The sequence below is a fragment of the Hypanus sabinus genome, unplaced genomic scaffold (genome assembly GCF_030144855.1).
Source record: "Hypanus sabinus isolate sHypSab1 unplaced genomic scaffold, sHypSab1.hap1 scaffold_188, whole genome shotgun sequence".
In the NCBI taxonomy this organism is placed as follows: Eukaryota; Metazoa; Chordata; class Chondrichthyes; order Myliobatiformes; family Dasyatidae; genus Hypanus; species Hypanus sabinus.
Genome location: NW_026779970.1, coordinates 575,187 through 647,275, shown reverse-complemented (window position 1 = coordinate 647,275; position 72,089 = coordinate 575,187). Strand labels below are relative to the sequence as shown.

Genomic DNA, 72,089 nt, shown 5'->3' with positions numbered 1-72,089 from the left:
GGCCCCAATTCTGCGAAAGGCCATGCTGAAACTAGAGATTATAAAGAAGGCTCACAAATATGACTTAAGGAATAAATGGCTTGTCATATGAAGAGTGCTTGATGACTCTGGAACTGCATTCACTGGAACTCAGAAGAATGAGGGGTGACATCATTGAAACCTAATGAATGATGAAAGGCCTTGACAGGGTAGATGTGGAAAGGATGTTTCCTAAAGTGGGGATGTCAAAGACCAGAGGCCTCAGCCTCAGAATAGAGAGGTGTCCTTTTAGAACAGAGAAGAGGAGGAATTTCTTTAGGCAGAGAGCGGTGAATCTGTGGAATTTGTTGCCTCAGACAGCTGTGGAGGCCAAGCCTTTATGCATAATATAGACAGACATTGATACATTCTTGATTGGTCAGGACACAGAGATATGGCATGGGGAGGGGAAGGCAGGAGATTGGGACCGAGAGGAAAAATGGATCAGCCATGATGAAATGGTGGAGCAGACTTGATGGGCCAAATGGCCTAATTCTGCTCCGATAGCTTATGGTCGTATGGAAGTTTTGCAATGCCCTGCTCTGACGTTAGATTTCCAGGAAAGCCCTAGTGGGGTGCAACTGGAAACTTAGTCTGCCAAGTTGATAATCTCAGTCCAGTGGAGACTCTACCTCACCAATGGACTAGGCAGAACCAGCATTAAAATTTTACTTCAACTTTCATTTGTTTGTAATCGTGCATTTCTATGCTACATCCTCGATAATCACAGTTATTGTTCTAATAACTGCAGGTTATTAGAACCTGTTACAATCTTTAGAAATTTGGCCGATATGTTGATTTGCGACCTAACTGAAAGAGAACTGTTGGACAAGGCACAGGAAAGGTAAATGTTCACCGTTCCATTACCGGTGTGGGCAGTAGAGCAAGCACTCCATCAGCAGGCTAGCCAAGCAATCCTTAGACCTTTCCTATTCCAGTGTTTTAGTTGTCAAGCCCTGTGTTAATCAGGCTTAATTAATCTGAGCTTTCAGCTCGAGTCCCCAAGGAAGCCATTTTCTCACCGTGTCTTTAAAATTGATCCCAATACCTTTGAACGGCAATAAAATCCAATGTTGTACATGTATCAGCAGCCACGGAGATGGTTAAAAGTTGTTTTAAAGATCACAGAAACCTGACTTGAGCCCAGAAGTCTAAGCTGATAGTTACAATGCTGCTGTTGCAGTAAATAAGATGGTACCTTTTTTTCGTTTGGGGTATTGACTCAGGTCCTATCTGCTCTCTCAGCCTGACCGAGAAAGAACCCATGGCTATATTTCAAAGGAAAGCCAAGATATCATCTTTGATGTGCTGTGCAATATTGATCCTCATCAGTTTCACTGAAATATATTTTATATCAGTATCTTAATATAGAAACATAAAAAAACCTACAGCATAATACAGGCCCTTCAGCCCACAATGCTGTTCTGAACATGTACTTACTTTAGAAATTACCTAGGGTTACCCATAGCACTCTATTTTTCTAAGCTCCGTGTACCTATCCAGGAGTCTCTTAAAAGACAGTATTGTATTCGCCTCCACCACCATTGCCAGCAGCCCATTCCACGCACTCACCACTCTTTGTGTAAAAAACTTACCCCTGACATCTCTGCTGTTCCTACATCCAAGCACCTTAAAACTGTGCCCTCTCATGTTAGCCATTTCAGCCCTGGGAAGGAGCCTCTGACCATCCACAGAATCAATGCCTCTCATCATCTTATACACTTCGATCAGGTCTCCTCTCATCCTCCGTCGCTGCAAGAAGAAAAGGCCAAGTTCACTCAACCTATTCTCATAAGGCATGCTCCCCAATCCAGGCAACATCCTTGTAAATCTCCTCTGCACCCTTTCTATGGTTTCCACATCCTTCCTGTAGTGAGGCGATCAGAACTGAGCACAGTACTCCAAGTGGGGTCTGACCAGGGTCATATATAGCTGCAACATTACCTCTTGGCTCTTGAACTGAATCCCATGATTGATGAAGGCCAATTCACTGTATACCTTCTTAACCACAGAGTCATCCTGTGCAGCATCTTTGAGTGCCCTATAGACTTTGACCCCAAGATCCCTCTGATACTCCACACTGCCAAGAGTCTTACCATTAATACTATGTTCTGCCGTCATATTTGACCTACCAAAATGAACCACCTCACAATTACCTGGGTTGAATTCCATCTGCCACTTCTTAGCACAATTCTGCATCCTATTGATATCCTGCTGTAACCTCTGACAGCCCTCCACACTATCCACAACACCCCCAACCTTTGTGTCATCAGCAAACTTACTAACCCATCCCTCCACTTCCTCATCCAAGTCATTCAAAAAAATCATGAAGAGCAGGGGTCCCAGAACAGATCCCTGAGGCACACTACTGGTCACCAACCTCCATGCAGAGTATGATCCGTCTATTACCACTCTGCCTTCTGGATTCACAATTCTGGATCTACAAAGCAAGGTCTCCTTGGATCCCATGCCTCCTTACTTTCTCAAGAAGCCTTGCATCGGGTACCTTATCAAATGCCTTGCTGAAATTCTGTCAGTACCTTCAGTTGAACTCTGTCTTTGTGTTTCCCCTAGCTGTCAGTCTGTGGTTTTGTGTTGCCACGTGCTCCTGACCCCGCTCCTGCTCTACTCCGGCCCCTGTATCACTGAGTACTCCATCTCTCAGCCACTTCTCATTATTACCTGTATTGCTGCCACCCGTGTCTCATTGTGCTCCACCTATCATCTGCCTCTTTGTTTATTGCTCTGTGTATTTCAGTCCTGTGTTTTCACCTGTTTGTTGCCAGATTGTGCTGGTGAATTTTCATGAGCCTTTCCAGCATTTGTATCTGTACTCTGTCTGAATATTGGCTCTGCCTATTTCCCGATTCTGGTTTTTGGATTTCTCTGGATGTTTTGATCTCGCCCTGAACTTTGTTGCTGACTTTGTTTGCACCTTGGGACTTGTCACTCAATGGAAGTCACTGTGTGCACAGTACTGGGTCTGTAATTGGATCCCTGCTCTACCTTCATCAATGTGTTTAGACAGATCCTAAAAAAATTCAATCAGGCTCGTAAGGCACGACTTGCCTTTGACAAAGCTATGCTGACTATTCCTAATCATGTTATGCCTCTCCAAATGTTCATAGATCCTGCCTCCCAGCATCCTTTCCATTAACTTACCAACCACTTAAGTAAGACTCACTAGTCTATAATTTCCTGGGCTATCTCTATTCCCTTTCTTCAATAGGGGAACAACATCTGCAACCCTCCAATCCTCCAGAACCTCTCCCAGCCCTATTGATGATTGCCAGAGACTCAGCACTCTCCTTCCTCACTTCCCACAGTAGCCTGGAGTACATCTTGTCTGGTCCCGGTGACTTATCCAACTTGATGCTTTCTAAAAGCTCCAATGCATACTCTTTCTTAATGCCGAAATGCTCAAGCTTTTCAATCCAATGTAAGTCATCCCTACGATTGCCAAGATTCTTTTCCATAGTGAATACTGAAGCAAAGTATTCATTAAGTACCTCTGCTATCTCCTCCGGTTCCACACACACTTTTCCACTGTCACACTTGATTGGTTCTATTCTCGTACATCTTATCCTCTTGCTCTTCACATACTTGTAGAATTCCTTGGTGTTTTCCTTAATCCTGTCTGCCAAGGCCTTCTCATGGCCCCTTCTGGCTCTCCTAATTTCATTCTTAAACTCCTTCCTGCTAACCTTATAATTTTGTAGATCTCTGTCATTACCTACTTTTTTGAACCTTTCGTAAGCTTTTCTTTTCTTTTTGACTAGATTTTCAACAGTCTTTGTATACCATGGTTCCTGTACCCTACCATTCTTTCCCTGTCTCATTGGAACATACCTATGCAGAATGCCACACAAATATCCCCTTAACATTTGCCACATCTCTGCCGTACATTTCCCTGAGAACATCTGTTCCCAATTTATCTTCCAAGTTCCTGCTTGATTGCTTCGTATTTCCCCTTAATCCAATTAAATGCTTTCTTCACTTGTCTGTTCCTATCCCTCTCCAAATCTATAGTAAAGGAAATAGAATTGTGATCACTATTTCCAAAATGCTCTCCTATTGAGAGACCTGACCAGGTTCATTTCCCAATACCAGATCAAATACACCCTCTCCTCTTGTGGGTATATTGACATACTGTATTATTTTCAACCTCTCACTGCCATGGGCAGAAGTTTCCACTTGCTTCAAAAAGGCAACAATTATATCAGTGCCTAGAAAGAATAATGTGGGCTGCCTTAATGACTATTGCCTGGTAGCATTCATATTGACAGTGATGAAGTGTTTTGAGAGGTTGGTCATGACTAGACTGAACTCCTGCCTCAGCAAGGACCTGGACCCATTGCAATTTGCCTATTGCTGCAATAGGTCAATGGCAGATGCAATTTCAATGGATCTCCACACAGCTTTAGAACATTTGGACAACACAAGTACCTACATCAGGATGCTGATCATCGACTATAGCTCAGCATTTAGTACCATCAATCCCACAATCCTGATTGAGAAGTTGCAGAACCTAGGCCTTTGTATCTCCCTCTGCAGATGGATATCAACTTCCTAACTGGAAGACCACAATCTGAGAATTGGTGATAACAACTCTTCCTCACTGACAATCAACACTGGCGCACCTCAGGGGTGTGTGCTTAGCCCACTGCTCTTCTGTCTATATACACACGACTGTGAGGTTAGGCATAGCTCAAATATCATCTATAAATTTGCTGACAATGCAACCATTGTCTAATTCCTAAACAAACATTGAATCTTTGGACACTACCTCACTTTTTTTAATATACAGTATTTCTGTTTTTTGCACATTTTTAAAATCTATTCAATATATGTAATTGATTTACTTGTTTATTTATTATTATTATTTTTCCTCTGCTAGGTAATGTGTTGCATTGAATTATGCTGCTAAGTTAACAAATTTCATATCACATGATGGTGATAATAAACCTGATTCTGATTCTGATTCTAGAAGCCTTCCTGAATAGACCTAACAAACTCCATCCCATCGAAACCCCTTGCTCTAGGGGTGTGCCAATCAATATTGGGAAATTAAAATCCACCATCACAACAACCCTATTATCACTGCACCATTCCAGAATCTGTTTTCCTATCTGCTCCTCAATGTCGCTGTTACTATTGAGTGGTCTGTAAAAAAAACACACAGACCAGAGTTATTAATCCCTTCCTGTTTATACCCTTCACCCACAGAGACTCAGTAGACAATCCCTCCATGACTTCCTCCTTTTATGCAGTCATGACACTATCTCTAATCAGCAGAACCACACCCCCACCTCTTTTGCCTCCCTCCCTGTCCTTTCCGAAACATCTAAAGCCTGGCACTCTAAGTTGCCATTCATGCCCTGAGTCATCCAAGACTCTGTAATGGCCATCACATCATAGCTCTAAGTACTGATCCATGCTCTGAGTTCATCCTCTTTGTTCATGATACTCCTTGCATTAAAATAGGCACATCTTAAACCATCAGTCTGAGTGTATCCCTTCTCTATCACCTGCCTGTCCTCCCTCTCACACTGCCTACAGATTTGAGAGCCAACCACCCCTTCCTCTGTCTCTTCAGTTCTGCTCCCAGCCCCCAGCCATTCTAGTTTAAACTCTCCCCAACAGTGTTTGCACACCACCCCGCCAGGTTATTGGTCCCCCTGGGATTCAAGTTCAACCCGTCCTTTTGTACAGGTCACGTCTGCCCGAAAAGAGGTCCCAATAATCCAGAAATCTGAATCCCTGCCCCCTGCTCCAAATTCTCAGCCACGCATTTATCCTCCACCTCACTCTATTCCTATGCTCACTATCGCATGGCACGGACAGCAATCCCAAGATTGCTTCCTCTGACATTGCCGAAAAGTATAACCATAAATAAGCAATGGTCAATGCAATATTTGAACACTTAACACAGGACATGTTCCAAATACGTATCAATTTAAAACACAGAAAGCCAAATGGACAACATACAAACACCCATTTATGAGGAGATGAGAGTATTTATTTTCCCTTCTCAGGAAGGACAGTGGTTTTTTGGAACTTTGTTCCTCAAATGTAGCAAACACACTGAGTCTTATTAAAGCAGAACTATGTACATGATCAGCAAATGAATGAAAAGTTTCTACGGAGAGGTCGGAATGTGGAGTTACAAATCCAATTCTTAGACTTATACAAACTCAGTACAAAATACTGAGAAAAAAAGAATTGTACACAACTTACCACAAATGAAACCATAAGAAATAGGAGCAGAATGATCCACTCGGCTCATCAAGCCTGCTCCACCATTCCATCATGGCTGATTTAATATTCTTCTCAACCCATAACCTTTGATGCCCCAATTAATCGGTCAACTTCCACTTTAAATATACTCAATGACTTCATCTCCACAGCTCCATGGCAAAGAATTCCGTGGATGCACCACCCTCTGACTAAATAAATTCCTCCTCATCTTTGTCCCACATGGTCATCCGTCTATTGAGACTGTGCCCTCTCGTGACCTGCACACTATAGGAAACATCCTTTCCATATCCAATCTACAGTATTCAACAGGTTTCAGTGAGATCCCCCCATCATTCTTCTGAACTCTAGCAAGAAGCGGACAAAGCCATCAAATGCTCCTCGTACATTAAACCCTTCTTACCCAGAATAATTCTTATAAACCTCTTCTGGACCCTTTCCAATGCCAGTACATCTTTTCTTAGATAAGGTGCCCACAACTGCTCACAATACTCCAAGTATGGTCTGACCAATGCCTTATAAAGCCTCAGCTTTTCATCCTTGCTCTTACCTATATTGAAGTGAAATGAATGCTAACATTACATTTTCCTTCCTTACAACTAACTCAACCTGCAAGTTAACCTTTAGGGAATCTGGCACAAGGACTCCCAACTCCCTTTGCACCTGTGATTTTTTACTTTTCTCCATTTAGAAAATAGTCTATATCTTTATTCCTTCTCCAAATGTGCATGATCACACACTTCCCTGCACTGTATTCCATCTACCACTTCTTTGCCCGTTCTCCCAATCTGTCCAAGTCCTTCTGCGGACTCCTTGCTTCCTCAACATTACCTACCCCTCCGCCTATCTTTCTATACTGTCTGCAAACTAGCCCAAAAAGCCATCAATTCTACCATCCAAATTGTTGACAGATTACATGAAAAGAAACGGTCCCAACACCAGCCCCTGCGGAACACCACTAGACACCAACAGCCAACCTGAATAAGCCTCCTTTATTACAACTTTTTGCTTCTTGCCAGTCAGCCTATACATGCTAGTGTGTCTTTCCTGTAACACCATGATCTCTTACCTTGTTAAGCAGCCTCATGTGTGGCACCTTGTTAAGGGTCTTCTGAAAATCCAAGTACACAACGTCAAGCGATTTTCCTTTTGTTTATTCTGCTTGTTATTTACTCAAAGAATTCCAATAGATTCATCAGGTAAAATTTCCCCTGAAGTAAACCATGCTGACTTTGGTCTACTTTATCATGCTCCTCCAGGTACCCCAAACCTCATCCTTGATAATGGACTCCAACATCTTCCCAACCGCTGAAGTCAGGCTAACTAGTCTATAACTTCCTTTCTTCTGTCTCCATCTCTTCTTAAAGAGTGGAATGACATTTGCAATTTTACAGTCCTCTGGAACCATTCCAGAATCAAGAGATTCTTGAAAAATCTTTACTAATACCTCCGTGATATCTTCAGCTGCTTCTTTCAAAACCCTGAGGTGTGGTTCCTCTGGTACAGGTGACTTATCTACCTTGAGATCCTTCAGCTTCTCAAGCACCTTTTCCTTAGTAATAGCATTGACCCCAACACTCTTGAATTTCTGGCATACTGCAAGTGTCTTCCACAGTGAAGACTGAAACAATATACTGAATAAGTTCATCTACCATTTCTTTGTCCCCCGACACAACCTCTCCAGCCTCATTCTCCAGTGGACTGATACTCACTTTCAACTATCTTTTACTCTTCATATTTCTGGAAAAACTTCTGGTATACTCTTTTGTATTATTAGCCAGCTTTTCTTTCTTTATGTTCTTCTTTAGTTGCCTTCTGTTGGCTTCTAAAAGCTTCCTAATCCTTTAACTTCCCACTAATTTTTGCTATATTATATGCCCTCTCTTTTGCTTTTATGCTGTCTTTGAATTCCCTCGTCAGCTACGGTTGACTCATCCTCCCTTTAGAATACTTGTTCGTCTGTGGGATGTACCTGTCCTGCACTTTCCAAATTTCCCCCAGAAAATCCAACTGTCATCCCTGCATTTTCTTTTTTACCAACAGAGCAGACCCACACCCTTTGCATACCTGCCTGTCCTTGCAAAACAAGGTGCATCCTGAGATGTTAAACTTCCAACTATGATCTTCTTTCAATCACGGTTCAGTGATGCCCACGTCATACCTACTAATCTCTACCTGCGCTACAAGATCATCTACCTTATTCTGTATAGTGCATGCATTCCATTCAACTATATCGCCTTCGGTCTTCATTCATCATCCTTTTCGACTTTACCCCCGTGCTACACTTCATTCCTTCCCACCAACTGCAATTTTGCCCTATCATCCCAGTGATCCAGAAATCTGAGACCCTGCCCCTTGCTTCACTTCCTTAGCCACTCATTCATCTGCAGTATCATCCTATTCCTGCCCTAGCTAGCATGTGGCCTACTACGATTACTACCTTGAATGTCCTGCTCGACGGCCCTAAATCCCTATACTCACTGCACAGGACCTCTTCCCCCCACTTTCTATGTATGTCATTGTTGCCAATGTGCACCACAACCTCTGGCTGCTCACCCTCACTCTTGAGAATCTCCTGCAGCCGCTCAGTGACACCTTGGACCCTAGCACCTGAGAGGCAACACACCCACCCTGGCTTCTCTTTCGCGGCCACAGAACCTCCTGTCTGTCCCCCGGACTAGCAAGTCTCCGATCACTACCACTCAGCCTGACTTTACCTTTCCCTGTTAAGCCGGCAACAGTGCCAGTGGCCTGGCTGCTGTTACTGTGCCCTGATAGGTCATCCCTGCCCCCGGCAGTATGCAAAATGGTATACTTGTTGCGGAGTGGAATGGCCGTAGGGGAATTCTGCTTGCTCCCCTTACCTCTGTTGAGGGTCACCCATCTACTTTCTGAAGCCTGCACTCTGAGTGTGGCCACCTCAGTAAAAGTCTCACCTCTGAGATTTTCAGCCTCCCGGATGATCCTTGACCTTGACAGTCAGGAGCTGCAGTTGGGAGCACTTGCTTCTGTGCTTAATAAAATGGCCATTCAATATATGTTCATGGTCTTCTGCTGTGTCGCCCATCCGCTTCAAGGCCCGAAACGTCGACAGTGCTTCTTCCTATAGATGCTGCCTGTCCTGCTGCGTTCCGCCAGAATTTTGTGTGTGTTGCTTGAATTTCCAGCATCTACAGATTTTCTCATGTTCACTTCAAGGTTTGATGTGTTGTGCATTCAGGGATGTTCTTCCACACACCACGGTTGTACCACATAATTATTTGAGTTATGCTGTCACCTTCCCATCAACTTGAACCAATCTGGCCATTCTCCTCTAATTGTGCTAATTAATAAGGTGTTTTTACCTATGGAACTGCCACTTAATGGATGTTTTTTTTTGTTCTTTTCACACCATCCAAAGACTGTTGTACATGAAAATCCCAGGAGATCAGTAGTTTCTGAGATACTCAGACCAGCCTGTCTGCAACCATTTTGATGGTTGGTCTGAAACCTCCTGACCACGGCCACCTGCTTTTATGTTTTGAGTTGCTGCCATACGATCGGCTTATTAGATCTTTGTATTATCGAGCAGCTGTACTGATGTACCTAACAAAGTGGCTACTGAGTGTATGTTACTGCTAATAATCACTGCAGCACCAAACCCCCACAGGAGTAGTAGTCCAGCTATAACTAACCAAAGTTAAAAGGGGTGGTAGATCAAAGGAAATGACAGTGCAGCTAAAAAGAGGAAGGTATGAGAACTGGAAAATAAATCAGAATCCAGCAAAGGCACTGACAAAGAAAGGAAAAATGGAATATGATTATAATCTAGCAAGAAAAAGATAAAAGGCTTTTATAAATAGGTATAAAAACAGTAAATTTAATGGGTTGCTTGCAGTCAGTTTAAATTAAACTATGGAATAAAAAATGACAGAAATAAAACAATTAATTTGTATTTGTCTTCATGGCAAGCACAAACTTCGTGGAAATAATGGGGAACTACGTTTACAGTAAATGAGGAACAGAAAGGAAGTAGCATCAGCAAAAGAGCTGGCATTGGAGAAAACAGAGCGTCTGAAAGGCGGTACACCTCCTGGATCTGGTGAAAGGCACTGCAAAGTGCTGAAACAGGCAGCCAAAGTGATGGTGAACAAAGTGGTTGTTGCCTTCCGAAGTTGCACAGATTCTAGGATGGTCACTGCAGATTAGAGGGCAGCAGAAGAAACAAAAGAAAGGAAAAAAACACTGGGAATTACACACCAGCTTAAAAAAAACACTAAGCACTAAAAGTGCATCCAGCCCAATGACATGGACATTGACTTCTCTAACTTCCGGCACCACTTCCCTCTGGTTCTTCCCTGCCCCATTATTACCCCATTCTGGTGACTCTCTTACTTCTTCTTTCCCTCATGCCCTGCCAATCACTTCCCTCTGGCTGCCCACCTTCTTCCCTTTATTCCAAGGTCTACTGTCCATTCCCATCCAATTCCTTGCTCTTCCAGCCCTTTAGCTCTTCCACCTACCACCTCCCAGCTGCTTTCATTGTCCCTCTTTCCCCACCTACCTCTTCACCTGGTCTCACCTATCACCTGCCGCAGCACACCACCCCCACACCTTATTCTGGCTTCTTCCCATTACCCTCCCATTCTCAATAAAGGCCCTTAGTTTCAAAAGTCAGCTGATTTCCCTCTGCACATTTTCTCTGTAACCGGTTGAGTTTCCTCTAAGGTTTCAATGATGGGCAGGTCGGAGGGTTAATTGACTACTGAAAACAGCCCTTTGGATTTTGGGGAGTGGTGGGACCTGCAGAGAGCTGATGTGAATGTAGGGACAAAAGGAATGGAATTAATGTAAATAGCTGATCGGTGTGGACAAGTTGGGCTTAAAGGTCAGTTTCCATACCATACCTTTTGCTGACTCTCGAAGGCAGTACTTTGTTTCAGGTAGTTTGAGATGGACAAGTGTTCAGAGGGATTTTTGGTGCCATTGCACATGAATCATTGAAAGAAAGATGTAGGCAGGGTAAATAATTATGAAGGCTAAGGATATATTGTTTTTTCTTGAAAGAAAATTAAATACAAATATATAGATATCCTACTGCAGCTACAAAGGACTGGAATATTCAGCATAGTCTAACCATTCTACCAAACGAAGATATCTTTATGATGGAGGAAGTAGAATAAAGGTTGACCTTATTGTTTCCCGGGAAGGGAGGCAAGCTACCAATCAAACTGCTTACACAGGATCTCCTGTTTATCTCCCTAATGATTATTAAATTGATACATGTTAAGTCTCCTAACTCCAAAACATAAAAATGGATTGAAGGGAAAACAAAAGAGCCAGGATTGTGAGTCTAACTTAGTTTTGACTTTAAGCTAGGCACGCATGTGGTGGCATGATGACACAAGTCATTTCTGTACTTTTACAGATAACCAACAATGCATTATGTAAACAACAAAAAATGCTTAAACAGTACATTTACAATTCTGTTCAAATATCACTGAAAGGTTAAATGCACAGCTCTCCTTAACTCCACCTCCCTCTGTTCTGTATCAGAGCCAACTGTTGTGGCAGTGCTGTTGTGCTTCTCTGATCTACTTGTTACTGAGAGGCATGGTCACAGGGCAATCTTGCACTCCCTATCTATGTTCTTTACCTTCCTTCATGATTACCCAACTATCTGCAGCCTATACCTCCTTGCTAAAACTCTGGTCTATGATACTCCTTAATTGGTGCATTTAGCCAATAGTTTGGCCTTCAAACAATATGTCCTTCCGCGTGTTTGTATTAAATGTTGATCTGTGTCAGTCACCTGAATTAGAGCACCTTTGCCACTATTGCTACACCAGAGGCACTAATGTATGTTGTTTTGTAGTAAGTAATTGTCCTAGTTGTAGTAGTAATGAGGAATAATTACTATATTATTACCTTGCCCTATTTATCATGATCCACAATCCTTCCTGTCATCTCTTTCCCATGTGATTTCTCACTTACTTGGATGCAGCCTTGCTGCATGAACTCTGGCATGAAGGAAAGGTTCCCCCCGCCACTTCTGTTTAACTGCTTTAGCACCACAGAGGACTTGGTGCTATTAAATTTCCGGGTGCATGAGAAAGGCATTTGTTGGTCATAAAGTAACTGCTTAATTGGCCTTCAGAAGCAAAGACCAAATTCTACACCATTAACTTTTTTACATTTTGGGCACCTGGTATTCTGTTGGGCAGAAATGGCTGTTTGCCCAGGGATACATTAGTAGATAAAAGCTCTCTATAATAGTTGTGCTGATTTAAAGATTAGATTTATCATGTCCTCCAGGCAATTGTGTATGAGCAGTACACGTGGCCTCTCCTGTCATCTGCCTTTAAAGTGCAAACACCGTTTGAAAAAATATGACTTTGATGTACAACAAACCTATAAAACATGGTTAAATCCAAAATTACACTGATTTTTGTGATTAAAAGAGATTATAAACTGGTCTTACAATTATTGGTGTTTCAACCAAATGGGTTTTTGAATAAGTCTTAAAAAAATTGTTTCCAAGGCTAATAAAACTTGATATCCTAAACACAAAGTGTCAATGTGATTATAAAATTTAAAAAATCTTCTCACAATAAAAAACATACATCTTCAAGGATGCATTATGGAGGGAGAAAGATTGAACTGAGAGTTTACTAGCGACAGGAAAGGAAGGCAGTGTGATTCATGTAAGTAATAACTCCGAACGATCTTCTGATTACTAAACTTTCTGCAAACTAAAATGTTTTCTTGCGGGAAATATTTGTTGATGCGGATATCATGCTGCATGCCTAACTTCTGGAGAGGTTATTTTAAAAGATTCAGTTTTTCATGTCAAATCAGAAATAATTATTGCATGTATTCAAAGTAAATAAGTTAAAACATACGTATTGCGCAATGTACAATGGGAACAAAATGCAGGAGATAACCAGCAGATCTGGCAGCACCTGCAAAGAGAGAAACGAAGTGAACTTTTCAGGTCAGTAACCTTTCACCAGAACTTGGAAAACTCAGAGATTAAACAGGTTTAAGTTACGGCAGGGGAGGAGGTCTGGAGAGAACAAAGTAGAGTAGAGACTGAGGGAGATTGGATGGTGTGGTGAACTACATATACCTGTCTGGACACCCCCCACCACCCCCCCCCCCCCCGCTGACTGCTCCTGTGGCTCCTCCCACACACTCCGGTATAAAGGCGATTGGAGGCACTGCTCCTCCCTCAGTCTCCAGGATGTAGCATGGTGGTCAATTGCTGCTTGTTCTTTTTTCCAGTCAATAAAAGCCGATATCTCGCCTCATGTCTCAGAGAGTTATTGATGGTGCATCAGATGGCATGGGGGGTTGAGTGTGATGGAGATCTGATGGTGCCAGAGAGAGAGTGGCAATGACTTATTCATCAAATTGGGGAACAGGGGAGTTGCAGGGGATGAATGAAAACAGGAGAAAGAGAGAAATGCTGCAATTGCTGGAAATAAAAGAGGATTTCCACAATGCACAATAGGTCAGGTGGCATCTATAGTTATCTGAACTGTTAAATTCCATGCTTTTCAACTAGAGAAGCAGGTTGCTTTTGTGCATTGCCACTGAAAATCCCACCATTTCTTCAGACTTCTGACAAAATCAAAAATATACTATTTATCAATGCCTTTAAGAGTTAGCAAGAAAAAAATTATTGTCCTATTTACAAACATATTGACAATGCCATTACAATATTGAACAAATCAGTTTTGTTGCTTATACCATAATCAGAGCAATTAAATTCAAAGTGCAACCATAGGAAAATATAGTATCACATAGTACTGCTTTGTGATGATAAGCAATATTAAAACCGTGTTAAAGTGTGGCATGTACCAGTCTTGGCCCCTTCTGGCTCCCTTTGGTTGGAAACAGACCAGTTGTCAGCACAGTCAATCTCACAGTATGATGTGTTGCCTAATCTATAATCAACAATGCCTACTGGCACTGGAGCAATGCCCTGAAGACATTATTGGATGGTCTTCCATTCTCGAAGGCTGTCTGCCCACCAATTTCTTTGAGATCCGTACTGGGCCTAGAGGAGATTCTGCTTTCTTCTTACCTCACCTCCCCCTTCTGTTTTCCAGGTGCTGGTTCTCAGCACTACATAACCCATTTCACATATGGCCATAGAATAATCGGATACAATAAAGGATAATCCCTGTCAATTGTAATTTTTAAGCTTTTGATACTCAGAGCCACCTGTTGGGCTCAAAAATCCAGCATCTAATGATTGGCACAAAGGAGCCAGTCACTGGTGAGAAGCCACCGTGTGTGCACACACTTACAAAATAAAATTCAGCAGAGCTTGAGTACATTAACAAGTAGCAGACATACAAGCATATAAAACATGGCAGAGAAAAGACCACCCCTCTTCCCCAATTACACGAGACAATAAAAGACATGGAAAGGGAGAAAATACCCTAAGTTCCTGCCCAGTTTCCTCAGATATTCAGACCAATTGAGAACAAGGGCCCCAACCTTTTTTAATGCCATGGATCACTACCATTAGCTGAGTGGTCTGTAGACCCCAAGTTGGGAACTCCTGATCGAGAAGGTCATATGCATCGGATTTTATTGATAGCATCTTCAATCATCCTAAGATGCTTCCCGAAAACCAGAAATTCATGTAAGGAATCAAAGGAAAAAAATACTCAGGAGGAAATGCCATTATGCTGGGTAAGCTCTCACCATTCATAACAAGAATTTGTGATGATGTGATTTTCCCCAAAAAACAGTAGGTATGTTAAGGAGGGTGAAACCGAATTGTAAGTAACCAATCTACATTTAACTACTGCCTTTTCCGTCAGCAGATATATCTAGATTTTCCCTGCTAAAGTTGTCTAAATTTAACAATGTCAAAATGAGATTAAAATGCTTCAAGACCAAATGTTGATAAGATTAACAGAACTTTTTGAAATTGTTTGCTGCAGGGTGAACTGCTGAACAGTTTGAAATAATGAGCACATATATTATAACAATGCCTTTGCAGCCGAATTCTACTTCATGGGGAAGAAGTTAGCATTAGTTAACTTACTATTCCTCTTCAGATCAGTAGGTGACTTCATATACTCCAGCTTTCCTATGCCAACTCACACATTGATTCTCAACATCCTTTTCCTGAAGTCTCCTCTCTTTAATTTAATCTCTTTTAACGGGCTTCTCCATCCCTCAAAGGCTTCTTCACTTGACAGCTCTGTGACCGACACCAACTGTTTACCCTTCAAAAATTAATTTCCTTTCCCTCTCAACCATTTTGTACTCTCTTCTTCATAGACACCAACCTGAGAGGTTTACACCTCATTAGGAAACACAAAAATACGAGGGGTGATTGATAAGTTTGTGGCCTAAGGTAGAAGGAGTCAATTTTAGAAAACCTAGCACATTTATTTTTCCTACATTTACACACGTAGTCCAGCGGTCATGGAGCATACGGATCCCTTCTTTGTAGAAGTCAGCGTCTTGGACCTCCAGAAGTGGTCCACAGCAGTGGTGATTGATAACTTTGTGGCCTAAGGTAGAAGGAGATGAGTTATTAACTTCAAACTTCCTGTATTTTCACTCAAAGAGATTAACTGCACATACATGTAATGAGAGCTGTATAACTCAACTCCTTCCACCTTAGGCCACAAACTTATTAATCACCTCTGCTGTGGACCACTTCTACAAAGAAGGGATCTGTATGCTCCATGACCGCTGGACTAAGTGTGTAAATGTAGGAGGGGACTACGTTGAAAAATAAATGTGCTAGGTTTTCTAAAATTGTCTCCTTCTATCAAACTTATTAATCACCCCTTGTAGAGGGGTTCCTTTTCTGAATATTGACTACCCTTCATATAGGTAGTTTTTTAAAAAATTCATCAACCCTTCAAATTTTTACAATACAAAATTAGTGACAGTAATATGTCATTCCTGACAATCTACACCAAGGCAATATCTAGCTGGTAGTACTTCCAGTATTTTAGAGCAGGAAACATTTTGCTAGGCTTTTGAGTTAATCATGTAGCAAAGTCCTTGTCAAAATGATCTCAGATATTTTATAGAATACAGTGGATTCCAGTTAATTGGAACACATCTGGATTGGAACATTTTGGAGAGAGAGGATCGCATCCACAACATTTTGGAGAGGGAGGTGAGCAGCCGGATGTCTTTGTACATAAGACTATAAGATATAGGAGCTGAAGTAGGCCATTCAGCCCATCAAGTTTGCTCTATCATTCAATCATGGACTGATCCAATTCTTCCAGTCATCCCCACTCCCCTGCCTTCTCCCCATACCCTTTCATGCCCTGACATATTGGTACCAATGACATAGGAAGGAAAAACATTGGAGAAGTCCAGAGGAGGTTCGTAAGGATAATTCCAGGAATGAAGCGGTTATCAGACAAGGAACGTTCGATGGCTCTGGGTCTGTACTCACTGCAATTCAGAAGGATGAGGGGGGATCCCACTGAAACCTTGAATGTTGAAAGGCCTAGACACAATAGATACGGTAAGGACTTTTCCCATGGTGGGAGAGTCTAGGACAAGAGGGCACAGCCTCAGGACAGAGGGGTGCCCTTTCAAAACAGAGACGTGAAGTACTGTAATTTCTTTAGCCAAAGGGTGGTGAATTTGTGGAATTTTTTGCCACATGCACTTGTGGAGACCAAGTTGCATCAAAGGTTACGGGGAGAAGGCTGAGAACTGGGGTTGAGGAGGAGGAAAAAAGGATCAGCCATGACTGAATAGTGGAGCAGACTCTCATGGGCCAGATATCCTAATTCTGCTCCTATGTCTTATGGTCTTATGGTCTTATTTTGGCCCAATTAAGTGACTGATCCAATCAGCCAAAGTTTCATGGAAATAGTTAAAAATGTATAAAAAAGACAAACTGAGTAACAAATTGTGTATTTAAATAAAGTACAGAATAAATTAGAACACAACCAATAGTCCTATACGGTACTATAAAACTGTGTATTATTTCCTAATAGTTATCGTCAGAGGAATTTGTCCAGTATGCACAATATACAAACGACACACACAAACTGCTGAGTTCTCCAGCAATTTGTGTGTGTTGTTCAGATTTCCAGCATCTGCAAACTTTCTCTTTTATGTGATCTTCAAAGTGTCTTCCAGGGATGCCTACCCTAAAGAAGTTTAAATATTCCCTTCAATGGGAGTTCAGTGAAACTCTTTCTCACTGTTCCCTGTTGTGATCTGTGCTGCTGTCCAAAGGTCCTGCCGAAGAGTTTTGGCCCGAAACATCCAGCATCTGAAGATTTTCTCTTGTTTGTGACAATGAACAAACAAATCATAGACACCCAGTGCAGATAATGGACAGACTTCATACAATGCTATCGACAATTGTATCCTTCAAATCTTCATTTTCATTGGAACATTCAAGATGATTGTTGATGCCTTCAAATCGTCTGTAGTTCCTAACTTGCTGAAGTAGTGAAATCATTTTATTTCCACTCCCTGCCATATCTGGCATCTTCAAGCCTGATTGCTTGAAATCACAAAGAGCAAAACAGTTCAGAATTCTTTTAATGCTAACTTCTCACCAAGTATTAATGGCAAAAATCACTACTGATGCAATTTAAAAACGGGTCCCTCTAAGTACAGTGTAGCGTCTAATGGCCACACAACTGACACTAGTTAGATTCTGTTTGGCAATAGTCCCCTGCCCCATTTAAGCAGCGTAGTGCCTCAAATATCCAAAGAAAACCCTGACAATTTTTTCAATTAGTTTTTGTTTGTTTTAAGAATTACCCTGATTAACCAGTGGTCCAATTAACCAGAATTGACTGTATTTAGTTTCAAAGCAGTGTTTTTACATAACAGTTTACTTATTATCCAGGAACATCCATTCAGAATTTTGAACTATCTATTAGGGTAAACAAAATGTTGACAATTGTGTTGCTTAAAAATATTTCATCCTCTGGATTATATACCCATACGTCATTCCTAATGAATGAACAATTAGTAGAGGGTGTTGCAAATCTTTAAAAGCCTAGACCCTTAAAATTACTCATTGCCAATATTAGTGGATGATTGAGCAAAACTTTGACAGAGGGGTTGATCACAGAGTACTTGTAATAACATTGTGACTCAATTCTCTGCTTACACAACCATTACTTTAAGATACACTTTAGCAGCATAAAGGAAATACAAGTTACACATTTATTTATTAAGTGATGGACCAACTCATTCTTCAGTCTTTTTATGTAGTACTGATGAAAAGGATTTCAGGTACATTTCTGCTTAACATGCCAGAAAAATTGGACAACCAGGTCAATTTGTGGAACTCGCTGAATTGGTACAATACAGTCTTCCAGCTGATTAAGTCAGCCTGAAGTACAACACGTACAACAGCAGCATTCAGTAAACAAGGTGACTTTCAAGCATATATTCTGTATGAAGTTTTGCGCTGTGTTTCTTTTCTTTTCTTACATATATATATATATTAATATATGAATAAAGTTTATCTTAGAAATAAAAAAAGGAATGCTATGATTGCTCTGGAGAGAGGGTAGAGGAAATTCAGCAGAGTGTTGCCTGAATTGTTGCACTTTCATTATAAGGAGAGATTGGATCATCTAAATTTCTTCTTACTGCATTGGGGAAGACTGTGGGGTGATTTGACAGAGATCCACAAATTGAGAGGGATAGATAGGTCACGTAGTAAGAACTTTTTCTTTTTTCCCTTGATGGATGTTGAGACAAGAGGACAGGCTGTTAAGCTAAGAAATAGGAGACCTGGATGAGATCTGGAAATGAAACTTTTAACAGCGAACACATAGAATCTGGAATGTTCTGTTTGAGGCAGTTGAGCCAGGTACACTTGTGAAATTTAAGAGACATATATACAACTACTTGAATTACCAAGGCACATTAGGTTCATCACCTTTTACAGGTAAGTGGGATTAGTATTGAGGAGTGCAGTGGAAATTGTGGATCGAAGGGCTCATTCAGTGCATAACTCTATTACATTTTCTAGTGTAATAATTACAGACACCAAGATGAGGACAAGGAAGATTTTAATTGCTCATCCAACTAATTTGTGCCAGGTGAAGTGGATTAAAGTCTCAAAGTCTTGAGGCTACTTAAACATAGCTCAGATTTTCAGCTGCATGCTTCCTTTAAGCAATCCTGCCGTGACAATGAAATCATTATATTTCTATTTCAAAGTAAATAGAAAAATAAAAATTCAAATTGAAGTTGTCTGTCAGCATTTCTTCTGAGGATGAGAGCCCAAAAATTGCACCACGCTTCTTCTTTTGCATGAAAAAAGATTAAAGAGCAAGAATTTTCAATTACAAGTGTAACGCCCTGGCTATGGTTTCTACTGCTGTGCTGTGAGGTAGTTTCAGTTAGCAGATTTCTGTAGAAGCAGTGTGCCACACTGGAAAGTGTGTTTTGGTTTCAGCTAAGATAAGGACCGTGTTGTCCAACTTTGAATGTGAGTCAGCCAATCAGGCTTGTGGGATGTGACAGAAGGTTCTAGAGAGCTGTGGGGAAGAATTTTCTGAAGGACAGTAGAGTATGGTTTGAAGTCTTTTGGCCAGGAGCTTTGGAGCAGGGCAAGGGAAGATATGTGGGAAGGAGAGTCCCCATTGCAAGAAGCGCTTTGTGCAGCCGAATGGCTCCAAGGAGAAAGGAGCAATGCTCCTAAGAGAGCCAGTTCATTCGACATGGTCCTCGCGGGGAGTTCAGTGGCAGATGCTTTCACGTAGACTGTGGGTCCAGCATGTGAGTGAAGAGATATACTCAACTACTGCAATGTGAGCTCCAGTGATATGTGCACATTTGACCATAAGATGTAGGACAGAATTAGGCCATTCATCCCATCGAGTCAGTTCTGCTACTTCATCATGGCTGATCCCAGATCCCATTCAACCCCGTACACCTGCCCTCTCACCATATCGCTTGAAGCCCCAACCAATCAGGAATCTATGAACTTCCTCTTTAAGTATACCCACAGAATTGGCTTCCTCCGGAGTCTGTGGCAGAGTGTTCCACAGATTCACCACTCTTATGGCTAAAAAAAAATTCCTCCTTACTTCTGTTCTAAAACAACAGACTGGTTTAACTGCAGTGTGTCCTTTTCTTTTTCTTTCTCTGTAACATTATTAAAGTTGAAAATTTGGTAAATATACTTTCTTTATAATTTTAAGCTGGTGTGCAATGTGTCATTTCTGATAACTGGCTATGGGCAGTATTTATACAGCATTCATTCAAATAGAGGTTTTTCTAATTGGAACATCATGCTGTTCTTAAACACAAAGTACACTGCAGACGCTGTGGTCAACTCGACGTGTACAACCAAGCTGGATGAACTCAGCAAGTCGGGCAGCATCCGTCGACTGCTCATTTCGATGGATGCTGCCCGACCTGCTGAGTTCATCCAGCTTGTTTGTACACGTTGATCATGCTGTTCTTTGTTTGGTTGAACCCCAAATTATACCGACCCTAGACTTAGATTGGTTATGAATGGTGGCCTTCTCACTGCTGAGTTATGTAGCTGCTAGCAGAGTTACCTGATGGGTCACGTCTGTATGCAGACCCCAGTGAGTGGATTACATTTGTGGGGTTCCCATCTAGGTCTTGGGAATGCTCTGGGAATGCTGCTTAAGGACTGATTAAGCGGTTTATTTGTGTGTTTAAACCAGTGCTTGTGGAAAGTGAGGTGCATCGCAGTTAAGATGCTTTATTATGGATGCTGCTGGGATTAAGGCTCGGTGCGATTCGTAATGGATATCCTTAAGTAATGCTTGTGTTCTGAGCAGGTGGATGTTCAAATTCCCAATGAACTGCTGCAATGAGTGCTGAGTGCTGTAAAAGTGATGGGAAAAGTTCTGCTGATTGAACAGCATTTTGACCAGTCAGCTGGTACCAGTGATGTAACTGAAGTTGTGCTGCCTGACACCTGGAGAGGCGGGCCATAGGCAGCCCATATTTTTAGAGAAGGAGTGCATGTAGTTGAGAGTGGTGACTTGAAAGACAAGTTGTTCTCATTTCTGCAGCGTGAGAAAAAAGAGCTGTGCAACATGAAAGGTCTAATGGGTCCTTCAGTGGCTGATTTATATTCTGAGCTGGTTTCGGCTATTACATCAGTGACTGATAAATGCCAAAGTGTTCCGGTGGAGAGCCAAAGTTATCATAGCCTGGGAGTGTTCTCCGCAGTCAAGCCCACACCCAAAGGGGAAGAAGAATATGAGTCTTGGGTGGAGCAGACATCTCAAATACTCAGTAAGTGGCAGTGCTCAGATAATGTGAAAAACAGAGACAAGCAGAGACTTTAATGGGTCTGGCAGCTGATAGAGTGAGGTTCCGAGAGGCAGGAAACACATTAACCACATCACCTAATTACTTGCAAGCTCTGGAAGATGCTTTTGGCACTGCTGAAAGTGCAGACCATCAAATGATGAGGTTTTGGCACACATTTTAGGTGTAAGGAGAGAAACTGTCTGTCCACCTGTTCAGGTTGGAGAAACTACAGCATGGTTTGTGCCACAAAGGGGGCATTCAACTGTCTGAGAGAAATTGCTTGAGAATGGAGCAAGTTGTTAGTGACGCGCTGTCACATGACGTGATTGCTCTACATATTTGAATGACCTGCAAAATCCACCCTCCTCCATCTTTCACTGAGTTACTCAGAGAAATCAGAGAAGAGAAAAACATGATTGAGAAGCGGAACATTTCCAAAAGTCGAGTGGTGTCTTCAGTGGTTCCCTCTGCTGCTCAAGTGACTCCGATGCTACAGAGATAGAGCTTTTGAGGAGTGAGGTGGAAAACCTTTGAGCTGAGCTGACTCAATAGATACCTGCTAATCTTTCAGCTAAACGTGACTCGACCTTTGGGAAACCCAACCCATCTGTAGGACTTACGATGCAGAGGAATGATGCTGAAAAGAGTCTCTTGACTAGAGAGGTGCTGGGTTTTTCTGTTACAACTATGGAGGAGATGGACATTTCAAGTGAGACTGAGAGACAGGGAAATCTTGGAAAAGTCAGTGGTTAATCAAACAGTGAAGAAAAGAGGCAAAATTACAGTGGGACCCAGTAAAGGAATGAGCTGGCATCTCTGCAAGTCAGTCAGTCATTCCAGTCAGTATATCAAGGGAAATACTAAGGTGCAAGACATTATTCCTGAAGGCTTAGTGGGACCAAGTTCTGATGTATTCATACAGATTGAAGGTGTTTATGCTAGAGCCATTCTTGACACAGGTTCTCAAGCTACCTTGCTTTATAGATCCTTTTACAACAGTATTTGATGCATTTACTATTGATGCCACTCAGTGCCCTTGAGATTTGAAGCCTTACTACGATGAGTAGCCATACAACGGTTACTTGTCAGTGAAACTGAGATCACTGACACACCAGTGTTGGTCTGCCCTGGTCCGGTTGAAAAGGGCGAGGCTTCCATTCTTGTGTAACGAATACTTCCATTGTGTGAGCATGCAAGGGGAGAAATGGACAGAACTTTTTGAAGATCCTGAGCATTCACCCTGTATTCGGAGCTGCTTTTGAGAAGGTGCAAGTTCCTCCTGAGCAGGATGATGAGTGGAAATGAGGAACTGTGTGCTACACCCTGTCAACACGTGGCATGCTACACCCTGCAGGAGTAGCTATAGTAAATTTGCTAGAATGTCCAATGCCTCAGCCATCCCAGTGAATGTTCCTGATGATCAGGAAGTTTAGTCACGCTTGCTGCAGGAATGCCGGCGAGACCTGAACTGCAGAAATCTTCGGCTGTCCATGCAAACAGGATGACCTCAGGAAGAGCTGTTACCCTCAGACGTGGAATGTCAACTGCCCGTCTTTTTCCTGTGATGGTAATGTCTGGTATTCCGGGGAAAATGGAAGAGAAAAAGTCTCTTGGATCGAGGAAGCTGACATTGAATGTAAAAGGAGAGTAACTGAAAGGTTAGTACGTACGTAAAGATGTGTTTTCTACTGACAAGTTTGATCTTGATTGTTCCAAGAATACTTGCCACACTCTTAGAGTGACAGAAGACACACCTTTCTGAGAGAGGTCTCGCCTGTTAACACCCGCACAGGTTGAAGATTTTTGGAAGCACCTGCTTAAACTGAAGAAAGCTAAGTTCAGTTATGGGGCAGAGGGGTCTGAGCTGCCAGAAGGTACAAGTGTTGGACATGAGGAGGCATCCCCATATCTCCCCAGGAAGAGTAGACAGGAAAAGTCACAAGAAGTGCCTGAGGCTGAAGAAGCTGAGGATAAGATAAGAAAGTCTCAGAGTGTCAGGAAACCTGCAGATAGGTTGCCATATAATGCATTGGTGAAACAGTGTGGCATCCATCCCAATAGTGAGATTTGTTACTTCCATTTACAAATGGATTGAGGGTCCTGAAATCACGAAATTCATTTGAGTACTGTGTGAATGGTTTAATAAGTTCCAAAGTCATGAGGATGTGACAATTTTGGTGTGTGGGGGGGGGGGGTGCAGTGTAATGCTTTGGTTAAGATTTCTAATGCCATGCTGTTACATTAGCTGTTTTCTGTAGAAGCAGTGTGCCATAGTGGAAAGTGTGTTTTGGTTTCAGCTAAGATAAGGACCATGTTGTCCAACTTGGGAATGTGAGTCAGCCAATCAGGATTGTGGGATGTGACAGAAGGTTCTGGAGAGCTGTGGGGAAGAATCTTCTGAAGGACAGTAGTCTGGTTTGGAGTCTTTCGGCAGGAGCTGTGGAGTGGGACACAAGGGAAGATACTGCAGAATCCGTTGGAAGGAGAGTCCCCATTGTAAAAGGTTCCAAGGAGGAAGGGCCAATACTCCTGAGAGAGCCAGTTCATTCCAGCTGGTCTTCGAGAGGAGTTCGGAATGTGGCGGATGCTTTCACGCAGACCATGGGTTCAACACACGAATAAAGAGAGACAGCCCTTACTACTCCAGTATGAGTTCCAACGTTATGAGCACATAAGACCATAAGACATAGGAGCAGAATTAGGCATTTCAGCCCATCAATTCCGCTCTGCCATTTCATCATGGCTGATCCCAGATTTCATTCAACCCCATACACCTGCCCGCTCACGATACCCTTTGATGCCCCAACCAATCAGGGATCTATCAACTTCTGCTTTATATATGCCCATGGAATTCGCGTCCACCGCAATCTGCAGCAGAGCATTCCACAGATTCACTGCTCACTGCTCTCCTTACCTCTACTCTAAAATATTGGACTGGTTTAACTGCAATGAGCCCTTTTATTTTTTCTTTCTGTTTTCTGTAACTGTTAAAGTTGAAAATTTAGTAACTATACTTTCTTTATAATTTTATGTTGGTGCACGATGTCATTTTTGATAACTGTATATGGACAGTATTTACACAGCGTTCGTTCAAATCAAGGTTTCTTTAATCGGAACATAACGACATTCCTGTTTGGCTGAACCCCAAATCATACCGACCCTAGACATTTTGTTTATGAAAGGTGGCCTTCCCACTGCTGAGTCACGTGGCTTCTAGCAGAGTTAGCTAATGAGCTAAGTCTGTATACATGCCCCAGTGAGAGAGTAACATAAGAGTCATCAAATTGTCATTGGGTCTCCCTGTTGCATCAGCACACTGAAAATTGTCACTGTAACATTCCCTGCTGATTTGCTGCAGTCTTTTTGCACTTTTCTGGTCTGATTATCACACCCATTTCTTAAATGAATGCAGTCGCAATGCAACAATCTTTCAGCTGTAGGGCAGTTTTACAGCTGAAGGCATAGATACAGCAATAATGGGAGAAATCTCCTCCAGAGATTAGAGAGACACAAGCAGGTAGCTGAAGATCAGTGTCTGCAGAGGACATGTTGTTTGTACACAAGACCCAGGATTATAGCCTGGGCACTCCCGGCCTGTGGCTTCAAAGATCTCCCTATACATGACTACCTGCAATTTATAAAGTCTGCACCATAGGCAAATGAGTGTCTGCAGAGGACATGTCATTGTACATTAGACCCAAGACAATAACCTGGCATCTCTGGTATGTGGCTTCAAGGATCTCTCTGTATTTGACTACTCGCAATTTGGGAAGTCTGCACAATAGGCAAATGACAGCACTCATTTTGCCTTCTTCTATGGACAGAGGGAGTATGAGAGACCTCCCAAATACAGCAGTGAGTAGCAATCTATGTGGTAGAGATTAGCAACCACTGCCTGGAGGAACGCTAGGACGATTAAGCTGAAAACAGCCCTAACTTCAATGGTCAAAATTATCAAGGCACACACACACAAAGATATATGAGGTTTCAAGAGATCATAGGACATAATAAGAACTGAGAGCACATTTGGAGTTTGGACTCTTTAAAGAACAGCTTTAGGGGAATGGGTTTACTAAAACCTCATTGCTTTATGATTAAATAGGAACACGGTAAATGGAGGTAGACCTTGGCAACTGAGGAATCTGAATTTGAAAAATAAATCTGGAATTCAAAATGAAGTCTGATTAATAAAGACCACAAAAGTTTTAGCTTTTTTCTCTTCCCTGTGGAGTACTTATATTTTTGTCTACCCAACATACTCTTTGTATGTGTCCTACGTTGTTATATTTTCTGCAAGTTTTCTCTAGTATGAGAGCACCTGCCATAATGGTAACACAATTTGTTTGGCCATGCTGATCTCGGCCGAGACATTACAAATTTGGACAAGCTCACTTTAATTCCTAATTGCAACTCAATTGCGTCTCTGTCTGCTGTTTCCAATGATATAAATAGCAATGATACTGCTATTTTAAATGTAAGTTGTGCTTTAGTTAGGAGACATTTTGAACACTTTCTAGTAAGATTCAACAAGCTAAACAATTTGCATCATCAAACCCATTACCAAGCTGACAATGCTCACATATACTGTTCAATTCAGCCATGTACACTGAAATGGACTCCCCTTTCACTTGATTTCACTTGTAACCTACCATGTTCTGCAATCAAGAATGGTTTTCCTTCTAAATGTTCCGGCATTACTTTCACAATATCAGCAAAGCTCACTTTGGCTGACTTGTTTGGAGCAGTCAAATTTCTAAGTGAACTGTATGCTTTAAATCCAAAGCACATAGTAACATTGGCACTTGTTTCTCATTAGCTAGTTATTCCATTTGCTTTAAAATGCTGCTCAATCCATTCAGTACATATAATCTAGTTATCTGTCATGTAATCAAATACATCAATCTTTCTGATGTAGTCAGCTGTTTCTACTCCTTTTTAATGATTATCACCACTTGTACACATTGTTTATGAACTCATGAATTTTTCTGTTTTATGCCTTTTTAAATTTAATCGTCTTTCCTTTTTGCAAAGAAAAGATGCTGCTCTGAAGAAAAAAGACAGACTGCGTTTCTTTAACTTGACGGTTTCTTGCTGCACATTTTAAATAAAACTTAAACAGGTAGGTAGTCATCTTGGGTTCATATAAAAAATACAATTCTTGCATACGTCTTATGTGCATGTATTTAGCTAGGGTGCCAAAGACTTTTGCACAGTACTGTATTTGTTAATGTGGAGCAGATAACGAGGTTGTAAATCCGGTGGGAGCAGATGATGTTGGGAATAGAAACATAGAAAACCTACAGCACAATATAGGCCCTTCTGCCCACAAAGCTGTGCCGAACATGTCCTTACCTTAGAAATTATATAGGGTTACCCATAGCCCTCTATTTTTCTAAGCTCCATGAACCTATCCAGGAGTCTCTTAAAAGACCGTATCGTATCCACCTCCACCACCATCGTTGGCAGCCCATTCCATGCACTCACCACTCTTTGTGTAAAAAAACCTACCCCTGACATCTCCTCTGTGCCCTCTTGTGCTAGCCATAGGTGAAGTGCCGTAGGAGGGTTGCGGGACAGGTGGCAGAAAACAAGTGGTGTGGGTGCAGACACACCTAGCCCTGAGACATCAGGATTGATGATCATTACAGAATATGTTTCTGGTGCTTCCCACTCCTTCCCCTCTCCCCTTCCCTTTTCCCAACCATCCAGGATTCTCTCCCCCTGCCGCCTTCCCATTGTCTATCCACAATAGAGACCCATATCAGAATCAGTTTATCATCACTCACTTACATCACAAAATTTGAGTTTTTTTTGTGGCAGCAGTAAGTTGCAATACATGAAATCAACATATAAAATGATTACAGTACTATGCAAAAGCCTTAGGTTGGATATATATATATATATATATCCAAGACAGTATTGTACCTCCTTGCTACTGTTATGTTTTCCAACTTCAAAACATTAAACTAATTAAAAGCAAATATATTTACAATATTACTGAAATATGAAATACATAGCACCTTTGATACTTCTTAAATACTTAAAGGAAAATCAGGAGAGAGAAAACTCTCAAGTGATTACTCCCAGAGGGAAGAAGGTCACATACACTGGGATCTGAAGAATTCAAAAAGAACAAAAGGAACAAGGAAGACTGCAAAGGAAATAGAAAGCATATGTCCATTCAATGCAGTGAGCAAAGTGCCTACTGAAGGAGTTCTGTTGAGAGAGTCTACCCTGATATCTACATTGCACTCAAAACTGGGCATGCCAAGGTTGATAAGTTCCTCACACTGGACCGATTGTTAGCAGGCAATCTCTATGCACTATCTGCATGTATATGAAAGATATGAGCAGCAATGAGATCTTCTAGATGCCATCACAATCTGTTTACAATTGAGAGTATCCAAATACCTTCCATCTCATGCCTCCCCCCCAACACAAAGATTTGTAATGGGGTACTCTGCTTTTGGGGATATCAGAGGCTTTAGTGCACTGGGATAACAATGGAATCGCTATGTCCCAGCAGAACGATTACATATTATGAGCATCAAGAAGTATCAATAATCACTGTATATCAATCAGAATGCACACTAACTAATTTTGGTTGTCTGCCCTAAATACTACTTGAATAAACATGCCGGCATTTTTTTAAGTGATCTCTTTGCTTGGTGAAAGGTGGCAGATAGTTTGGGAGAATTCAACGTACATTCCAAGATCGCAATACTAGAGTGCAGGAAATTATGTGCAGCCTACGTAACAAATGTGATTTCATTTACCAACAGAAAAAGTGATATATCTCAAACAGGCACTTCCACCATGAGGTACGTACAATATTCAGGCTGTATCTAGCAAATACATTGAGGACTGGGGCCATGGAACTAAACATCCATTGCCTACGATGGGATGAAATTTCAACTTAGCTGCTCATTGCATGTGCAAGGCTGCTACTCATTCTACGCTGAGAAGGACTAGGCCACCCCCTCTCTACCTTGGCAAAGAAAAGCAATCCAGTTGTAGGGCTTCCAGATCTGCATAAATCATACCCCAGGCTGCAACACTATTAAAATTATCAGAGGGGTATAAAATAATCAATTCTTCTGGCATTCGTTAACCATTCCACAACCAAACACACTTAAAAATTCATTTACCTTAAAAAAAACTGAGCAAAACCATTTGAAGACACACAAAATAGTTAAAGTTAATTGAAGTTAGTAAACATTTGTGTAAATTACATTATAATAACTGCTCACTATTCCTGCATCAAGCATAAACACTGTTCTGTTATTTGAGGAACCAGATGGTCTATCCCTGCTTCTTCTTTCTTGTCTTCTTCTTGGAGGCAAGTGGAGCAGGAGGCATTCCTCCCCAGGGCAGGTTCAGGGGAGCTTGAGAAGTCTATCCTCCATCCCAAGGGTTGTGTGGTGTCAGCAGGCAATCGGGAAATCTCAGCGATCAGCTGCGCAGAAACGCAGCAAGTTGTGAAATTCAGCACCGTCATTGAAATGAAGCCCAACAGTTAGACTTGAAATGGCTTGCTTTTGCAACATAGTTAATACAAGTTCTTTAAATCAGAAGGGAGAAGAGCATAAAATTAAGCTTTTTTTTCAAAAGTAGGCTTTCAGTAGAAATAGGAACAACTGTAAACTGTAAACTGTAAACAACTGTAATGAGTGTGAAATCAGCATACCTGATGACTATGTCGTTTCCCCAGTCTCATAATGGAACAAGGGAGCCACAGTGGCAATTGCTCAAGGCAGCACAGAAACTTAATTTTTTGCAGCTGAAGTGTGAACATCTCATTTCCTCAGAATTACAGCCCAGTCACCACAAGCACCATCTTAAAAAGTAAAAATTGTCTTGCCTTCAAGTGAGTGGTGGAAATAGTAAGTCAGAAGTAATTTGAATACTTGGAATCTCTTTTCTAAAAAGTGAAACAATTTAAGTAAGGGAACTCTTTCCAGGAGACCAGATAAAATGAAGCAACCCCTTTCAGTTAAAGTCTTCCTTTAATACTGGCAACATTAAACTGTTCCATTGTCCACTTAATGATGCTGAATCATTAAACAATGTTACCTTTTGAAAATGTCTCATTTCCTCCTTTAAACCGGCTCTATTTAGTTACGGGGCATCACTATTCAATGCAACAAAATGAGAAAATGTTGGAAAAACTCAGCAAGTCAGGCAGCATCTGTGAAATGAAAACAGTCAACAATTTGGGCGTGACTTCCTCAGATCCTTCCTCACAGCCCCAAAACATCAACTTTTTCTCTTTCTATAGACGCTGCCTGACTTGCTGAGTTTTTGCAGCATATTCTGTTTCTGTTTCAGATTTCCTGCATCTGTGGGTTTAATTTACTAGCAAGTTATGTTCCCATGTTGTGGAACGTAAGCTCTCAGCAAGGTTTTCTCTATGATACTGAAAGGAATTTATGAGTTGAGGAACAGGCACTTTAAAAAAAAATTACTTTTTGCATTTCTGTGCCCAACCTTGGGACCCACAGGGTGCCTAAACAGTCAAAGTTGAAAATATGTATGTAACCCCCTGGGTCGCCTCAGGCTCGCTCAGCTCGTTCCCGTCTGGGGGAGCAGCCTTCGGCCCCGCCAAACTGGGTAATCAGCTGGTGTGCATGCTGTGTGATGTCCCCTCCTCGCCCAAAAACAGACAGTACACCATATCCGATTAAATGAGTACAATTTATAAAGGTTACTATAACTAAGTGATTAATAATGATACAGTATATATGAAGAAAAAAATAAAGAAAAGGCGCCAAACTTATCAAAGTCCAAACCACTTCGTGCACAGCCGTTGGAGCTCAATTACTGAAGTCTTCTGGCCACCATTCGATCCCCTCCGAACTCCTCGACTCGCAGCTTAGGACCATCCGAAGTGGTCAACCAAGCACATCTAGCTTCATCTCCTCTCCTCGGAGTACCTCCTGGCCTCGGACCCCCGCTTGGGGTCCATTCCTCGCCCAGCTTACAGCATCGCGTCCTCTCTCTCTCAAACCCTCGTGCCGATCTCCCCAAAAGCCCGCCAACAATAGCTTACAGACTCAGAAGAAAGAACAACATTAATCCCAATTGGTTTACAAAGGAATACAATTCTCGTTATCAGTAAATTTTAACTCAAACAAGCTTCCAGCACTCTCTCGCAACAAAGGAGCATTCCTGCTTTTAACAAAACAAAGAAGCCATTTTGATCAACATACACAGTAACAAAGAAAAAAGAAGAAACCCCCTTTACATGCAGGTCAAGTTGTTCGCACTAAGCTTCCTCAACCAACAATGTTATTTGATCAAATAATGTCGTTATTTTGTAAATGTTTATCATTAAAAAATAAGATGCTTAAAATCTGAAACAAAACTGGAAAATCCAGTAGAAATCCAGTAGTTAACATGTCAAGTAGTATCTGCATAGAAGTTAATCCATCTTCAACCTGAAATGCTGACTCTGTTTTTCTACGTAAGGATGCTGCCTGGCCTGTGTAATGTTTCCAGCATTTTGTGTTTTTAATTAATCTTTTTTTTTGATAAATATAGATAGGCCTTTGGGGATCCTCCTCTCCTTTGATATAACGTCAAGGGATCAGGTCATCCAACAGATAATAATGGTGAAAGGCAGGAACACAATGGAGAATCAAGATAGATTTTGCACCTTGATCAAATCAATGTGGGCACCAACTCCATGAGAAATTGCTGACCTTCTGCCCTCTGACATTCAGATCAGTTCTGCGCTCTACAACACAGAAATCAGAGAGGGCTGGAAGTCAGGTACCCGTACATCGGAGCTACTGCTTTGCCTCAGGACTTGTATTGAGAAATATATCTGACATAACCACTATATATACCTGAAATATAATCACCATGTATTAGCTATTTACTATACTATGTAATTACTTCCAGGTACTGAATATTAGTATGTATTATTTTACTAGACACATTTTGTTATGTGTTGTTTTCACTAGATACTTTGTACTCTCTTAGCTGCATATTATGGCACTTACAGGACACCTGTTTGTTTAGCAGCACTATTAGCTGAGATGTATCCCATGTATTACACTCAGCCTTTGTTTAGTATGAGATAACGGTGGCGGACAGGATGCTGCGAGCAGAATGTAATGTGAGGGAGGTTGTCTGGAAAACATAATCTTGGCCACGAATAAGGTCCCAATGCGAACGGGTGAAAAATAATGGTGACGCACCGAGAGCTGGGCAAGAGCGATTGATTAGTTAATATATAGATGATATGCAATTATCAATTGATTGGGTATGCTGATGAAACCGGAATGTAACTGAGATAAGAAATTACTATAAAGAATGCTGTACACTGGAGCTCGGTGGGCTTTCGGTGACGTTCATTGATTGCCTCAGCCTTTGTTTGCAAATAAAGGTTTAAACTTCTCGAAGAATTGTCTGCGTCTCCAGGTCATTTCAAGTAACCACCACAAAATTGGCGACTGCAGCAGGACCGGGAAGAGACCCGAGGAAAAGATTCGGTGGGTTGAGGCCACTTCCCGGTCCCTCGGGAGCCCTCACTGAGCTAACAGAATTATGGGTGCACCCAGAAAAAAGATAAGCGCTTTTTGCGACAATTTGGATTGAAATTCTGTTGGTTTTGGGGGTCTCGGGGACTCAGAAGTGTGTAGCAACTGCCGAAGGATCTCTCCGATCCAACAAATCTGGCAGAATTGAGGGTTTGACAGGAGGCTCAGAGGATTGATCGAGAACACTGCAGTGGGGGTAAGTATGAATAAGGTAACAAGAAGTTGAGTAAAGAAAAATCCATGTGGTGTTGGTAAATCCCTGTGGGTACCACTTCACACAAAGCGAAGGGCTGAACGGGCAGGGTAAGGAATAATAGAGTAAATCCCTGTGGATACCGCTTCGGACAAAGCGAAGGGCTGAATGGGTAGGGTAAGGAATAATAGAGTAAATCTCTGTGGATACCACTTCGGACAAAGCGAAGGGCTGAACGGGCAGGGAGAGTGAAGAGAAACTTCTGTGAGTACTGCCCTAGGTTGAGGGCTGCTCAGACAGAACGGAACAGAAGGTAAGAAGAATTTGATAAATTGCTTAAACACTGGTAGAATAAACTGTAGGGCTAGGCGTGGAGATAGGATCGGGGAGGTATTTGAACTGTGAGATTTTTTTTTAAAGAAATAATACCTAAGAGAAGAAGAGAATAACATGGTGGAAGAAAAAGGAACAGCAGTAGACATACGGTGCAAGAAATTCCCAGTAAGTAGAGGTGAGATTATTGCAATTTCAGAGAAATGGGAAAAGAGAGCCAAAAACCGGTGCACAAAATGGCCAAAAGAAGTGACATTCGATGTAAGCTTGTGTGAAGAGATGGAAGCACTAATTAAAAATCATAAACCAAACAATAAGTCCAAGAAAAGGGAGGAAAGGAGAGAGCAGGAGATAGAAGTATTGAAACTTTATAGGATGAAGGGAGAAAGATTGAGAAAGACAGGCAGGATATTGATAATAAACGAAAAAGACAAAAGGGAACCGGAAAAACAGGAGGAAAAACCTAACAGAAGCCCGGCTTCAGCTCTATACCCGCATCTGAAAGAACTAGAAAGACACCCTCCCTATTATGAGCAGGGAACACCCAAGCAATGCCCCATAATATCAGGAACAATGAGCCTGCAGGGGGAAGTAGAGGTCTGGGACCATGAGGAGGAAAGAAGGAAATATGAGAAGGTGAGAGAGGTGCTGAGGAATGAGATAGAGGGAGAAAAGATAAGATAGAACAGGAAAGAAGGGAGATGGAAAGAAAAGTGGAAAGGCTACAGAAGCAGAGAGAGAAGTGGGATTATGAGGAGTATCGGTTATACTGTAGAGACAGACAGACTAGAAGAGAACAGGAATCATCTAGACGGCAAGAACGGAGTGAGTTGAGAGGAAGTTAGAGGAAGGTAGGAGACGAGAGTTTGGGGGAAGTACGAGAGAGGACGGAGAGGCAGATATTGGCGATGGAAGAGGGGACTAGAGTGGAGAAGGAGCAAGGAAGAAGGTATACCCCAGGAAGGTATGAGTGGCAGCCAGTAGTACTAGGGCCAGCAATAGATAAAGAACCAAGTGAGGAAGGAAGCTTGATTACATGGAACGGGGAGAAGGAAATGCTGCCATTGCTGGTAAAGGATCAGGACAAGTACAGTATATCCCTTGGGGATTCCAGGACCTGGAAGGGCTGAAAAATACTCTGCCTAGTCTGCACGAGGGGGCAGGAAAGTGGATTAGAGCCTTTTGAGGAGGAAACAACGGGACGATTGTTGGCTATGGGAGATTTGAAGGCACTGCTGATAAGGTTGATGGGAACTTCCAAGCTGAAAGAACTGATGGAAATGGCTGGCTTACAGAATGTGGACAGCCCACAGACTGATGGGGCCAATTTTGATCCAGTGAGACAGAGGGTATGGCAGAGCCTCAGGAAGCTTTATCCACCCAGAGTAGACCCCAAAGCCTTAAAGGGGGAACTACTGGGAGACACTGAAAACCCAGCAGCCTATGTAGAAAACCAGTTGAAAAGATGGAGACTGGAGACTGAGCAAGAGGTGGAAAATAGCTTGTTTCTGAACTCACTGTTCTGTCAGAGCATTTTGGATGCAATGCCTCCGCAGGTCAAGTCTAAATTGGAGGAAGTGGTTGGGCTGTCATCACTGACACTGAATGATCACTGAGCATTCAGTGATCACGTAGTCCACGCGGTGGAGAAATATCGGAGAGACAAACGAAAGCTGCTGAGCAGCAAGAAGAGGTGCAGCGAAAGCTATTGCAAATGCAGCTCGAAGAACTGAAAAAGGACAAAGAAAAAAAGCAAAAAGATGCTGCCAGCCGTCACTAGTGTGAGTACAGCCATTACACCATTAGATGGAGGAACCAGGCATTCTGTCAGTCAAGGGCCAGAAAACCCCATGCCAATAATGAATGTCTTCGGAGGAGCATTTCCACAGATGCCCTATCAGGGACAGAGTAGAGTTAAGCAACAGCCCAGACAGGACTGGAAGTCCCAAGGAGGGGGGTAGAGGAGTTATGGGCAGACTGGTTAGAAAGCAAACTAGGGGGATGGGGTGCGTGGCTGACTAAATTGGCAATGACTGCAGGCATTGTGCTGATAAGTTGTGCATTTATTCTGTGCTGTTTTCTTCCATGTCTCAAGACTTTGATAATGCGTGCGACAGCAAAACAATTCCCGATGCTCCTGGAAATTGTTGAATCTGGCCCTAGACAAGGAGAAAAGCCGATGATGTACTGTTACAGTCTGCACGATGCACCAAGCGGACTGGAAGGTGTTAATGATGTGGACACTAGTCTGTAAGAGTGTCTGAGTCTTTTTTCCTGTCTCAGCTACGGAGGGACAGGTTTTTGGCTCAGCAGCCTAGGATAACAGAGAGAGATCATTTTGAGCTCTGAGTATGGAAATTGTAGTTGACCCAAATTTGGGATAAAAATGCTGGACTTTATTTTGGCGTTGGTGCACGGCCTCTGAGAGTTCTCTTCCTGTGTGAGACCCTGTGGGTCTCAAAGGGGGGATTATATTGAGAAATATACCTGACATAACCACTCATAACCACTATATATATACCTGAAATATAATCACTATGTATTAGCTATTTACTATACTATGTTATCACTTCTAGGTACTGAATATCAGTATGTATTATTTTACTAGACACGTTTTGTTATTTGTTGTTTTCACTAGATACTTTGTACTCTCTTAGCTGCATATTATGGCACTTACAGGACACCTGTTTGTTTAGCAGTACTATTAGCTGAGATGTATCCCATGTATTACACTCAGCCTTTGTTTAGTATGAGATAACGGTGGCGGACAGGATGCTGCGAGCAGAATGTAATGTGAGGGAGGTTGTCTGGAAAACATAATCTTGGCCACGAATAAGGTCCCAATGCGAATGGGTGAAAAATAATGGTGACGCACCGAGGGCTGGGCAAGAGCGATTGATTAGTTAATATATAGATGATATGCAATTATAAATTGATTGGGTATGCTGATGAAACCGAAATGTAACTGAGATAAGAAATTACTATAAAGAATGCTGTACACCGGAGCTCGGCGGGCTTTTGGTGACAAGTTCATTGATTGCCTCAGCCTTTGTTTGCAAATAAAGGTTTAAACTTCTCGAAGAATTGTCTGCGTCTCCTGGTCATTTCAAGTAACCACGACACTTGCTGCCAGGACCAACAGTAGTTCTGGATCATGCTAAGGTGAGCAGCCTGATTTTTGATGCATCTTCTATTTGTTCTTCTATTTTATATGTTTAATAAATTAACCATAATTGAATGCACTTGACTTATTATTAATGTGTTCATGTATTTTCATATTGATTACTGATTTAAATTGTTTATAAATATCTCTGAATATCTTCAGCTTCTGTTCCTATATCTTTTGTCCATTTAATGGTAGAGGTTGTGGGTTTGGAAGGGCTATTGGTGCAGCTTGAGAAAGTAACTACAGTCCACTGTGTAGGGATGACATACTGCAGTCCTGGTGGTGGGAGAAATTAATTTTAAGACTGTTGGATGGGTGACCATCAAGCAGGCTGCTTTGCACTGGATGCTGCCAAGCATTATCAGTTTTGTTCGAACTGTGTTCACCCAGGAGAGCTGAGAGCACCCCATCATGCTTCTGACAATCTTGGAGGTTGTGGAAAACCTTTGGGGTAACATAGAAACAGAAAATCTACATCACAATACAGGCACTTTGGCCCACAATGCTGTACCAAACATGTACTTACTCTAGAAATTACCTAGGGTTATCCATAGCCCTCTATTTTTCTTGCATGGACCTATCCAAGAGACTCTAAAAAGACCCTTTTGTATCTGCCTCCACCACCATCACCAGCAGCCCATTCCACACACTCACCATTCTCTGGGTAAAAACTTACCCCTGACATCTCCTCTGTACCTACTCCCAAGCACCTTGAGACTGTGCCCTCTCGTGCTTGCCACTTCAGCCCTGGGAAAAAGCCTCTGACTATCCACACAATCAATGCCTCTTATTCTCTTATATACCTCTGTCAGGTCACCTCTCAGCTTCTGCCACTACAAGGAGAAAAGGCCAAGTTCACTCAACCTATTCTCATAAGGCATGCTCCCCAATCCAGGCAAAATCCTTGTAAATCTCCTCTGCACCCTTTCTATAGTTTCCACATCCACAGTACTCCAAGTGGGGTCTGACCAGGGTCCTATATAGCTGTAACATTACCTCTTGGCTCCTAAACGCAATCCCACAGTTGATGAAGGCCAATGCACCAATGGACCTTCTTAACCACAGAGTCAACCTGTGCAGCAGCTTTGAGTGTCATATGGACTCAGACCCCAAGATCCCTCTGATTCTCTACACTACCAAGAGTTTTACCATTCTGCCATCATATTTTACCTACCAAAATGAACATCTCACACTTATCTGGGCTGAAGTCCAACTGCCACTTCTCAGCCCACTTCTGCATCATATCGATGTCCCGTTGTAACCTCTGACCATGTTATTATTTACTAACCCATCCCTCCACTTCCTCATCCAGGTCATTTATAAAGATCACAAAGAGAAGAGGTCCCAGAACACATCCCTGAGGCAAACCACTGGTCACCAGCCTCCATGCAGAATATGACCTGTCTACAACCACTCTTTGCCTTCCCTGGGCAAGCCAATCCTGGATCCAGATAACAAGATCCCCTTGGATCCCATGCCTCCTTACTTTCTCAATAAGCCTTGCATTGGATACCTTATCAAATGCCTTGCTGAAATCCATATGCACTACATCTATTGCTCTACCTTAATCAATGTGTTTAGTCACTTCCTCAAAACATTCAATCATGCTCGTAAGGCACGACCTGCTTTTGACAAAGCCATGCTGACTATTTCTTATCATATTATGCTCATACTTTCATAAATCCTGCCTCTCCATCAACTTACCAACCACAGAAGTAAAAGTCACTGGTCTATAATTTTCTGGACTATTTCTACTCCCTTTCTTGAATAAGGGAACAACATCTGCAAACCTCCAATCCTCTGGAACATTGACCATCCCTATTGATGATGCAAAAATCATCGCCAGAGGCTCAGCAATCTCCTCCCTTGTTTCCTGTGCACCTGTGGGGTACATCTCGTCCAGTCCCGGTGACTTATCCAACTTGATGCTTTCCAAAAGCTTCAGCACATCCTCTTTCTTAATGTTTATATGCTCAAGCTTTCCAGTCTGCTGTAAGTCATCCCTACAATCGCCAAGGTCCTTTTCCATAGTGAATACTGAAGCAAAGTATTCATTAAGTATCTTTGCTATTTCTTCCTGTTCCATGCACACTTTTCCACTGTCACACTTGATAGGTCCTTTTCTCTCACATTTTATCCTCTTGCTCTTCACGTACTTGTAGAATGCCTTGGGGTTTTCCTTAATCCTGATAGTCAAAGCCTTCTTATGGCCCCTTCTGGCTCTCCTAATTTCATTCTTAAGCTCCTTCCTGCTTGCCTTATAATTATCTAGATCTCTAACATTACCTAGTTTTTTGAACCTTTTGTAAGCTTTTCTTTTATTCTTGACTAGGTTTTCAACAGCCTTTGTACCATATTTTCTGTACCCTACCAACCTTTCACTGTCTCATTGGAACATACCTATGCAGAACTCTACGCAAATATCACCTGAACATCTGCCACATTTCTTCCGTACATTTCCCTGAGAACATCCATTCCCAATTTATGCTTCCAAGTTCCTGCCTGATAGCCTCATGTTTCCCTTTACTCCAGTTAAAAGCTTTCCTAACTTGTCTGTTCCTATCCCTCTCCAATGCTACGGTAAAGGAGATAGAATTGTGATCATTATCTCCAAAATGCTCTCCCACTGAGAGATCTGACACCTGACCAGGTTCATTTCCCAATACCAGGTCAAGTACAGCCTCTCCTCTTGTAGGCTTATCCACATATTGTGTCAGGAAACCTTCCTGAATGCACCTAACAAACTCCACCCCATCTAAGCTCCTTGCTCTCGAGAGATGCCTATCAATGTTGGGGAAATTAAAATCTCCCATCATGATAGCCCTGTTGTTATTGGTGTCAGCAAGAGAGTTGCTCCTATCAGATGCCCATGCATCTACCTGCTGTTATTGCTACAGTAGTTGAGTAACTCATCAGTTGAGTCTCTGGTCAATGCCTCTGCTCACTACTTTGACCATCTATTTCCCACTCTGGCCCTTTACCTCTTCTCACCTACTTATCACTTCCCTCTGGATCCCCTCAATCTTCCTTTTCTCCCATGGTCCACTCTCCCCTCCTATCAGATTCCTTCTTCTCCAGCTCTTGACCTTTCCCACCTTCCTGGCTTCACCTGTCATCTTCCCACTAGTCTCCTTCCCTCCCCCACCCCCAAACTTTTTATTCTGGCATCTTCTGACTTCCTTCACTGTCCTGGAGAAGTGTCTCAGTCCAAAGTATCAGCTGTTTATTCATTTCCAAAAATAGTGACTGACCTGCTGAGTTCCTCCAGCACCTTGTGTGTGTTGCTTTGAACTTCCGGCATCTGCAGACTTTGTCGTCTTTATGATATGCTTCCTCTGGTGCTTTTACAGCTTTTTAATTGCAACCAAATTAGTATGATGTGTACACCAAGTAAACTGTCAGTGAATTTACCCACTTTCATTTCAAAGTCTGGTCACTCAATTAAGTCTGAATTTGTCCCAGAGCATTTTTAGAAAATGAGCGTATGTTAGTACTGACTCATGCAGCAAATACACAACAAACAACAAACGACGTGCTGGAACTTACCGTCCAAGCAAATTCAACTTAAATAATGTATCAAGGAAGCATGCAGAGTTCAACTGAGATGGTCAATTAAGATATTTGACAGAGAGAAATGATCTTAAGTTTGGCATTACAGCCGGAGAATAGTGAAAAAATATGCAAATTTTCAAAATCATAAGTGACAAGGCAAACACTATGCACTAAGTCGAACAAAAGTTGCTGGAAATGTGAGATAGGTTTCTGGAGAGAGTAACGGAGTTACTGTTTCAAGTCAAATCTTTCAGGAAGTACCAAATGGTTTTTGTCATTGCGAGCTTTTGTTTGAATTTGAAACATCATATGATGCAAAAAAATCATGTATTATGCCCTGAAAGTCAATTTCAACAAATCACAACTGTTCAGTCATAATGTATTTTTAAATGTCATGTTTACAGAGAAAATCATTTTTAACATCTAATTTTCTTCAGATTGTCTATTGCCTTCCATCAGCTTTACTGACAAACATTACCAGAACTGACAGCTATTATGGTTGCATTGTCAACTGGAAATGCTGACATTAAACACTGCCTTATTAAATGCACCTGTGTTATTGATAGGGAAATAAAAGTTACAAAGCATGAGTTACAAAAATTATGCCATTAAGATAGATGCTTTCTGGAAAATGTCCAGTGATAACTAAGTGACGTAAGTTAATATGTTTTCCAACCATGCCAAAAATGGAAATGAATTCAACCCAAAGTAGAAGTCAGCATATCATTGTGATCTTTCATGCAGGTACTTTCCAAGATTGCATTCAAGGTGTAAAGCATCTCCCGATTCTAACTTCTGTTACCCTAAGGGATTGTACTGAAGTCTTCCTTAATTGTCAGAATAACAATTTAAAAAATGGAAATACATGGTGGATCAGCAGGTGTAGCTACGGTTTAGCCATCCTAATGGCCAGAGTTATGTCAAAATTAATTAGTGTTGCTTTGTTTGGGGAAGAGTCTGTCAAACCAATTTGACTTAAACTTTTGGAAAATGTAACAAAGTTTTTTGATGAGGTTGGTGGAAGATTTAACATAAAGTCAGATAATGCTAAGGGAAATTAGTACATTAGTGATTTGGTAACAGACTCCAATGGGAGTTTGTGAAAGGTTATTGTTGTGGTTAGAAGCCTACAATTAATGTTGTATCACAAGTTTCAGTGCTAGGACTCTTGGATATGAACGTAGGAGGTTATGAAGTCTGTTCATAACACACAAGTTATTGTGTAACTGTGGGGAGGGTGTTTTAGTTAACGGGATAATATTGATGAGTTGTCAGAATGAGGAGATGGGATGTAAACCTGGGTAACTGTGAGATGATGCGCTCTGGTTGGAGTAATAAGGCTAGGGGATAGACAAATGGTAAGGCTTTGGGGAGTATCAATGAAAAGGGACATTTTGGTGTACTCTTTTAAGAATTCCTGTAGGTGAAAACAGAAAACGCTGGAAAAGCGCAGCAGGATAGGCACCATCTACTGTCTGCAAAGAGTGATAATCTATGGCCCGGTGAGAGGCTGCAGTCCTAGGGTATTGACTGCTTCTCTTTACACAGATGCTACTTGACCTGACTTTTACTAGCATTTTCTGGTTTTATTTCAGTTTGCAAAATCTGTATTTTTGTCGTCTTGATTTCCAGCAGCTGAAATTGGCAGCATATGGAGACAGCATAATTACGAAGGCATGTGAGGTACTTGCCTTCTTTAGCCAGATCCCTGAATGTAGGGTAAGGAAATTATAGTACAACTTTATAAAGCATTGTTAGGCCACAACTGGAGTCCTATTTACCGTTCATAACTTCTGCTCACCACACTACAGCAAGAACATCATTGTACTGTAGTGTGTGCAGAGGAAACTCACGAAGTTAGTGCCTGGACTGGAACATTTCGATTATGAGTCGAAGGTGGACACATTGAGTTTGTTTTCCTTGGAGAAGAGGATGCTGAGGAAGGATCTTTATGACTTGAATGCAATTATGAGGGGCATAAACATCAAGAATCTCTTAATTTTTCCCTGCGGCAGGGATGACCAAGCCAAGAGAGCAATGCTTTAAGGTAAGGAGGCTTAGACCTGATTGTAATCTGGAACTCATTGTCTGAGGGGGCATGGAGGCAGATACATAAGTAACTTTTAAGAAGTACCATGAATAACCAAATCATGAAGGTTGTAGGCAAATATTGGAAAATTCAATTAAATGTCAGAAACCTATCATGAACATCTATTTATCTCTGGATTGGGACCAGGGACGTTGACGCCACAATCCCTGCATTTGTCTCTCTAATGATTTATCCCAAGCTATTACTGTAACCACTTATTAAAAGTACCAGAGTTATTTGTGTTTTCTTCATAGTGAGAAAGGTGTTTATATAAATAGTAGTCATAATTCTCAAATGAGTTCCTTTTTAAATAGGTTTCCTGACAGCTACATTCTTGTGTTTTATTATTATTATTATTATTATTATTATTATACTGCATGTTTTGGATGGTTGAGATAAAAATGTGGTGATCATGCTATATTTGTTCAGCAATTTCATTTTTGGTCTGTTTTTGTCAGCACTTGTAACTTTTGTGTCTGTAAGTAACAGGAAAAAAAGTGACCCTTAAGGCAACATTGAAAATATAGACAAAAACTACATTCAAAAATGAAGAAATTAAGTGCACCAAACTTAAAGAGAGCTCTTTTCATAAGTTTATAGAATACAAATTTGAAGCAGCTTTAATAATGGCACTAATCATGGCAGAGTGGTGGCTTTGTTGCGGTAAGCAGCAAGACTGAAAGGTTCCTAGCCATGCATTATGATTCTAAAGCCATTAACAGGGAAATCGAAGTGAAAAGTTTTAGTATAATTGTCATTTGCAAATGGAATACGAAAATCCATCCTCAAAGTGGCAATTACAGTTCTCAGAAGTGAAACTGATAAAAGGAATTTTAGAGCTACAGTCAGCCAGCACTACAGGCAAAATAACAACCTCGATATGTGCTGTATGTCTTTTGGAGCAAACATAAAAGAGATTAAATGTTGACTTATTGAAAGTATTTAGACAGAAAAGTTGCTGTTAAACACTTGCTCTACAATGTATTCAGACATGAGAAGAGTTGGACTGGATCCTTGCTAAAAATATTTGCCAATCAGCTGAAAAGGGATTATATTAAAGTCTGGAGTTCTGTCTGAAAACAACAAGGATCTTCAAAATACATCAAGACTGGATCTTGAACCTTATGTTCCTGAATTATGTGCTTCTCAGTATTTTTGGTGTGAATTATTTCGTTCTGGTTTTCTGTACCTTATGTAATGAGGTATGACCTTTTACTTGTAAGTCAATATAACTTTAAGCAAATCTTTTACTCAGTTTGATTGAAATAATCTTTTGATTTGAATTTCATTAGTCACTGCCATTAGAGTAAACTGGCCCTTAATCCAGAACAAGCATTTTCTCTCGAGAATAACATTTATCTAGTTGTAAATCTGAAGTAAAGATCTGCAGCATCAGTCGGTATATTGTGCACAATTTTCCAAAATTACTTAAGGTATCAATAATTAGAAAGTTCCAAGTGAATTCCTGGGATAGATTGACCTTTCTGGAACAAACTCATCATCAGCAAGGATGAGATTATGTGCATCCACATATTTGTGTAAGAGGTCTTTGTTTCCATTCTTCCAGTCAATAGTTAAGTTTATCAGTAATGCAAAGGTCGGAAAGCTGGAAAGCAGAGGGATGCATTTCTATTCCTGGTGCTACATTACAATTGGTTTGCAACAAGTATGCATTTCTTGGGACTTTAGGCCACGCATTCAACTGAAGATAAATGCAACAAATGCTGCTCAATAACTAAAGAAAAGGAACAAATGAGACAGGAGCTTAATAAACAAGAAATCTGCTAAGGTAAGGTTAATTAGACTATGCAAAAATGTTCTTTATGCATTATACCATGACCAAGGTTGATCGTTAAGCTTATGTAAATTTTCCATCCGGCCTAGACGTAAGCCAAATGGTCTCCACCCGACCAGATTCAGTCATTGCTTTTGACACACGGACTGCACTTGTCTCTCAGCAGTGTTCCAAAAATATTCACAAAGAGATTGAGCTTAGATTAATATACATAGTTGTGAAGATAAAGGAAGGTCTCATTATTTGCTTCCTTTCATCCTTTTCTATTATCCGCCAAATTAAATAACCAAATATTTCCAAAGAAATGGCAAGAATTTAACTGTAACAATTACAAATTGGTGTAGCCAAATGGTGATCATCAGTTCTTTTAAAGGAATTTGAAGAATTAATAAACTTCAAATGCTAAAAATCTGAAATAAAAACTCAAAATGTTGGAAATGTTCATCAAAACAAGAAACATCAAAGGAAAGAGAAACTTTAGTTCTGAGATCCTTCTATAGCATACTTGGATAAAATATTTAGGAAATCAAATTCTCAGGTATCCACAATTAAGGTAGAGTTTCAAAAACATTAAATATGTAAAGTTGATCCAGGCCATATTATACCTGTAATCTTCATTCCAGTTCTGTCAACCTAGATTTTATTGTCTGTTTCAATTAATCATGATTAACTCTATTTCTACAAGAAAATCAATAAGCTGTTCTTGTGGTCAGTAAAGCTGATCTCAAGCCAAACTCTTCCATTGTTGACTGGTTGAAATATTTTTTACAGATTTCCAAATAGCATAAAAAATGTACAGGTTGTGACAAGAAAGTAGTGGTCATGGAATTGGATAAAAATATTACAACATAAAACATAGAAAATAGAACAGTACAGCACAGAAACAATCCCTCAGCCCATCTTTATTTGTTAAACCAATGAAGCTAAATTCTCCTAATCCCTTCTGCTTGTACACAACCCACATCGCTACAATATCTGCATATCCAAATACCTATCTAAGAGCATCTTACTTAATTTCCTCAATGGTATCCAAACACACACTTTTTTATTTATTTATGTAGTGCTCCAGTCCTGAGTAGGCCCTTCTGGTCCATTGAGCCACATTCCTCCACCAATCCCACAACCTGATTAACTCTAACCTAATCATATGACCATTTACAAAGACCAATAACATACTCAGTACACCTTTGGACAATGGGAGGAAACCAGTGCACACCATGCAAACTCACACGTTCCAAGGGGAGGACATACAGAGACTCCTTACAGAACAGCACCAGAAATGAACTCTGAACTGTGGAATATATCGAGCTGTAACAGCGTCACCCTAATTGTTAACGGCTCTAACTCAATGCAACATCCCAAATGCCATTTTATCTTGAACTGATGACTGATAAACAAACAGAAATAAGTGGCTCATTTCACATTTGATGGATGCATTTCTTGGGGTGCCCATGGAATCAGAGCTTGGGCTTTGGCTACTTCTAATATTTACTATGAAAATTGTGTCAGTTATGTAACCCTAGCAGCTAGCAGCTTAATATAGTGGAAGACAGCCCCCGGCCCAGCCAAACTTGAGAAATCTCATTTGCGTGGATGCTGTGCGATGTGTCCTCTGTTACAAATCAGTACCACAAAATAACAAACAGCACACAATATGCGTTTAAATGATTGAGCTTTATAATTATTAATTTGACTATAGGTTTAGTAAAGAAAACAAAAAAGAAAAAGGGCCCAACGTTGGATCTCACTGTTGCCCCATCTGTTCATTCTCCATCAATATCCCCTGGGTGTCAACTCCCCACCCCATTCCAAGTCCACTCTGTCCTGCAGTCTACGATTTCCCCATTCTGGCATCTTCTCTCTCCATCTTGGGCCGAAAAAAAGACTGTGAAAGCTTCACTCGGCCACACAAAAAGAAAAACATCTCCCCTCATTGGCCAGTGCACATTCCAAAGCCCCCATCATCTCTAGTAATAACCCAAACACTGAGCTACAGAGAAAGCAGCTCGGAAACCTTTCCCAGGTTTGTTACACGCTCCCCCCACCAAATTTAGTCCTGTCCTCTTGACTTTGAGATAATTTGCCAACCCTTCCTGCAAAACACAAAGTCCAACCTAGGTGTAAAAGGCAGTGACATAGCTCCCCAAAACTGTAGGGGAGCTAATTCTCTGAGACCTCCGTTCCCCTTCACCTACCTCTTCAGGTTCCGACACTACTGGGGATACTTCTGGTCTACCTAGCGAGTCGTCCCCTGGCCTATCACTTGTGCCCACCTACAACTCGGAGCCCTCTGTCCAGTAGGCAAGTCCCACTTCATCCCTTGCAGGGTCCCTCTGCAACCCAGGCTGTCCACAGATAGACCCCCCAATTCCACCTGACAGTGGGAGAAGGACCGGGAGCCTCTTCCTCAATCAATAGGGAGTTAGCAAAAGGCAGCATATACGACACCCCCAGGTCCTCATCCTCCGAATCAGTATCCCTCTCAGGGGTGGGGGCCAGCCTGACCTCTCCTGCAGTCACCCCACATCTCCACAGAGTCCTCTTACTAGACGCAGGCTCCAGGTTAGGCTCTGGGTCAACCTGCACCTTTGTCCCAGAGGCAGAAGGTGTTCTGATGGAGAATCTTGACAGGCCCATTCCCATCCTCTGGTTTCACCCAGAAAACTGGTAGGCTTGGCATCTGACTCTCCACCACACCGGGCATAGTTGCCCAGCAGTCAGCCAACTTGTGTTTCCCAGGTAGCCCCACATTCCTTATGAGGACTCGGTCACCCAGCAGGAGTTGGGAGAACCTCACCTTTGGATCAAACCTGCTCTTATTTCCTTAAATCTGCTTGGCAGCTGCAACCCCAGCTAATTCATAAGCCCTTTACAGCTCCCTTCTCATATGAGACACATACTTCAGATAAGTCTTTGGTGGTAAGTCGCCCTCATCGGTCCCAAAACAAAGGTCAATGGGCACCCTCACCTCGCACCCAAATGTCAAGTAGTATGGTGAGTACCCGGTGGCTTCATTTCGGGTACAGTTGTAACTGTGAACCAGATGCCCAATATGTTGACTCCACCTGCTCTTCTTGCTGATCTCCAGGGTCCTGAGCATGTCCAACAAGGTCCGATTAAACCTTACCTTGCAGATGGTAGGGCATGGTCCTCGATTTCTTGACTCTAAGCATGCCCATGGATGAGTCTGCTCTTGAAATCCCGTCTCTGACCACTATGTATCCACCTGGCCATAATAAATGAAGTACTTCTCCCATAATACTTTAGCCACCGTGGGCGCCCTCTGTCCCTTAGTAGGGAAAGCCTGAGCATACCTGGTGTGGTGATCCATGATGACAAAGACATTTGCCGTGTTGCTGGCATCGGGTTCTATGGACAGGAGATCCATACACAGCAGGCCCAGGGGCCCTGCACTCTGCAAGTGGGACAAGGGAGCTGCCTGCGTAGGCAGTGTCTTCCTTTGTATGCATCGAATGCACAGCTTGCAGTATTATTCGACCTCCAGCTTCATTTGGGGCCAGTAAAGCCGGTCTCTGAGCAATCCATAGGTCTTCTTCAACCCCCAAGTGTCCAGAATCATCATGAGGTGACTTCAACACCATCCTCCGATCCTTCTCAGGCAGAACCAGCAGGAACTCTGAGGCTGGTCCGGAGGCGACATGACCTGGTGTAGGATCTGGTTCCGCAACTCCAAACTGGGCCATTCTCTCAGTAATAGAGCACCATGGCATGCTTCATCTTCTCCGCTAGAGCCATGTCTTCTTTTTCAACTGCTGACCAAATGGTACCAATGCCCGGGTTATCTCGCTGAGCAGCTGCCACTTCCCCAGAACACAATTCCAGCAAATGATTTGTCTTTAGAGCAGTCAGGTTACAGAAAACCTGTGGAATAGTGTCATCAGAAGCTCCCAATTGATCTACCACTCGATCCTGCCCCTATTTTCCTTTGCCTTCAGCATGAGGGCAAACTGACACATGCTCTTCACCCCAGGGACAAGAACACTCTCCCACTCCTCGTCCCTGTCCAGTCCCTCATTTTCACGTCGGGACAAAGCATCAGCATTAATGTTCCTGCTTTCCGGCCAGTACTTCAGGCTAAAATAATAGGCAGTCAACGCCGCCTACTACCGATGGCCTGTGGCATCCAGTTTCACCGAGCACAGGATATACAGTAGGGGATTGTAGTCCATCCTCACCTCAAACTTGGCACCATAGAGGTAGTCACTTAACTTATCCACCACCGCCCATTTCAATGCCAGAAATTCCAATTTGTGCGTGGGATAGCTTTGTTCAGAGGGCGACAGACCCCGGTTGACCACGGGTCTCAGCCCAGTGCCCTGAACCTGATACAGGATGCCCCCTAAGCCCTCTTGGCTGGCATCCGTATGCAGTACACATGGCAAGCGGGGTTCTGCAAAAGCCAGCACCGGAGCCTGGGTCAGCAGCTCCTTCAGCAACTGAAAGGCCTCCTCACATTTCGCGTCCCACCTAGGTCCAAAGGGCTCTGATGGGCTAAGATACTGTCCACCTTCCTGTCCTTTTTTCCCCCTCCCTTTCTTCCCCAAGGGAGGGTAGCCACACAGAAGCTGATTCAACGGGTGACTCACTTTCGCGCAGCCTTTCTCGAACCTCTGATAGTAACCACAGAACCCGAGGAACGAGCGCAGAGCACTCACAGTCTGGGGTCTTGGCCAAGTGGTGACAGCCTCTGTCTTAGCTGGATCTGCAACTACTCCATTCCTTGAGACTATGTGCCGAACACAGCTAACAGGGATCTTGCAGAACTGACATGTATGCAAGGAAAGTTTTAACCCTTCAGCTTTCAGGCGGCCCAGCACCTTCAGTAGCCTCGCTTCATGTTCTTCCAAGATGGATCCAAATTCTATGAGGTCATCCAGATACACCAATTTCTCAAGTAAGTTCATATCCCCCACCATCTTCTCCACGTCCTGCTGGAAGGTTGCAGGAGCTCCTGTTATGCCCTGGGACATCCTTTCAAACTGGAACAATCCCAGGGGACATATAAATGCCGTCTTCTCTTTGTCAGCCTCACTCATGGGAATCTGGTAATATCCACTCCTCAAGTCCAGCACACTGAACCACTTCGCACAACTCAGGCAGGCCAGCGCGTCTTCAATCCTCTGGATCAGATACTGGTCAGGGACAGTGCGGCTGTTCAGAGTCCTATAGTTCACACACATGCGTACCTTCCCGTTTTTCTTTTGGACCACAATTATTGGGGATGCATAGGGGCTTTGGGACTCGGTGATGATCCCAGCTTCACAAAAGCTTACACAAATGCTGCCAAACATCTTCCATGTCTGCAGGGGCCAGTCGCTGCAACCTCTCTCTGATTGGGGTGTCCTCGGTCACACGGATAGTGTGACAAGTGCTCTTGGAACAACCCACATCAAACTCGTCAGTGGAAAAGACACCTTCCAGCTCAACATCTTCTCTACCAACCTCCTCTTCCAACCCGCAGGAACCGGGGAGTCCATTAAGTTAAATGACTCGGCCGTCAACTTTCCCCCTTTTTCCAGTAGTTTCTCCCTGGCTTGTCTCACAGGGACACTAGACATTACCGTCACCAGGAACAGATGCACCAGGGGCATCCCCCGCTTGAAGGTGACCTCCCTCTTTGTAGCGTTCTTGACAATCACTGCCATCCTGCTTGCCTGCACAATCAGGGGCTTCTGCAATTCGGGTCTCACCAGTACCCCAGCAGGAAATCCCGACTCCCCCTCATGGTATTCCAAAGCGTCCACTAAGAGGGCCTCTCCCTCAGGCGCTCCGGGAAATTTGGGGTCCCCGTCACTCTCGCTACTTCCCCAGGCTGTACTGCCATTGGCTTCAACTGGGTGAACCACACAGTCCCTCATTTAAATTTGGTATCCGGCCTAGTGCAGCCATGCACTTCCTCAAAAGCAGCTTGAAACACCGGGTGCACTGACAAAGTCCCCAGAAAGCTCTCACCAGCCTTTTCCTTCTCCTTCTCCTTGCAGACCCCCATCAGCCTCCTCACCAGAGGAGTGTTATTTCCCACCAGGATCTTCTCAGCAGGGTCTGGACAAACCAGCACTAATGTATCAAGGACCTCATAAGCTCCCACATTGGCCTCCGAAAAGGCGGACCAAATTGAAAAGGTGAATACAGGACTGAAGGTGTGGTATTTGAATGTGTGCAGTATACGGAATGAAGTGAATGAACTTGTAGCACATTTGCAGATTGGCAGGTATGATGTCGTAGGCATTACTGAATCATGGCTGAAAGAAGGTTATCGCTGGGAGTTTAATGTCCAAGGATCCTCATTGTATCAAAAAGACAGGCAGGAAGCAGAGAATGAAATCAATTCATTAGAAAGAGGTGATGTAAGGTCGGAAGGTGTTAAATCATTAGGGATAGAGCTAAGGAACTGCAAAGAGCAAAAAGACACTGATGAGAATTGTATACAGACCCCCAAACAGTAGTAAGGATGTGGCCTACAAATTAGAATGGGAGATAGGAGATGCAGGCCAAAATGGTAATGTTACAATAGTCATGGGGGACTTCAAGATGCAGGTAGATTGGGAAAATTAGGTTGGTGCTGGTTTCCAGGAAGGGGAATGTCTAGAGTGCCTATGAGATGGCTTTTTAAAGCAGCTCGTGGTTGAGCACACTGGGGGATCTGCTATTCTGGATTGGGTGTTGTGCAATGAAACAGAATGGATTAGAGATCTAAAGGTAAAAGAAGTCTTAGGGGCAATTGATCATAATATCACCAAATTCACTCTGAATTTTGAGAAGGAGAAGCTAAAGTCAGATGTATCAGTATTAGACTGGAGTAAAGGGAATTACAGACATAGAAACATAGAAAATAGGTGCAGGAGTAGGCCATTCGGCCCTTTGAGCCTACACCACCATTCAGTATGATCATAGCTGATCATCCAACTCAGAACCCTGTACCTGCTTTCTCTCCATACCCCCTGATCCCTTTAGCCACAAGGGCCATATCTAACTTCCTCTTAAATATAGCCAATGAACTGGCCTCAACTGTTTCCTGTGGCAGAGAATTCCACAGATTCACCACTCTCTGTGTGAAGAAGTTTTTCCTCATCTCAGTCCTAAAAGGCTTCCCCTTTATCCTTAAACTGTGACCCCTCGTTCTGGACTTCCCCAACATCGGAAACAATCTTCCTGCATCTAGCCTGTCCAATCCCTTTAGAATTTTATACGTTTCTATAAGATCCCCCCTCAATCTTCTAAATTCCAGTGAATATAAGCCTAGTTGATCCAGTCTTTCTTCACATGAAAGTCCTGCCATCCCAGGAATCAATCTGGTGAACATTCTTTGTACTCCCTCTATGGCAAGAATGTCTTTCCTCAGATTAGGGGACCAAAACTGCACACAATATTCCAGGTGTGGTCTCACCAAGGCCATGTACAACTGCAGTAGAACCTCCCTGCTCCTGTACTCAAATTCTTTTGCTATGAATGCCAACATACCATTTACCTTTTTCACTGCTTGCTGTACCTGCAGGCCCACCTTCAATGACTGGTGTACAATGACACCCAGGTCTCGTTGCACCTCCCCTTTTCCTAATCGGCCACCATTCAGATAATAATCTGTTTTCCTGTTCATGCAACCAAAGTGGATAACCACACATTTCTTCACATTAAATTGCATCTGCCATGAATTTGCCTACTCACCTAACCTATCCAAGTCACCCTGCATGCTCTTAGCATCCTCACAGTTAACACCGCCACCCAGCTTCGTGTCATCTGCAAACTTGGAGATGCTGCATTTAATTCCCTCATCTAAATCATTAAAATATATTGTAAACAACTGGTGTCCCAGCACTGAGCCTTGTAGTACCCAACTAGTCACTGCCTGCTGTTCTGAAAAGGTCCTGTTTACTCCCACTCTTTGCTTCCTGTCTGCCAACCAATTCTCTATCCACATCAAGACCATACCCCCAATACCGTGTGCTTTAAGTTTGCACACTAATCTCCTGTGTGGGACCTTGTCAAAAGCCTTTTGAAAATCTAAATATACCACATCCACTGGCTCTCCCCTATCACTCTACTAGTTACATCTTCAAAAAATTCTATAAGGTTCGTCAGACATGATTTTCCTTTCACAAATCCATGCTGACTTTGTCCGATGATTTCACCGCTTTCCAAATGTGCTGTTATCACATCTTTGATAACCGACTCTAGCATTTTCCCCACCACCGATGTCAGACTAACCGGTCTATAATTCCCCAGTTTTTCTCTCCCTCCTTTTTTAAGAAGTGGGGTTACATTAGCCACCCTCCAATCCTCAGGAACTAATCCAGAATCTAAGGAGTTTTGAAAAATTATCACTAATGCATCCACTATTTCTTGGGCTTCTTCCTTAAGCACTCTGGGATGCAGGCCATCTGGCCCTGGGGATTTATCTGCCTTTAATCCCTTCAATTTACCTAACACCACTTCCCTACTAACATGTATTTCCCTCAGTTCTTCCATCTCACTAGGCCCTCGGTCCCCTACTATTTCCGGAGATATGAGAGAGGAGTTGGCCAGATTTGATTGGAAAAGAACTGGCAGATCTAATAGCAGAGTCACAATGGCTGGAATTTCAGGAAGCAATTTGGAAGGGACAGGATATATATATATATATATCCCAAAGAGGAAGAAGTATTTTAAAGGAAAGATAACACAACTGTGTCTAGCAAGGGCAGTCAAAGCCAACATAAAAGCCAAAGAGTGGGCATATAACAGAGCAAAAAATAGTGGGAAGACAGAGGATTGGGAAGCTTTTAAAAACCAATAGAAGGCATCTAAAAAGTCATTAAGAAGATAAAGATGGAATACAAAAGTAAGCCAGCCAACAATATCAAAGAAGATACCAAAAGTTTCTTCATATACATAAATGTATACAAGAGAGGTGAAAGTGGATATTGGACCATTGGAAAACAATGCTAAAGAGGTAGTAATGGGGGACCAGGAAATGGCGGAAGAATTGACTAAGTATTTTGCATCAGTCTTCATGGTGGAAGACACTAGCAGTGTGGCGAAAGTTCCAGATATCAGGGGGTCATGAAGTGTGTGAAGTTACCATAACTAGAGAGAGGTTCTTGGGAAACTGAAAGGTCCAAAGGTGCATAGGTCACTTGGACTAGATGGTATACACCTGAGTCCTGAAAGAGGTGGCTGACGAGATTGCGATGGCATTAGTAATGAACTTTCAAGAATCGCTAGATTTTGGAATGGATTGGGAAGACGGGAAAATTACAAATGTCACTCCAGGCAGAAGAAAGGAAACTATAGACCAGTTATAATGGTTGGGATGATGTTGGAGTCAATCATTAAGAATGAGGTCTCAGGGTACTTGGAGGCATTTGATAAAATAGGCCATAGTCATGATGGTTTCCTCAAGGGAAAATCTTGCCTGACAAATCTGTTGGAGTTCTTTGAAGAAATATCAAGCAGAATAGACAAAGAAGAATCAGTTGATGATCTATGCTTGGATTTTCAGAAGGTCTTTGACAAAGTGCAACACATGAGGCTGCTTAACAAGCTATGAGGCAGTGGTATTACTGGAAAGATTCTAGGATGGATGAAGCAGTGGCTGGTTGGTAGGAGGCAAAGAGTGGGAATAAAGGGAGCCTTTTCTGGCAGCCTGCCAGTATTAGTGGTGTTCCACAGGGGTCTATAATGAGACCAATTCTTTTTACCTTATATGTCAGTGATTTGGATTTTGGAATTGAAGGCTTTGTTGCAATATTTGCAGATGATATGAAGATAGGTGGAGGGGCAGGTAGTTTTGAGAAAGTAAAGGGGCTACAGAAAAACTTTGATTAGGAGAATGGGCAAAGAAGTGGCAGATGGAATGATGTGTCAGGAAGTGTATGGTCATGCACTTTGGTAGAAGAAATTAAAAGCTTGACTATTTTCTAAATGGAGAGAAAATACAAAAAACTGAGGTGCAAAGGGTCTTGAGAGTCCTTGTGCAGGACTCCCTAAAGGTTAATTTCTAGGTTGAGTCTGTGGTAAGGAAGACAATTGTAATGTCAGCACTCATTTTAAAATAACTAAAATATAAAAGCAGAGATATAATGCTGAGACTTTATAAAGCACTGGTGAGACCTCACTGGGAGTATTGTGAGCAGTTTTGGGCCCCTTAACTTAGAAAGGATGTGCTGAAACTAGAGAGAGTTCAAAGGAGATTCACAGAAATTATTCTAGGATTGAATGGCTTGTCATATGAAGAATGTTTGCTGGTTCTGGGCCTGTATTCGCTGGAATTCAGAAGAAGAAAGGGTGAGCTCATTAAAACCTATCAAATGGTGAAAGGCCTCGATCTAGTGGGTGTGGAGAGGGTGCCTCCTAGGGTGGAAGAGTCTAAGACCAGATGACACAGCCTCAGAATAGAGGGGCGTCCTTTTAGAATGGAGTTGAGGAGGAATTTCTTTCGCCAGAGAGTGGTGAATCTGTGGAATTATTTGCCACAGGCAACTGTGAAAGCTGAGTCTTTATGTATATTTAAGGCAGAGGTTGATAGATTCTTGATTAGTCAGGGCATGAAGGGATATGGGGAAAGGGCAGGAGATTGGGGCTGCGAGGGAAAATGGATCAGCTATGATGAAAAGGCAGAGCAGACTCGGTGGGCTGAATGGCCTAATTCTGCTCCTATCTCCTATATGTCTTATAAAACTCTCACCAATATTTGGAAAAGAGAAACACTAAAGGAGGCAAATTCTTGTTCTAGTTTGACTAATTCTCAGCACTTTGAAGAACTCACCCTATCAAGAACCTAACAGATAGTAATGTAGAGATTAATGACAGCTCTTTAAAAAAATGCCATGACATTCCAGGATCCTAACAACTCAAGTGAGCCAACTTGCTCAGGGCTATTCGTCCTAATATCAAGAATGTCTATTTAGTGAAGTATGACCTAATTTATAGAAAGAAATTATCGTTCTTGATATACTACGGTTGGCACTGAAAAAATATCTTGTAATGCTCAATTAATATGCTTCATTTTACTTAGAAATAAGAGGAGAATTGTTTAAAATTAAAGCTTGTTATATATTTTGATGTCATTAAGCTGATCAGTAACCTAACTCTGCATGCCTACCTTTTTCCTATACTCTTTAATATTTTTGATTAATAAACATTTATCACTCTCGAGTTTATTATTAGCCACACTCTTGGCATTAATTGCCTTTTTCAGATAAAAGTTCTAAACTTTCACCATCCTGTATAAATTAAAATGTTTCTAATATTATTCCCAAAAACCTAAGATATGGCATGGTGGCATAGTGGTTAGCGTAAATGCTTTACAGCATCGGCAATCGCGGTTCAGTTCCCATCACTGTCTGTAAGGAGTCTCTCCCGGTAACCACAGGGGTTTCCTCCAGGTGCTCCAGTTCCCTCCCACAGTCCAAAGACATACAGGTTAGTAAGTTGTGGGCATGTTATGTTGGTGCAGAAGCAAGGTGATGCTTGCAGGATGCTTGGACTGTATTGGTTGTTGATCTAAACAATACATTCCACTGTATTTTTCAAAGTTTCAATCTACATGTGTGAAATAAAGCTGATCTAATCTAATTTAGTAGCCTGCTTTCAATTTTTAGACTCTTCCTCCCAAGTCCTTAGTTTCTCAGCCAGCAGAGGTCATTTATCTGCCCTTTCAAGTACTCTCATATCTTGAAAACTTCAATTAATCACCCTTGAACTTTCTAAGTTCCAGGGAATACAATCCTATTTCTGCAACTTTTCATAACAGGCTCCCCGTGAGAGCAGATATCATTCTGGTATTTTTCCATGCTACTCCCCTGATGAATATCAAATTGTTCCCTAGAAACCAAATAGTTTACTGTTGCTATAAGTAAGTTTCAAGAAAGTTGGATCTCTGCGTAGAGTCACTAACACTTTTGAAGGTTCCAGCTCCTTTTCCATCCCTTTTACTTGGGGAAAGAAGAAAATGCATTAACCATAGTTATTCCACAATTGTCGAATGTTTAGGGCTTCTTACAAGTACTTAAAGTAGGTCTAGGTTATTTACTATGAGGTGTAATAAACTCTGCTTTGGTATCAGAAGTTGAATGAGTTAACTCGAATTAGCATAAAAATAAATATAAAATAAAACATTCACAACCATCTGCACTATGTTTACTAATGTATGAAGAAAAGTCTTATGTTTTAAAACACTCTGCACTGCCTATTGCATCCAGGAGTGCTGCCTTTGAAGTGCAATCACAAATATGAAATATGCAAACATGCAGCCGACTTTCTCCATAACAACATTCTGGAAACTGTCTTTACTGGAGTGAACAAACAACCATCTTTAGGTTGGTTGAAGAGCACCCACTTAACAGGATTTCCTCAATTCTTCACAGAGCAGACAGGCCATGAAGCAGGTCATCAGCCCCTGGTAGTAAACTAGAGCTTAACAGAGGCAGTAGATGGTGCGTTGTGGCATATAAAGGTCATCAATGATGAGTATCACAGCCGCCTTTCATCAGTGCTGTTCTTGATTTCCTTGCTATTGCTTTATTTCAGGTCCCTGAGGAAAGAAGCCTGGCCACCAATGACCAGCCACTTACTATGGTGAAGACAAGCAATGTCCCTTACTATTTGCAGAACAGCATAGTAATTGGATGCTTTAATTCCAATCAGCATTCATTATAATGTAATTTACATCTTACATGGATTCTCAGTGCTTTTTTTTTGCCTTTTGTTGTAATTAATTGTGATATCTAAAAGGGTGTATTTACAGTATGTGCTGTTCAAAGGAAATGATTGCTATTAAGTTAATGATGTAGCAATCTGTGTAATATCACTCTGAAATGAGATTCTCTTTCCAGGTCCTTGCAATTCAGCTTCCACATTCCTCACAGCATGAGAGTGGCCCCATTCTCCTACAATCATCCCTCCTGCCCACTTCACCAGTTCACCTTGGGCTGTTTCATAAAATCCTAACCAGAGGCCATTCAACCCATTGATCAAATGCTACCTTCAGAAGTAACCCCTTAGGTTCCTACTCTTTCTCCAAAGCCCTGCAAATTATTTTCTTTCCAATCTCAATCTCTAGTTCTCCTGTGAAGACAGTTTCAAAGCAAATTTCTGTGGGGTTTTTTGTTACCATAAGCAAGATATTCAAGGTCGTAATTGCTTTCTTGTTTGAAAATATTCTTTCTCATTGTTATACCTTTTGCTTCCCCTGTTTCTGAATGATCCATTACCAGGAATAGCTGGCCTCTAAGCACCCAATCTAAACTATCCACAATCCTGCATACCTTTGTTAATTGTCTACCCCAGATTCTAAACTGTGTGATTTGAACATACCTTATCTATCAGCCTCACTTGATATATTAATGACCTTACTTTGTAAATTATTCAGAATGTCACTGACAATCCTGGATCTATTATCTATACCAAGTGATCCTTTTGAAAACGGTACTGAGGCACTCTCATAATCGACCACAGTGCCCTCATAAAAATATAGAGTAGGGGCTTTCAGAATTTAGGCCAAGTGATAATGCATTTCCAAGTCAGGATCACACAGTATTCAACTTGGAGAGGATACTGGATTCCATATGCCTGTTGCCCTTGCCCTTCTTTGTGGTAGAACCCACAGGTATCACCCTCAATGTTGATTGTAGTGATTAAGCAATGGAACCCACACTGAGTGCCAGTGTCAGGTGTTTGGACCATCTCAGAGGAGATGACCATTCATTGGCACTTCTGGAATGTGAAAGCTACTTGCCTCTTGTCTGAATGATACCCAGGAATGGCTGGACTGCTTCATCGTCTGAGGGATTGTGAAAGGGATTGAACGTGATACGATCATTGGCAAACATCCCCATTTCCAATATTCAGATGGAAGAAAGATAATTGATAAAGTAACTGAAAATAGTTGTGCAGAGGGCACTGCCCTGGGGAACACTGGGGAACTCCTGAAATGATGTCCTAAGGATAGGATGATTAAGCTCTTACAACCACAACCACGTATCTTTGTGCAAGGTATGACTTCACCCATTGAAGTATTTTTCTTCTGTACATCTTCTAACGTGTTGAGTATCCTCTCACACCAACAAAACTCGTCATTGTTATGCCCCTTACAATCTGCTTTAGGATTATAGGACTATAAGACCATAAGATATAGGAGCAGATTTAGGCCATTTGGCCCATCGCAACTGCTCTGCTGTTGAGGCGAATGAGGTGAAGAATAGAATGATTATGCACATCAATACGAGGCTGAGAGCATGGTGCAGGAAGGAAGGGTTCAGGTTTTTGGATAATTGGTCTTTGTTCCAGGGACATTGGGATCTGTTTCGAAGGGACGGTCTACATCTGAACCGGAGGGGTACTAACATTCTTGCAGGAGTGTTTGCCAGTGCTGCTCGGGGGGGTTTAAACTAGATGTGCAGGGGGCAGGGATCCAGATCCAGAGGGTTGGTCAGAAGGAGCATGGGGTTAAATGTGTAGAAGGTTTGGGTGATCTTGAGAAGGTAATCAAAATTCAGGGTGCAATTAGCCCGATGTAAGTTCAAGGAGCTGGGTTAGGTACAGTAGACAGTGTTTTAAGCAAAGAGAAGAGGAATGGGCTCAGAATTCTATACTTGAATGCGCGTAGTGTCAGAAATAAGACAAATGAGCTTGAAGCTCAGATGAAAATAGGGAACTACGATATTGTTGGGATAACGGAGACATGGCTGCAAGGGGATCAGGCCTGGGAATTGAGTGTACCAGGGTATACGTGCTATCGTAGAGACAGAAATATGGGAAGAGGGGGTGGGGTGGCCCTGTTGGAGGAATGAGATTCAGTCCTTAGCAAGAAGTGACCTGGGAACAGGGGAAGTAGAGTCTGTGTGGATTGAGCTGAGGAACAGTAAGGATAAAAAGACCCTAATGGGTGTTGTGTACAGGCCCCCAAACAGTAGCGTGGATATTGGGTACAAGTTGATTAGGGAGTTAACATTGGCATATGCTGAAGGTAATGCAGTCGTTATGGGAAATTTCAACATGCAGGTGAACTGGGAGTATCAGGTAGGTGCTGGACCCCAGGATAGGGAGTTTGTGGAGTGTCTAAGAGATGTATTTTTGGAACAGCTTGTGCTTGAGCCAACCAGGAACGAGGCTATTTTGGACTTGGTGATGTGTAATGAACAGGAATTGATAAGTGATCTTGAAGTCAAGGAGCCATTAGGAAGTAGTGATCATAACATGATAAGTTTTTATCTACAATTTGAGAGGGATAAGGGCAGATCAGAGGTGTCAGTGTTGCAATTAAATAAAGGAGACTACGGAGCCATGAGGGAAGAGCTGGCCAAAGTTAAATGGGCGGATGCCCTGGAAGGAAAGACAGTGGATCAGCAGTGGCAGATATTCCTGGGGATAATACAAAAGATGCAAATGCAGTTCATTCCAATGAGAAGGAAGGATTCAAAGAGGGGGAAGGGGCCACAGTGGTTGACAAAGGAAGTCAGAGATTGTATAGCATTAAAGAAAAAGAAGTATGACAGGGCTAAGATGAGTGGGAATACAGATGATTGGGAAAGTTTTAAGGAACAGCAGATCTTAACTAAAAAAGCAATATGGAGAGAAAAAAATCAGGTATGAGCTCAGTCTAGCCAGGAATATAAAAGGGGATAGCAAAAGCTTTTGTAGCTATGTGAAGAGAAAGAAGATAGTTAAGAACAATGTTGGCCCCTTGAAGAATGAATTGGGAGAAATTGTTATGGGAAACAGGGAAATGGCAACAGAATTTAATGCGTACTTTAGATTTGTCTTCACCAGGGAGGACACAAGCAATCTCCCAGATGTATGGATGGGCCAGGGTCATAAGATATCAGAGGAATTGAGACAGATTGACATTAGGAAAGAAACTGTGATGAGTAGACTGGTAGGACTGAAGGCTAATAAATCCCCGGGTCCAGATGGTCTGCATCCGAGGGTTCTAAAAGAGGTGGCCCTGGAAATTGCGGATGCATTGGTAATCATTTTCCAATGTTCCTTGGATTCAGGATCAGTTCCTGAAGATTGGAGAGTGGCTAATGTTATCCCACTTTTCAAGAAGGGAGGGAAGGAGAAAACAGAGAACTATCGCCCTGTTAGCCTAACGTCAGTCGTGGGGAAGATGCTTGAGTCCATTATTAAGGACGAAATAGTGACACATCTTGATGGCAGAAATAGGATTAGGCCAAGCCAGCATGGATTTACCAAGGGCAAATCATGCTTGACTAATCTGTTGGAGTTTTTTGAGGGTGTAACAAGGATGTTAGACGAGGGTAAGCCAGTGGATGTTGTGTACCTGGATTTTCAGAAGGCATTCGATAAGGTGCCACATAGGAGATTGGTGAGTAAAATCAGAGCTCATGGCATTGGGGGCAGGGTTTCAACATATAGAAAACTGGTTGGCAGATAGAAAGCAAAGGGTAGCAGTGAATGGGTGTTTCTCGGACTGGTTGGAGGTGACTAGTGGGGTACCACAGGGCTCTGTATTGGGACCACAGCTCTTTACGATTTATGTCAACGATTTAGATGAGGGCATTGATAACTATATCAGCAAGTTTGCTGACGATACTAAACTGGGAGGCAGTGTGACATGCGAAGAGGACGTTAGGAGAATACAGGGAGACTTGGATAAGCTGGGTGAGTGGGCAGATACTTGGCAGATGTCATTCAATGTGAATAAATGTGAAGTTATCCACTTTGGAAGCAGGAACAAGAGGGCAGAGTATTGTCTGAACGGTGTAGAGTTAGGTAAGGGAGAAATGCAAAGAGACCTAGGAGTCCTAGTTCACCAGTCAATGAAGGTGAATGAGCAAGTGCAACAGGCAGTGAAGAGGGTAAATGGAATGTTGGCCTTTGTTACAAGGGGAATTGAGTACAAGAGCAAGGATGTCCTTTTGCATTTGTACAGGGCCCTGGTGAGACCACACCTGGAATATTATGTACAGTTTTGGTCTCCAGGTTTAAGGAAGGACATTCTGGCAATTGAGGAAGTGCAGCGTAGATTCACTAGGTTGATTCCTGGGATGGCAGGGCTGTCTTACGCAGAGAGATTGGAGAGATTGGGCTTGTACACGCTGGAGTTGAGGAGATTGAGGGGGATCTGATTGAAACGTTTAAGATAATTAAAGGATTTGATAGGATTGAGGCAGGAAATATGTTCCAGATGTTGGGAGAGTCCAGTACCAGAGGGCATGGATTGAGAATAAGAGGTCAGTTATTTAAAACAGAGTTGAGGAAGAGCTTCTTCTCCCAGAGAGTTGTGGAGGTGTGGAATGCACTGCCTCGGAAGACGGTGGAGGCCAATTCTCTGGATGCTTTCAAGAAGGAGCTAGATAGATATCTGATGGATAGGGGAATCAAGGGATATGGGGACAAGGCAGGGACTGGGTATTGATAGTGAATGATCAGCCATGATCTCAGAATGGTGGTGCAGACTCGAGGGGCCGAATGGTCTACTTCTGCACCTATTGTCTATTGTCTATTGTCTATTTCATCATGGCTGATCCAATTTTCCTCTTAGCCCCAACCTCCTGCCTTCTCCCCGTATCCCTCCATGTCTAATCAAGAATCTATCACCCAATAGATTCAATCTATCAAGAACCCATTATATACCCCACACTGCTGCTATCCGTTAACCATACTCATCCATGTGTTGAAGTTGCAGCCTGACAGATTCTCACAGAGCTTTCAGCTGCACCATTACAGGTTTTAATTGTGCTGCTCCTATTAATTGATGAAGTTTGTAGTTCCTGTACCTGAAACCGGTGAGCTGTAATTAACTTGTATATATAACGGTCCTCCTGAGTATTGAGGCTTGTATCTGTGAAATACTATCATTTGTTCCTGGGGGAAAGTTCCATTAGTACAAATCCCTTGGATTTACCAAGGGCAAATCATGCTTGACTAATCTATTGGAGTTTTTCGTGGATGTAACCAGGAAGTTAGACAAGGGAGGTCCAGTGGATGAAGCGTACCTCGATTTTCAGAAGACATTTGATAAGGTCCCACATAGGAGATTGGTGGGTAAAATCAGAGCTCATGGCATTGGGGGGAAGATATTGACATGGATAGAAAAATGGTTGGCAGATAGAAAGCAAAGGGTAACGGTGAATGGGTGTTTCTCGTAATGGCAGGTGGTGACTAGTGGGGTGCCACAGGGCTCGGTATTGGGACCACAGCTGTTTACGATTTACATCAACAATTTAGATGAAGGCATTGAGAATAACATCAGCAAGTTTGCTGATGATACTAAGCTGGGTGGCAGTGTGACATGTGATGAGGATGTTAGGAGAATTCAGGGTGATTTGGATAGGCTGGGTGAGTGGGCAGATACTTGGCAGATGACGTTTAATGTGAATAAGTGTGAGGTTATCCACTTTGGGAGTAAGAACAGGAAGGCAGATTATTATCTGAACAGTGTAGAGTTAGGTAAGGGAGAAATACAAAGAGATCTAGGAGTCCTTGTTCATCAGTCACTGAAGGTGAATGAGCAAGTGCAGCAGGCAGTGAAGAAGGCTAATGGAATGTTGGCCTTTATTACAAAGGGAATTGAGTACAAGAGCAAGGAAATCCTTTTGCATTTGTACAGGGCCCTGGTGAGACCACACCTGGAGTATTGTGTACAGTTTTAGTCTCCAGGGTTAAGGAAGGACATCCTGGCTATAGAGGAAGTGCAGCGTAGATTCACAAGGTTAATTCCTGGGATGTCCGGACTGTCTTATGCAGAGAGGTTAGAGAGACTGGGCTTGTACACGCTGGAATTAAGGAGATTGAGAGGGGGTCTGATTGCAACATATAAGATTATTAAGGGATTGGACAAGATAGAGGCAGGAATTATGTTCCAGATGCTGGGAGAGTCCAGTACCAGAGGGCATGGTTTGAGAATAAGGGGTAGGTCGTTTAGGTCAGAGTTAAGGAAAAACTTCTTCTCCCAGAGAGCTGTGGGGGCCTGGAATGCACTGCCTCGGAAGGCAGTGGAGGCCAATTCTCTGGATGCTTTCAAGAAGGAGCTAGATAGGTATCTTGTGGATAGGGGAATCAAGGGATATGGGGACAAGGCAGGAACTGGGTATTGATAGTAGATGATCAGCCATGATCTCAGAATGGTGGTGAAGGCTCGAAGGGCCGAATGGTCTACTTCTGCACCTATTGTCTATTGTCTACAAAGTTTTCCCGATGTTTTGTCACCCGGAAGATTGATGTATGTTCCATTGAGGCTCACATAATTGTTACCATTTTCTGGGACTCGCCTCTGAGCAAGTTCGTTGTGCTGCTTACAGTGGATTTGACCCTAATCAATTAATGTTTGCCCACACAATTTCTTTCATTTTGTTACCCCCATTGCTTAATAAAATAAGCACCCTTGTGAGAGGCGTGCATTGCAGTAATTTTCTCCATTTATTCAGACTGTTGGTTTCTCTGCTATATAAACTGCATTATATGCAGTTCATTGTGTGTCCCTCCTGAGAAGCATTGTCTAATTACCTCTTACAGTTGCTTAAGCTGTATTAATAAAATACTCTGCTTCTGAGTTTCCAGTCCAAAGACATAAAGCTATGTAGGAAGATGAAGGAATACCATGCATTTAGCCCAGACTAACATTGAGAACTTACCCCAGGTTCTTTCTCTGAAGTTCAGCAAGGGCTCAAAGGATAAAGACATCTACTTGGCACTAGTAGAACTTGTGCTGCTTCTTCAACTTCAATGCATTTCTTTATTGGCAAATTGCTGCAACATTAGTTATATGCATGTTTCTGCTATTGTAGAATTGTGGTCCTTTGTCCTTCGACAGATCTTGTTCCAGGAAACAGTTTGTGTGGGAGGACCCAACCCAATAACTAGGTTGACCTTGGAAACACAAAATGCTGGCAGAACTCAGCAGGCCAGACATCCCATAGATGCTGTCTGGCCTGCTGAGTTCTGCCAGCATTTTGTGGTTTTATTTATTTCCAGCATCAGCAGATTCACTCGTGTTGACCTTGGAAATATTTTTTTATTTATATTCCTACTGATAAAAGTCCACTCTTTACACTAAATGACAATACTTCAGAATTTCCCATTTTTTAGGAAGTTACTCATGGTTTTTAAAATAGTTTACTGATGTGTGTGGGATTTGCTGGCCAGTAGCAATGGCAATAAAAATATCTGGAGGAGTGGAAGGGTGGGTGAAAATTAGACAATAACACCAAAGATGTGCCTAACCGAATGATTGAAGCTGAAGTTTTTCTAAAAAGCAAACAAGAAAATCTGCAAATCGGAGCAACCTGCACAGGAACTCAGCAGGCCAGGCAGCGTCTATGGAAAGAAGTATAGCCAACATTTTGGGCTGAAACCCTTTGGCAAGACTTTTTTTTTCCAAAGAAGTTCATTTTCCAGGTTTCGACTTGAAATGCTGTATGTTATACAGTATACTTTAGAATTTCCCATTTTTTAGAAAGTTGGGTAAAATTTCTGTCATCTCCAGTTATCAATCCTACTTTACTTTTTGAATATCAGCTTCAATGGGAGCCAGAAGCAGGAAATGACTGTCAATGGTAATGTAATGGTGACCTGCTATAAATGTCCCACTCCAAATTTCACCTTTGCTGGCCGTATAACCATGATCTGATAAGTTTTGTCAATAATGACAGCACAATTGTCACCAAAAACTATCAGATCTTCTGCAAATTTTGTCTCATTTACAAGCAGAGAAACCTGAAAATCCTAGAAAATCCAGTTTAAATTCACAATGCCTTTCTTTGCAAAAAAATATAATCTGAAAAACTGAAATGAAAGATGAAAGACTTAAACAGTCTTAGGAATAACACTGTAGAGTCAAATCAAAACCTTGCTCCTTTTGAGAATCAAAGTTTCTGGTTTAGACAGAGATGGACACAGGAAGTAAACCCTTGCCTTATGCTTAGCTGAAAATTAGCAATCCCAAAATAAATTTCTCTGCAGATAGCTTAAGATCTCAAGTGATGCAGATCATAGTTAAATGACTGCTAAGCCACCTCAAAATTGTGAAACTGGCATTGTCGGGGGTAATTTTGAATTGGCCAGATTTCTGGTGTTAATGTTAATACCCAAGTTGTGAAAGATAGACTCCAGTGGAAGAAATGTGCAATAATGTGTGGAAAAAATTTGGAGTTAATAAACTGGAAAATTAGGGATATTAATACTTCAGAGCTAAAAGCGGAAAATGCTTCTGCTGCCGATGCTGATGATTATTTAAATAGTTGATAAATACTTGGAAAGGTTTACATTTAGCTTTAAATATAGCCTCTTTATTTAACTTTATTAACTTTAAGCACTTTCTGTAATTGCACATTATTTTGTGGATGTAGAGGAACCAGTTCTAGATGTTATCTCTAAAACTTTCCTAACAATTTTTTTTTGCTTATTCATGAACACTATTATCTAATTAAAGTTTGCGTTAACAATAATATCAAAGAAACATCTTTGCAACTTCCCACTGCACTAGGTAGAAATAAAAGATATTCCAACATAGTGTATACAGCGTATATTAAAATTTGCATTAATTAAGTTTCTGCCTCATGCAGCTTCCAATATTGTATTTTATGACAGCTTGATTTGAATGCCAAATCTTCCATACCGAGTGGTCAGGCTGTTTTACCTACAGGTACTGTTCACCTCACAGTAAAGCTTCTGAGAAAATATGTTATAGCATATGGCACCCAGGTGGCAAAGTCTACAATGAGAGCATCTTTAGCACCAGCCCAAAATAATCCTCATTAAGTACTTCCTCTTCCTCTGGTATTATTAATTAAGTTATTCAATTAATATCAGGCAAGAAAGACATGAAAGTAAACTAAACTTTTCTATTTGTCTGCACATGAAATGACGCCAACGAGCAACTGAAAAGTAAATACCTGATGTTGTCAGACTGAAGGGTTCAAGAAAAACATTATCCATGATTGAAGCAATCGGTACTTTCCTCGGACACAGTGGCAACATTTGACTGTCACTTTGAGGAGCACTGACAAAGCTGAAGTAATGGGGGTGTCAGAGGAAATATACTCCAGTCAGAGACATACCTTGCACTTGGGAAGATTGTTATGCTGGTTGAAAATTAATCATTCCAACTCCTCTATATCCTTTAAAAATCCCTCAGGGCAGATCCCAGATTCAACCATATAAAATTGTTTAATCGGTGACCTTCCTTCCATCATAAGAACAGAAGTAAAGATGTTTGCTGAGTGCTCTGGAGATCCTCAGCAGATGACTTAATCCATGCCTGCGTGATTTAAACATGAGCTGATAAGTGGAAACTTGTGTACCACAAACATGTCAGGCAAGAATCCCTACCAAGAGAGAATATAAACACATGCCCTTGACAGTCATTGGCATTTTCATCACTGGGTCCCTTACCATAGACTTGTAATGCAAATTGAACAGCAACATGAAAATCATTGATACAATACTAGCAAGTCAAAGAATGGGTATCTGGCCATTAGTTGTTGGAATCGCAAAGCTTTTCAAAACTTTAGAGGTTGCAGGGATTCTCTCCACTTGCCTGAACAAGTGCAGTTCCAACAACTCCCAAGTAACTCAGCACTTCCCAGGACAAAACAATCTACTCGAATGGAACCCCATCAATCACACCACACATTCATTCTGTTTTATTCTCAGGGCTCGTAAAGAACCTAGTGCTTCTTAAACGGTCCAAATAAAAAGGGAAGTATTTCTTATACTTGTTTTGTATTGCTGTTTCCTGTGCCATCACACAGCGTAAACTTTCAGATGGTGAAAACATTTTTACTCTCCTAGTATAAAAGCCAAGAGTGCCGAGTGGAGATTGCCAATTTGCAATGCCTGCTTGTCCCATCATCCCAGATTTGCTCTAGATATGGAACATTAAAATTACATGCTGAGATTACCCAGAACCAGTAGCATGACATCTTGCTGCATGCAACATCTCTTGCTTGTAGTAGGTACTTCAATGGATTTAATATTGAATTAGTTAATGCATACCTTACTTATGATTCCTACTGAGTATGCAAGCAATAGATACTGCCAAGGTCAAATGACTGATTGGGACATGATGATGTGAGATGGGTTACTGCTTGAGTTAGGCTATCTGTAGAAGATCATTTGAATGGAGTAGTCTATACTCTCATGGTCCAACTGCTTTATTCTTGTTAACTAATTCTCAAACAGTTAGCTTTTGCTATTTCTGTTTCAGACCTGCCTCAACCTGCTACCTATTGCATCAAACTCCTAGCCTTCTTGAGCAACAGGTTTGGGCTTCCATGGTGCATTGAACCTCCTCTGGATGCTCCAAGGTACTTGCAGTTAATGGAATATTGTTGAAGTGCAAGTAATGTTGAGGTGAACAAAATATACCAAATTTGTTAACAGCAGGAAAAAACCAGCACCGTATGGTCAATAAGTCCGCTGGCTTTCATACAGGACACCCAAGCCAGCCAGCATTTACCCATGAGATCTGAGCCAACCTCTCCACCGACACTGGATTGTTAATCATTTAAACAAGACAAAATGCCAAAACAAACCAAAGCTTTAACTTCCAGGCACAGTATTGCCCAAGAAGAGAATACAGCCACCCCTTTACTCTGCCTTTCCCTTTGGCTCTGAGGCATAGCAGTGAGTTAAACTACCAGAAGCAGTGCAAAGATAGGAACCAATCAACTTTACCATTTTACAAATATGGTGCCAAGAAAAATAGATAGATAATTATGTGTAACAGATGCAGAGCCTGGGGGTCAGTTGAAGCATATAAATAGATCATTTAAAATACTCACAAATGAACCATAAATGTATATTAATTCATTTTAGTCTACTGAAATCAAAGATGTATTCTTTACAAATACCAACATTAATCATAAACACACTACTGTCAACAGAATGTGTAATTTCTGTCAGGGTGAAAAATTGAATAAAAAGACAGATACAGAATAAACATTAGTTACTTCCTACATAAGTGCATGACACCTTTGTTTCTCTCTGTCATTTTTATTGTTTTTGGTTTTCTGGTCCCAAAAAGCTTGACTTCACCATGAACCATTACTCCACATCTCCATCCTACATCAATGATAATTTTACAGAAGAGTTCTGATGAAGGGTCATTGGATCTGAATTGTTAACTGTTTCTCTTTCCACGGATGCTGCCTGACCTACTGAGTACTGGGTTTTTTAAAGATTCTTGAAAAGCACGAAGTAAACCTTTAATAGCCTTGCTAATAGTGGATAACCAAAGGCAATATAGAAATTGGTCATTTACAGTTTGTATCGATTCCTTCTCACATACATAAATACAAAGCTACTTTAACTTTGCCATATTCCCATCTGATAGTTAGAGCTAAACTTTGTTCCTGGGCTCTAGGAGGAAAGTTGCTTTTACTGAAATGACTAGGAAATTATTGAGGAGTAGTATGATGAAATCCAGCACTTTTAGTAATTATTAATAGAAAAAAAAACCTTCTTTTCTTGCAACTTCATGGCATCTTTATTCCAGGCTGTTATCTCTCTCTGCAACATATTTTAACAGCACACTGTCATCTGCAGGAAGCAATGATTATGTACTATTAATACAATGCAACTTACTTAAAGGCCAGAAATGAGTGACCAGCTAATTTGCTTTGATTAAATTGGATCAGTTACAACTCTTGGGCCTAAAACTAAGAATGCTCCTTATTACTCTTTGAGTTATACAGTTTGTTAGTGTCCAACTGCAACAAATGCAATGAGCCACAGGGTTTACGGCACATCTCATGCAAAGGACTGCAATGCTGTTAATGCAATATTCCAATAGCACAGCATTGGAGTGTCAGCTCCCACAGCAGCATGGGTCTTGAATTCATGAAATTCTCATCTAGAACTAAGACTTCTCCTAATCGACTGGGGGTCCAAGTACAGAAACGATATGCTTCTGCATATCTTGAGCCATGTCGTGATTGTAGGGAAAACAAAATACTATTTTATGAGGATGAGGGGAAGTTCAAACCACTGTAGGAACCTCAGTAAACAACAGTATTATATTTTTAAAATTGCAGACTTTTTAACAATGACATGTTTCTTTCACGGATAAGGCCTGATTTCCAGAGGCCCAGTTGATAATTAAGATCACTGTGACAATATTTATGTGATCCCACTTCTGGATAGATGGTAGGACCTTATTAAATGCTCAAGGTAAAAACTTTATATAAAATTCTCCTGTACAAATGAAAAATCATAATGCTGGTTTTACATACTGGTACACCCAAACATCACATTTAATTTCCCTATACCTTAAGGCTTAGATAATGGAACACTAATATTTTATAAGATATAAATATCATGCTACTCTTTTAAGATTGACTAGATGGCAAAGATGAGGGAAAACTGATTAACCGAAGCATCTCAAATACTGACTTAATATCTTTCTTACCTGCAAGAACCATATGGACCTCACTTCAATTATTGGGAACAATCCCAAAACCCTGTAAGCACTTAAACACTTAAGCTGGCAGCTAGCACAGCGCTGTCCCATTTCTTTCATAAATTGGGGTGAATAACATCAGGGTAGCAGTTCAATCTGTTTTGAAGAACTCAATCACACTCAGGATTACTGACTCACAACGGCATCAGTGTTTCTCTCTGTCTGTTACCGTTGGCATCTCAGCATCATCCACGGCCATGAAGACAGATGGAAAGCAACCGTGAAGAGCTGAGCTACATCTTTGGTCTCCACCCAAATAAGCCCCATAGATAACCTCACGCAGTTCTTTATCACTCCCAAAGAGAAATTAATTTACTGGCTCTCATAACCACATTGTTCTTTCGGCATTCCCACAAATTTTATTTATCTGCAACTGAACCTAATTTTCCTTTTCTTTTCCTATTTTCTATTTATAAAAGCAGTTTGTAAATAGATATCACCGTTAAGCCTAATCCAGAATCACTGTTGGGTTCCCTGTTCATGTATGAGTTAAAAACACTTCTTTTTTTGTCTGTATCAGTTACCCCTTTTGGATAATCTGGCACTTATTTAGAAAGTCCATTACGTTTAAAAACCGATTAGAATTGGAATTGGTTTATTCTTGTCACATGAACCAAGTTAGGGTGAAAAGCTTGTCTTACATAATTTTCATATGTATCAACTCATTACACAGCGTATTTGAGGTGGTATAAGGTGAACCAATAACAGAATGCAGAATAAAGTGAAACGGTTAAAGAGAAAGTGCTGTACAGCTAGATAATAAGGTGCAAGATTGTAAAGAGGTAGATTATGTGATCAAGTGTCCATCTTATTGTACTGGGGAACCATTGAATAGTCTTGCAACAGCAGGACACCAGTACCTTTCTCTGCAATATTTATAGCTGTGAGATGTTTCTCTGGAAATAAATGGTGCAGAACTGTAGGAATACATGAAATGAATTGCTATAAAATATCAATTTGCTGATGCAGTGCACATTTAACATGTTTATTTTTAATAGTTTACAGTTTCCTCTAGTTTCCAATTAAACTTGGAAACATTTAGAAAATGTAGCTATTATTTGATTAGTTACTTTGCCAAGAACTGTATGTTTTTTTAATGTCAATTTTTCAGAGTCTGTCTTGATAACTAAGTCTTCATGGCTTTCATTGCACTCGAGCTAGTGGGATCAAACATGCTTCAGTAAAGAGGGCAGAAGGATGTTTTTGGAGTAGCAACAGGCTATTAAATATCAAGTGTCCTCTTGATGAAGCTGCAACACAGAGTTATATAAAAATTGGAAAGAGGCAGCTTTAAGAACGTTCCCATTTTAGAGATGGTAAGAATAAGATGATTGGAATTAAGCATTCTCAATCATATTCAACCAGAAGTGTCAAGTAGAAGGATCCATTTTGGCTTCCCCTTGAGATCCCTACCACCACAATCTCCAGCCATTTTTTATTTTTTCATTTCACAGGATTTCAAGAGACCATTGGATAAAAGAAAAACCATGGCCTGAGATGTGATTGCAACAGCAGCACTGAGGATTTGTGCCTCAAAAAGATACCCCATGTTACAGAGCGGTTACGTTCCAAGAAAGCGATCTGCAACACAATTTTTCCTAATGTGATTTTCTGCAATGGAGAGGCATTCTTATGGGATGTTATTCGCTTAGCTATAATGATGAGCACTCCTGCTGCTGCTTCATGGTAAGGACCTACGTTCAAGAGACTTGGTTTGGAAATTGGCAAGGCAATCTCTTGCATCTGGAGACACAAGTGCCTACAGATGTTTATCCCCCTCTACCCTTCAGTTCTGATGGAGCAATGCACTTTTAAATGGATATCAAATACAGGGAAGATAGTTTAATGATATATCACAAAAAATAACAATGGACATTTAGTTTTAGAACTTGGTAGATTTGCTGATACTGTTTCCGACACAATGAAGATAAATAGGAACATAGAAACATAGAAAACCTACAGCACAATATAGGCCCTTTGGCCCACAATGCTGTGTCAAAAATGTACTTACTTTAGAAATTACCTAGGTTTATCCATAGCCCTCTATTTTTCTAAACTCCATGTACCTATCCAGGAACTCTTAAAAGACCCAATCGTATCTGCCTCCACCACAGTCACTGGCAGCCCATTCTATGCACTCACTACTCTCTGCGTAAAAAACTTGCCTCTGTCATCTCCTCTGTGCTTACTTCCAAGCACCTTAAAACTGTGCCCTCTTGTGTTAGCCATTTCAGCCCTGGGAAAAAGCCTCTGACTGCCCACATGATCAATCTCTCTTATAATCTGGAAACATATTGGGGGAAAAAGTCTATCATTCTCTCAGCACTTTTCCGGTGGCGTAATCAAATCGGGAGCAAGAGAGGAGGTGACCCACAAGTCGATCAGTGAGATTTTAAAAGGTGCATGTGCAGGCTTTCAACATTCTTCCAGCGGACCAATCAAACAGAAGTTCATTAGTAAGGACAAATAAAAATAAAGTTGGTTCAATTGGAGCGACCATTGTTGAAGTGGGCCAATATTAGAGTGGGGAAGCTTTGGCTCATCAGGCTTTGGCAAGAACAGTCTTGAGCAAGGTATACATCTGCTAAATTTCTTCTTCTTCATTCTTCATTCTTTATCTGTTAGTGCATTGTTAAGGCAGTGAAGATGGCTCCAGGGGTTGTGTTGCGTTCTTTGTATGGGAATGATGTAGCATTTCTGGGAGACTTCCGGCATTCCAGATAACACATCTGCACGAAGCGGACAGAGCTGCAGCTCCTCGGAGAACCAGGAACTGGAGCTACAGCTCAATGACTTTTGGCTCAGACTGGAAACTGAGGTGACAGATGGGTACTACAGGGAGGTAGTCACCTCTAAGTTGCAGGAGGCAGGTACATGGCTGACTGTCAGGAGAGGGAAAGGAAATGGACAGCCAGTGCAGAGTACCCCTGTGACCATTCCCCTCAGTAACAGGAATATGACTTTGGATACTTTTGGGTGGAGAACCAACTGTGAGAAGCCACAAATGACCAAGTTTCTGGCACTGGGTCTGGCACTGTGGCTCTGAAGGGATGAGGAGAAGAAGAGGACTGCAGTAGGGACTGGGGATTCCATAGTTAGAGGAGTAGACATGAGATTCTGTGGACACGACAGAGACACCTGGATTATATGTTGCCTCCCAGGTGCCAGAGTCAGGGACGTCTTGGATTGAGTCCAAAGCATTCAAAAGGGGGAGGGTGAGCAGCCAGAAATCTTGGCGCACGTTGGCACCAATGACATAGGTAGAGAAAGGGAAGAGGTCCTGAAGAGAGAATTTCAGGAAATTGGTAGAAAGCAGGAAAGAAGGACCACCAGGGTACTAATCTCTGGATTACTGCTGTACCACATGCCAGTGAGGGTAAAAATAGGATGGTTTAGCAGCTGAATGCATGGCTGAGGAACTGGAGCAGGGGGCAGGGTTTCAGATTTCTGGATCATTGGGATC

The 72,089-nt window shown here is 41.8% G+C and overlaps 1 long non-coding RNA gene across 1 annotated transcript; it reads left to right on the top strand.

Moving 5' to 3' along the window:
• Positions 1 to 18,505: 18,505 nt before the first annotated feature.
• Positions 18,506 to 35,673, top strand: LOC132387459 (uncharacterized). The gene is made up of 3 exons (XR_009509896.1): positions 18,506 to 18,654; positions 26,568 to 26,650; positions 31,072 to 35,673. It is a non-coding gene; the product is annotated as an uncharacterized LOC132387459 (long non-coding RNA).
• Positions 35,674 to 72,089: the final 36,416 nt, after the last annotated feature.